This window comes from Dromiciops gliroides, chromosome 4 (genome assembly GCF_019393635.1).
Source record: "Dromiciops gliroides isolate mDroGli1 chromosome 4, mDroGli1.pri, whole genome shotgun sequence".
Classification (NCBI taxonomy): domain Eukaryota; kingdom Metazoa; phylum Chordata; class Mammalia; order Microbiotheria; family Microbiotheriidae; genus Dromiciops; species Dromiciops gliroides.
In genome coordinates this window covers 462,039,578-462,096,487 of record NC_057864.1, presented here as the reverse complement: position 1 = coordinate 462,096,487, position 56,910 = coordinate 462,039,578, and the positions used below count along the sequence as shown (strand labels likewise).

At 44.9% G+C, this 56,910-nt stretch overlaps 1 protein-coding gene across 1 annotated transcript; it reads right to left on the bottom strand.

The window, feature by feature from the left end:
* Window positions 1-6,172: 6,172 nt before the first annotated feature.
* SLC13A2 (solute carrier family 13 member 2) lies at window positions 6,173-46,429 on the bottom strand. The gene is made up of 12 exons (XM_043962844.1): window positions 46,328-46,429; window positions 29,132-29,260; window positions 26,433-26,569; window positions 24,478-24,692; window positions 22,468-22,639; window positions 22,152-22,274; window positions 15,442-15,660; window positions 12,790-12,886; window positions 12,299-12,412; window positions 9,987-10,148; window positions 9,012-9,149; window positions 6,173-6,675 (listed from the first exon to the last, which is right to left on the bottom strand). Exons 1-12 carry the CDS (start codon window positions 46,427-46,429, stop codon window positions 6,502-6,504), a joined length of 1,782 nt encoding a protein of 593 aa, XP_043818779.1. The 3' UTR covers window positions 6,173-6,501.
* Between the last annotated feature and the right edge of the window lie 10,481 nt (window positions 46,430-56,910).

Sequence of the window (56,910 nt, the reverse complement as noted above, 5' to 3'; positions counted from 1 at the left end):
TGGAGCAGCAGAGGGACATGGTTGCGCCTGTGTTTCAGGAATATCAATTTGGCAGCTGGGTGCAAGATGGACTGGGGAGGGGATACAAGCAGACCGTTAGGAGAGGGTCTCACCAGTGCAGGTGAGAGATAAGGAGGATCTGGACTAGGGTGGTGGCTGTGCTATGGAGAGAAGGGTACAGGACATATGGAAGGAGAAAGACAAGGCCTGCCTACTGATTGGAGTGGGGAGGGGATATACCTCAACTGCCTCGTTCCTGCTGTGGTTTCCAGTCATTTTCTTTTAGTGCAGAAGAACTTTTTCCACAACCATGGAATGTCAGAGCTGGAAGGATCCCGAGATGCTACCTGGCTCTGATCAAACTGGTCCCTTGACAAGGTGGGAAACTGAGGCTCAATTTCCTTACTTGTAAAATGTTGGGGATAACACTTGTGCTGCCGGCCTCACATGACTGTATAAGAGCAACGGTTTGTAAATCTCAAAATCCATATACCAGTTAGCTCTAACTGCATGCAGGGTTGTTCCCTCTGATAGAATCTAAGAACTTTTTTTTTTTTTGGTGAGGCAATTGGGGTTAAGTGACTTGCCCAGGGTCACACAGCTAGTAAGTGTTAAGTGTCTGAGGCCGGATTTGAACTCAGGTCCTCCTGAATCCAGGGCTGGTGCTCTATCCACTGAGCCACCTAGCTGTCCCTAAGCACCTTTCTTAAGAGAACACTCAAATAAAATTCTAAATATAAATGAAAAAAGAAAGTACACTCAATGCTTTACATTGAGAGGCATCACCAATCAACCAACCAATCAACATCATTAAGCACTTACTATGTGGCAGGCACTGTGCTGAGCACCCGGCAATATACAAAAGGGGGCAAAAGTTAGTCCCTACCACCAGAAAGCTTGCATGGTGGAGTGGATACAGAGTTGGACCTAGATTTGAATTCTGCCTTGGACCCTGGGCAAGGCATTTAACCTCTCTGAGCCTCAGTGTTCTCATCTGCAAACTGGGAATAATAATAGCATTTATAGGATTTTGAGATAATCTTAAATAGCTCTGCAAACCCTAAAGGACTTTATGTGTCAGTTACTATTACTATCATCCTTCTCTTATAGCCCCCAAAGCATGTTGGATAACTAATTAATTAATCCATTTATTTATGCATTCATTTGTTTATTTAAATGGGACAATGGTGTCAAGTGACTTGCCCAGGGTCACACAGCTAGTAAGTTTCAAGTGTCTGAGGCTGGGTTTGAACTCAGCTCCTCCTGAATCCAGGGTCAGTGCTTTCTCCACTGTGCCACCTAGCTGTCCCCTCAGATAACTTAATGAATTGAGAGAAATTTAAGAACATCTCCCAAGATAACTGAACAACAACAAATAGCAAGTAGCCAATGGACAAGTATTTTATTAAGCATATCCACTATGTGACAGGTACTGAGGCTACCAGTACCTGACCTCAATGAGCTTCCAGTTTAGCCAAAGGAGACACATACATAAATATAGATGTAAGAGATATACAGAACAGTTATAAAGTGAATTTAATTGAGGAAAAAATATTAAATTAGGAAAAAAGAGAAACTGACCCCCCCAACCCCGTCCTGACCCAAATTGATATAAAGTAATTTGGGAGGCATGGGGGGAGAAGGGGGTGCAAATCCTTCCCGTGCAAGGTAGAGCTTGGAGCCTCAAAGGAAATTAGGGATTCTGAGACAAAAGTGCCAAGGGAGATGATGCCTTCAGTGAGCACAAGAACAGGGAGACTGGATGGAGGTGGAGAGACACAGACACCTGCTGAGTAACAGCCAGGTTGAGGTGAGCTAAGCACAAAAGGGACACACAGTAAACAGGAGATCAGAGCAGAGCTGAGGTTAAGACAGGCAGACTTCCTGGAGGCAGGGGGTGAGTCAGTCCTGAGCCAAGCTGAAAAGGAGGGAAGGGAGGGGGCTTGTTAGAGAGGGTTTCTTCAAAGGAGAGGAATAAGGTGGAGGATCGGGGACCTGGTGGAAAAGCCTGTGGGGAATGGGTCAGGTCGATTATTTACTCCTAAGCTCAGGAGCTTGGTCCCTGGTCAACTCTTGAACCCAAGGCTGGTGGGCTCCAGCCTTGAGAACTGGGGGAGACATTTCCCCAGGGGCTTGAAATGTGGTTCTTGTCCAGGAGCAGCAGTCATTCAATCATCAGAGTGAGCCAGTGGGGGCTGCGGGGCAGGGTCGGGGCGGGGGGGGGGAGAGGAGAGACCAGCCAGAGCCCAGGGGAGAGTTGGGGCCCAGGCCTGAGCTGGTTCTGGTTGGGTGACCCTAGGGCCTGCCTGGGGAAATCCAGGGAGTTTCCAAGCTGTTAGCCGGAGGGGTCTGGCAGGGAGGGGCAAGGTGAGGAGGCTGGAGGGGGTTCCTGAAGTCTGACCTCAACCCCTCAGGCTGCAGAGGCTTTAACTGGGGGAGGAGGCAGAAAGAAACCTCGGGAGCCAGACAAGCAGAGAATGCGCCAGAGAGGCCCAACTGTGCTCTCAGCACTTCCACTGGCCTGGGCCGGAGGCCAAGCGTGCTGTGTGCATCTTAGAGATGTCATCCCCCTTCTCCCCAGCTTCCCGTTCTCTCTCCCAAGTGCTGGTGGTTCAGAAGGGCCACTCGGGTCCCTGTCCTTTCCTCTCCTAATTCCCCATTGGCCTTGGAGGGAACCTCAGTGTCCAAGGGCCTCTAGCGTCTCCAGTCCTCGATCCGGTCCCTCCCCCCCCACACAAGGATGTCTCTGTGTCTCCTAGGGAATAGAGCAGGGGCTCTCATGATCCACCCCTGAGTATAGCTGGAGGCAGACGGGCCTTTCAAAGGCTCTATGGTCCTGGTGCCGCTTTAGGGCCAGACTAATGATGGTGATTCGCCCAGCAGGTGCTGTTGCTGAGAACACTGTTTTCTGAATGGCTGGGTGAGGCCTGGCAGCCCAAGCCCAGGAGATCAGAGGTCTGGCAACCTGAACTTGAGAGAACCCCCACATGCAGCCGACGTGATTCAAACTGGGCGGGGGGGGGGGGGCAGCTAGGTGGTGTAGTGGATAGAGCACAGGCTCTGGATTCAGGAGGACCTGAGTTCAAATCTGACCTCAGACCCTTGACACTTACTAGCTGTGGGACCCTGGGCAAGTCACTTAACTCCAATTGCCTCACCGAAAAAAAAAAAATTCAAACTGGGCCGGGCTGTTTCTACCACATCCACAGATCTCCCAAGGGTGGAGGAGGGAAGAGCTGGAGGTCCTGGGGCAGTGTCCACCTCCCTCCCCCACCCCCTGCTGTCAGAACCCAGGCAGTCCCCTCATCCCCTGAGGAGATTGTTGCATGCCATTATCCGGGGATCTTCTCATCTTTTTGGAAAACAAAGGAGGTGCTTTATTTTTTCAGGCATGGGGTTATGTTAGGCTTAGAGTTTAGGGGCTACTCCCAAGGAGACCCCAGAGAGGGGGTGAGCCCACTATGCTGTGAGGGTATTGGTAAGTTTTCCTTATGGGCATAGTGGTGGTAATGAAGGAGGGGGGCTATGTGAGAACGGAGAGAGATGAGTGAGGGTGGGGACCCCATATCTCTAGCAGCGGGGGCTGTCCCCTAAGGGGGTAGGGTTCCCAGGTGTGGCTGTGTCTCTGAGGTGGAGGTGGGGGAAGTGATTTATATCCCTGTACTTCATGGGTGAGGAATGCCAGCCCCCAGGGACCAAGGGCAGCTGGCTCCAGAGAACTCACTTCTCTGGGAACCTTGTGGCAAGTGCTGTCAGGAGGCACCCCCTCTTCACCCTCAGGGGACAGCTGCATTCTCCTCATCTTAGCAGCCCCTTCTCTTCTGTCTCCTCCTCCTCCTGGTCTATCTCTCCCCCTCTGTCCAGTCCCCCATAAGACACACACCCTGCTCGACCTGCCTGTGGGAGGTGGTGGAAAATGGGGGATTTCATGCTGAGGGAACAGGAGTCTGGTGTGAAGGATTTCTCAGACTGTAGTGATTTGGGGTCTCACTCACTTTCCTGCTCATCCCTGCTCCCCTTCCTCACCCGGTCACACCCAGAGAGCAGCAGAAAGGGGTAGACAATGACAACAACCAGATGGGGACTCCTAAAAGGGGGGGAAAGACTTTTTGACTTTTTTTTTTTGACTTTGGCAAAATACAGCAGGTGAGAGACAAGGCCATAAGAAGGGACCTCCGGGTGCTAAGAGACTGGCATGATAGAGGGAAGGACTCTGGGGCTGGGTAGGGGAGGAGGGATTATGAGGTGGGGCTGCCTAGCCTCGGGCTCTGTTCAAAGACATTTTTATAGGATCTTGGATCTAGGGATGGAAGGGACTTCAGAGACCATCTGGTCCAACCCTCTAATTTAACACAGGAGGAAACCGAGGCTTAGGGACATGAAGTAACATCTCAAGGTCACAAAGATGGGATTTGAAGCCAGGTTCTGACTCCAGAGTCAGTGTTGTTCCATGGCGATGCTTCAGGTCTGGACTACAGCCACCCAAGCTCAAGTCTCTCTGTACCTTGGTTTCCTCACACGTAAAACTGGAAGGGGAACAGACCAGATGGATTCTAAGGTTCTTTCCAGTTCTAAAATCTGAGTTGAGGCTGAGCCTCATTTTCTCTTTCTGTAGAATGGGCCTAATTCAGAGCACTGACTACTTTACAGGCTTGCTGCTAGGGAAGTCCTTGGTAAACCTCCAAGGGTCAGATCAAATGTTGACTCTAACTTCTATCCCTCCTTCTCTTGTTGCAAGTGTCTCTGTGCAGGGAAGCAGGAAAGGGGCTGCCTTTCAAACCATCGTGCCCCTTCCTTTTGGGTGGCACTACCTGCCCTCCCTGCCCAGGACCGGTTTTACCAGCCCGAGAAAGGGTCCGGATGACGGCGCTCGCTGGATCTGGCAGGGATGGCGGGTTTTATGTAAATGGTGAGGGAGTGCTCTGGGAAGGGGTGGGCTGGTTTTCCCAAAGACAGGCAGGGACCGGCAGCTCCCAATTAGCCCGGCTGTGGTGATGTCAGCCCTGCTTTTCTTGGGTGGCTGCGCCTACTCTGGTTGGCCCTGGCAACAGTGCCAGGCATTACCTTCTCTCTGTGCTATGGATGCCAGGGGGAGAGGCTGGCATGGGGGCAGGGGGAGGGGCTGCCCACCCCCACAGTATTGGGCCACTGGTGTCCAAGGGTGCAGACCTGCCGCTCTGATCTCCCCCACCCCCAAAAGGTCGTTTGCTTTTAAAGGTGAGCAGGTCCCCCTCCCCCCATCTCCCCCAGCTAACTTTCCCTTAGGTCATCTCTCCTTGGGGCAGCTAGCTGCCTGGGGAGGTGGGTGCCTTGCAGTGAGGTGGAACTGATTTCTCGAATCTTGGAGTAGTGGGAAACGTGATAGATCTGGAGGTGAAGGACCTTGGTTGGATCCTGCTTTGACCATTTACTAGCTGTGTGATCCTGGGCAAACTATTTCTCTGAGTCTCAGTTTCTTCATCTGTAAAATGAGGGGTTTGGGCCAGGTGATTTCTGAGGTCCCTTTCAGCCCCAAAGCCTATAACGCTATAACTGAGAACAAACCCATCAGAACCAGCCCCCTTTCCTCCAGCTCCTATCTCTCCCCTCTTGTCCTGAGTTCTAGAAGAGATTTTTAGATCTAGAAGAAGCCTCAGAAGTAATCAAGTCCAATCTCCTCAGATTGAAAAAAAAGTGAAGTCAAAGAAATTAAGGGACCCAAAGGGTCATCGATGAACAAACCGACACCCAGTGAGTTTCTGATTTGCCCAAATCACCCCAGGGATTCAATGGCAAAAGCAAGAGCCAGAACTCTTCCCAGTGATCTTTGCAGGTTCCCTGGATTCCAGACTAGAACCAGGGCCTCTCTAGGTTCAGGACAGGGCATTCCCTCTCCCCTGTCCCTGGCTGCTCAGGCCCCCTAACTCTGGTCACAACATGCAGGATGATTTGTTCAGAGAGAAGAGAGAGATGTTGAAGCAGTTCCTTAAATGAGTGCAAATGGTGTAAGGTACAGAAAAGTCTTTAATGTGGCAAATACTCTGACCCTCCCCCCTTCCCACCATTCTTCAAGAGAGGAGCTGTCCAGCCAGGGCCTGGAATTGCTAAACTCCTTGCAGAGAGGCTGAAACTCAAGTCACTCCAGTCCTGGGAACTTCCAATTGGAGCCTCCCCAGAATCTCAATAAAAACAGTCAAAATATAGGAGCTGTGGCTGTGTCTTTGGAGAAACTGAAGGAGGTGTTGTCACCAAATACCCTCATTCAGCTATCACACGGACACCCATAAACACACACACACAGACACACACACAGACAGAGGTGTGCTTTGTAAACATACCACATTGCAGGAGCATCCATGCACACTCTATGACACACACATGTTGTGTGAACACATTCAAATGTACACACAAAGGCTACCTCTTCACCATCCCCAGGCCTGTCCACACACCGAGGCTGAAAGGCTTGGGAGCATGTGTTCATAGAGGATCTCTCCAAGCAGACCCCCTCCCTCCCCAGGGAGGTTAAGGGGAGACAAAGCTTGTGTTGGATTGGCCGTTGACTCCGCAGGTGGCATTGCTGTTGATCTGGGCCCAGGTAGGGAAATGGTCCAGTTGAAAGATGGGGTAGCCCCAGGTGTTGATGGCCAGCGTGATGATCACTATGCCAATGATATTGAGAAGAAATCCTGCTTTGGCCTGGAAGAGGGGAGAGAGATGGCAGGGTTCAATGAGTGGCTCAGGGGGATTCCCATTCCTATTGAAATCATAGGCAGCAATGGATAGAATGGATGGAGACTCATCTTCCTGAGTTCAAATCTAGCCTCAGATAGCTGTGGGGCCCCAGGCAAGTCACTTAACCCTGTTTGTCCCAGTTCCTCATCTATAAAATGAGCCAGAGAAGGAAATGGCAAACCACTCCAGTATCTTTGCCCAGAGAACCCCAAATGGAACCACAAAGAGCCGTACCTGACTGAACAGCAACAGATAGAGCCCTGGGCTGGGAATCAGGAAGATCTGAGTTCAAGTTCCACCTCAAACACTCACGAGCTTATTAGCTGTGTGAACTGAGGCAAGTTGCTAAATGCCTTAGTTTCCTCAACAATAAAATGGGAATAACACCTACCTACCAGGGTTGTTGTGAAGATCAAATGAAATGATCTTTATATGATACTTAGCACAGTGTCTGGCTAAGGAAGGCACATTCCTTCCTTCCTTCTTTCTTTAGAAACCACCCCCTGCTCCATTTTGCAGATGCAGAAATTGAGGCACAGAGACATTAAATGAGTTGTCTTGGGTTTGGAAACCAGTAGGGGTCTGAGGTAGGATTTGAATTCAGGTCTTCATCACCTTAAGTCCAGAGGAGTAATGGAATGTCAGGAATGAAAAGGCAATTGGGCCACAAGGTAGGCAACTGCTGCTGTCCCATCATGGGGAAATGGGGGCAGATTATCCCCTGAATAACACCTGGATATGTGCCTCTGTGGGAGAAGTTGTCCACTGACTGTGGAGGGAAGAGGACACTTTTCTGCCTCTCTCAGGGAGGTCCTGTTGGAAAACTGTCCTTTTAGTCAAATCCAAGTCTCACCTGTCCCAGGACAGACCCCACAAGTAAATAGCTAATAACCAACCTTTATGAAGCACTCTCTGGCTTCCAAAGCATTTTACATGCACTCTCTCATTTGATCTTCACATCAAGCTAGTGGGGTGAATTAGGTTCTATTTGTATATCCATTTTATAGGTGAGGAAATAAAGGCTAAGAGAAGGTAAATGACTTGCTCAGGGTCACACAGACAATATGTCTGAGGCAGGACTCTAAGAAGTCCCTTACTCTAAATCCAGCACTCTGTCCACTCTAGCAGAGCCAGGGTATGCCTCCCTGGTAAGACCTGTTCAGTCTTCCCTCAACTTTCTCTTCTTTGGAATAAGTGATCCCAATGGTTTGACTTTTTCACTGGGGATGGTAGTCTATATCCCTGTCTATAGGGGACATATATATATATGTAACTTCTGAACTCTTTCCAAGTACTTCAGATCCCTCTGGTCAAGAGAGTCAAGATGGATCCAGAGACAGGGGTCTTTAATCATGGTCTGGGGAAGAATACAAACACTCCCCTGCTAGGGATGGGCTCAGGATAGAAGGTATGCACTTTGTAGAAGCCTTTCCTAAAGGATCTCATCCCATTCCATCCCATCTCACCTCATCTTTTCTCATCCCATCCCATCCTATCCCACAGAGATTTATTAAATGTCTAAGTGTCTCTCATAAACAAGGCACTGTGCCAGGTGCTAGGGGAGTCAAGGCAGCCTCCCCTCAAAGAACTTACATTCTGCTGGGCTAAGGGAAGGGAGGGAAGAACAGAACAAGCAAACCCTTCAGTATCATAGCTCCAAAGCCAGAAGGAACCACAGAAGCCATCTAGCCCCATCCTCTCATTTTACAGATGAAGAAACTAAGCCTGAGGGAAGTGAAATCTAGTGACCACCAAGGTCACACAGAGAGTGTCAGAGTTGGGATTTGACCCCAGTTCAGCCCTCTTTGGGCTGTCCCGAGCTGTGATTTTTGGAAAGGGAAGGAAAGTGGATTCCCTTCCTCTCCCTTGCTAACTGAACTGCCCTTGGTAACTGCCTTCCCTTGCATCTTAATTCATGTCTTCTATCAATCAATCAACAAGGGTTTGTTAAGTGTATGTATGAATCAGGCACCCTGCTAAAGCAGGAGAAACAAAGAAAGGCAAGAATAGCTCCCCCCAATACTTTCCATTTTTAATGGTGGAGATAATATGTACATGAATAAATAGACAAGAAGTAAGTGGAAGGTACCTAAGGGGAGGGGTTGTGGGGAGAGTGGGAGAGAAAGGTCTTTCTTGTATCCACTTTGTGGTCCACTAGGACTCTTTCCCTCACTACTAACTCTACCTGGTTCCCATGGAGTAGGATGAGAGAAGAGATAGAATACAAGTATGTGGGGAGGGGTGTGTGTATGTGGGGAGAGGGCAGCTTTTCTCACCCTGGTTTCTTCTTCACTACTTACCATGTCACACACTTTGAGATTTCCAAATGAGAAGACGATGGCATTAGCTGGGGTGGCCACAGGCAGCATAAAGGCCAGAGAGGATGCGATGGTACAGGGGAGCATGACATAGAGTGGGTTGATGCAGATGGCCTGGGACTAGCAGGGAAGACAAAGGGAAGGAGAGGTCAGAACAACAAGGAGATGCTAAGGGGGAAATGAAGAACTGGGAAGTCTTGGCTTCATGCAAGTAAGGTGGGCAGGAAGGGAAGGCAGGAAGGGGCAAGAGCACCTGCTCACATCCCATTATTTCACAGATCAGTGAGGACACTGATGGAGAGTCCTTGAAACTGACAGAACAAGGTGGGGCTGGGGCCAGCCTTGGACCCCCTCTTCTCTGCCCGGGTGGGCAGAGCCCCAGTAGTCGGGAGTGCTTGGGAGGGCTCTAGGGCTTGTTCCCTACTTCAGAAAATGTTTTGTGGGCTAAGAGGGGCCCTTCACCTCCCTGGGCCTTAGATCTCCTCCAGAAGATGACTAGCTGACCTGCCCTTCAGGTGTGGAGAGGGGAGGGACCCATAAAACTGATCTCAAAGAGACCACAGGGATTCCATCAAAGAGCTGTGGAAATGGCCCAGGGACGCCCCTGGTGAGAAATCTTACCTGGTCACTTTGGGGGTGACCAAGACTCATATTGGGAGGGGAATGACAGAACAACCAACTAGATTCTCACCTGGTGATGTCAGCCAGGACAGGGAATGGGGGTGGGAGGGTAGGGGGTGGAGGTGAGTCAGGGGCCAAAGAGCCAGGCATCCACAGGTCACCACAGCCCAAGGAGGCTGAGAATTCTCCACTCTCTTTCACAAATTGCAGATGCAGCAGGGTCCCCTCAGTTTAGAAACTGAGAGGTCTGGGTCAGCCCTGGGTGACGGGACATGAGGGAAGAGGAGCTTTTAAAAGACAGGATAGGAAGAGAAATGGGGGTAAAGGGTGTCTTACCATGGAAGCGAGGATGGGCAGAAAGAGGGTAGTGGTGGCCACATTGCTGGTACATTCAGTGAAGGTAGCCACAAGGACACTAAGGATGAAGGCAATGGCTGAAGTAGGGATGCCCTGTAGTGGTGTTAGCTTTTCCCCCAGCCACTGGGACAGGCCTGATGTCTGTAGGGAGGAAGGAATGGGAGGAGCCCTGGGTTGCTGTGTCTCTGAGTTTTGGCATAACAAATCCTCATTTCCCTTTCCTTCCTCCCCCCTCCCCCTTCCCCAAGGAAAGAGCAAGGAAAGTAGGAAATGGGAAGCTTGCTTGAATTTTGGCAGGTCAGGGGTCAAGGTCGAGTGGCTTGAGCAAGATGAGGGGAAAGACCTAGATTCCAGGCCCTCTTCTCCCTCCCTGCCCCTCCCTTGACCCAGTAGCAATTGGGGCAGGGAGAAGACCAGAAATTTTTTTTTGGGTGGGGCAATGAGGGCCAAGTGACTTGCCCAGGGTCACACAGAAAGTAAGTGTCAAGTGTCTGAGGTTAGACTTGAACTCAGGTCCTCCTGAGTCCAGTGCTGGTGCTTTATCCACTGTGCCACCTAGATGTCCCCAAAGACCAGAATTTTATTGGAAATAGGATCCCCTGGGCTCCATGTTTCCTGGTGGCTGGAAAGACTTCTTAGGACAATAGGAAACCTTCTAATGCAGAAATAAAATGGTGGTGGGTAAGGGGGAAAGAGATGGGGAAAAGATAATCCTTTAAAGCAGGGATCATCTGGTTGTCCCTATCCCTAGTTCCTGTTGTCATCATTCCTGTGCTGGTAGCACCTCCTTCCCTTCCCTCAGCCCTCCCCAGCTTCCCTTTGTCTTTGGGCACAGGTAGTGTGCATGGATGAAGCATTAGGGGCTGAGCTGGGGGGAAGGAGGAGTGCTCTATGAGCTGGCCTCTTCAACAGGAAGGGATAGGGCAGGGAGACCTTCTCTATCGATCCTTGCCATGTCCCCCCATCCCCCCACCCCCGTCCCCTGTCCCAGTCATCTCCCTGCCACCTAGAACTCAGAGAAAAGAATTGCTGGGACCATTGACAGCTGGATGCATGTCCTGATGTCAGGTCACTAGGAAATGCCAACCTTCTCCCCAACCGTACAGCAAGGAGGGGGTCTGAGGTCCCTCTTGCATTAAATTTCTGGGCATGTGCTCTCCCAGGAAGTCCCCTTTGTCCCAATTTGTGATGGGAGAGATGGAGCTCTAGGCTCAGGGGGAGGCTGAGTCAGGGAGTCTCCCCTCTTCACAGCTGGCGCAGGCAGTCACTCCCAGGGGCTATAAGGGGACAGTGGGGTCAGATCCCAGGGCCACAAAAGACTCGGGAAATCTGGGTTCCCAGAAGCTGGGCTGAAAGTGATTTTGTTGCCCCCTTGCGGCCATGGAAGGCAATGAAGCTGCTCCGACTTCGGAGCTGGGGCAAGCATTGGGTTAGATGGGGAGAGGGGGATGGTATGATACACTTTAGCGTTACTGGATCAAGCTGGGCATAATGTTCCTGAACCTGACCTCCTGGCTCCAAAGAACAAATGCATGCTTTCTTTTCCTGGGGGCAGATGGGTGGGTGCATTGGCTGGAGTACGGAATGTGGAGTCAGGAAGATCTGAGTTCAAATTCTCTCTTGGACACTTACTATTCAGGTGACCCTGGGGCAAGTCACTTCATCTTTATGTGCCTCAGTTTCCCCATCTGTAAAATGATGATAATAATAGCACCTACTTCATAGGGTTGTTGTGAGGATCAAATGAGAACATGTAAAAGTGCTTTGCAAGCCTCAGCAAAGATACTGGAGTGGTTTTCCATGTCCTTCTCCAGCTCATTTGACAGATGAGGACGCTGAGGTAAGCAAGGTAAAGTGACTTGTTCAGGGACAGGCAGTATCTGAAGTCAGATTTGAACTCAGGTCCACTGCTCTACTTAGCTGACCTAATACAAAGGGGAAATTTACTGGGAATTCCCTACCCTGATGAAATCACAAATGTGGACTTGAAATATACACACATATATGTATAATATAATCACTTATATAATTCACATATGCATATGTAATATATTATATATATATATAACATATATGATATATATCATGGTAGTCTCTTAGACTATAATCAAATTACTTCTTTCCATCTGCCCCCAAAACTTCTAACTTCTGAACAGAAGTTAATTCCTCCCCTGTGTCATGTGAGCTCCCCCACTCAGTTCATTCCTTATCCCCCCCAGCTTCTTTCTTTTTTCTTCCTGGGAGCAGAAAGAGAGTTGATGGGGGTGGGGCAGGAGTGGGGTGGTGCTTACCTCACTGCCCCTGGCCAGAGCAAAGCCTCCACCCAGCAGGAAGACGATATTCCAGGGCATTTTCTTATTCACGATATTCCAGGTCAGGAGTGCAGGTGGGGCCTTCAACTTCCCCTCGGTGCCTGGTCCCCAAAGTGAGGAACCAGGTCATTGAGAGAGCCCCTGGATGACATGTTCCCTTCTCTGTTCTACTCACTCTGGAACCCCTGCCCAGGTATTGGGAAGAACACCAGAACTTCATTCCTTCCATTGTAGTGTAGTGGAAAAAGGGACACTGAGCTGGGACCTAGAACACTTGGGTTCTACTGCCCACCCATCAACAACCAACTGTATGTGACCCTCACTTTGCTCCTCTATAAAATGAGGACTATGTAAAAGTGAGAGGCAGGGAGGGGGGATGCAGATCAAATGGCTCTGAGGTCTTTTCCTTCTCCAGGGTTTGCTGATTTCTATCCCCACCTCTCCTTCCCCACCATCCCTCCTTCCATGACCAAATACTTACCCTGCTGCTGGGAGCCAGGGAGCTCTGAGGGTATGATAAACAGGAGGATGCCGATGAAGAAGGCCACGGTGCCGTCTGAGACCATGCTGCAAGGGGTAGTGGGGGCAGAGGAGAGGCAATGAGCGCAAGGGCTTGGGGAAGGGTATCAGAGGAGTTGGCTTCTTTCCTCAGCCCTGGCCTTTCCATCCAACCATCCTTCAAGGCTCAGGCCAAGTTTCACGTGCATCCATAATGTTTGCACAGCTTTCAGTGGCCTTCTCCAAATTCCTCCAGCAATTACTGTGTATAGTCCTCTTGTACCTCCTTATCTCTACAGCTAGACTGTAAGCTCCTTGAGAGGAGGTACCATGCCTAGTACAACCCTAATATAGAGTAATGTGGTGTATTAAGGGTTAGATCAGGAGCCAGAAGGTTCAAATTTGAATCCTCCATTTACCAGCTGGGTGGCCATGAGTGAGTCACTTAACCTCCCTCTGAGCCTCAGTTTCTTCATCTATAAAAGGGGGATGACAATGCTTGCCTTACCTAGCTTGGGAAGGTGTTGGGAGGCCAAGTGCTTTGTAAAACAAATAACTTTAGACATGTGAGATCCTGATTCTCCATCAGGTTTGTGGCTGATAATCAACTGATTCAGTCTAAGCCTCACCCCCTCCAGGAGCCTTCCAGTTTGAGCCCCACCACAGGTGCTCCTGTGAAGCTGGGGCTTTAGCTGGCAGGACATTACTTCTCACCTACCATTTTCCATGTGAGTTTATTATTGTTCCCATCAGGATCCCTGATGCTGAGCCTGTCTCTTCCTTTAGTATCCCTCCCTAGTATGCTGTAGCAGCTTGTAGCCGCTGTTGGTATCTGTCAGTCAACAAATGTTTATTATGCATCTATTATGTGCAGATGTGGTGCTAAGTACTGGGCATACAGAGAATGGCAAAAATGTAGTGCCCCCCTCAAGAAGCTCAGTCTGATGGGCAAATATGCACATACAAGATATATAAGGTGTAAATGGAAAGGAAGGCATTAGCAATGGCTGGGGGGATAGAAGGAACACTGAGAAAGTCCTCCTACAGAAGGTGGGATCTGATTGGACTGAAGAATTTACCTGAACTGAACCAGAGGGAATTAGATAGAAAGTATTTTCCCTTCTTTGAAATGGCCACCTCAATAGCCTGTGACTCAATCTACCTTTCCAGCATTATTTCACATTCTTCTCCTTCACATACTATATATTCCAACCAAACTGACTTCCTTGCTTTTCCCAGAACTGGGTATTTCATCTCCTATTTCTGTTTTTTAAAAATAGGCTGTCTCGGGGCAGCTAGGTGGCGCAGTGGATAAAGCGCCGGCCCTGGATTCAGGAGTACCTGAGTTCAAGTCCGACCTCAGACACTTAACACTTACTAGCTGTGTGACCCTGGGCAAGTCACTTAACCCCAATTGCCTCACTTAAAAAAAAAATAGGCTGTCTCCTGAACCTGGAATCAGCTGCCTGGTAATTTACTCATTTATCTGTTGTACCCTCCCAGTAGAATGTAAGCTCCTAGAAGTCAGGGACTTTTCTTAGCTTTGTATCCCTGGTGTCTGGCACATAGTAGGCTTTTTTTTTTGGCAGGGCAATGGGGGTTAAGTGACTTGCCCAGGGTCACACAGCTAGTAAGTGTTAAGTGTCTGAGGCTGGATTTGAACTCAGGTACTCCTGAATCCAGGGCCAGCGCTTTAACCACTGCACCATCTAGCTGCCCCTTAAGTTGTTTATAAACTTTTTTTTGTTTTTTGTTTGTTTGTTTTTTTTAGTGAGGCAATTGGGGTTAAGTGACTTGCCCAGGGTCACACAGCTAGTAAGTGTTAAGTGTCTGAAGCCAGATTTGAACTCAGGTACTCCTGACTCCAAGGCCAGTGCTCTATCCACTGAGCCACCTAGCTGCCCCTACATAGTAGGCTTTTAATAAATGTTTATTGAATCAAAACAAATCGAACCCCTCTGCCTCTACCTCCTCTAATGCATCCCTCCCCCATTCCCTCATTTCAGGCCCCTCTACCCTCAACTCCAATTCCATCTCTCCCCTCCCATCCCATAAAATGTAGGGTTTCTTAGACCTTTTTGTGCTGAAGACCCCTTGGGAAGTCTGGAGAAGCCTAGGAAGCCCTTTTTATGTTTTAAAGTACATAAAATAAAAAGGAAACAATTATATGGAAATACAGTTATGAAAATATTAAGGAAAAACCAAGTTTTAAGTACCAATATTAAAGTATTAAAAACAAGGATGAAGAAAGCAACCAAATGTTAAGGAAAAAAGAATTTGCAGATCCCAGATCTGGATGATAAAGGATCTGCATCCTCTGATCTGCATCCGGTGATCTCCTCATCCTGTTCTGTCTCTGTCTCTCACTGTCTCTCTCCGTCTCCGTCTCTGTCTCTCTCAAGGCTTTCTAGAGCCATCTTTGTCTCCATGACCACCATTTCTGGGAAGTTCTTCCCCATGTCTAACATCCCTCCTTCTTTCCCTCCAGTGGATGTCCACTGTGCCTTGGTTTGGTGGGATCTGTCCATTCTCGGCTCTCATTCTGCCATCTTCCTTGGGGCCATTCATCCTCCCCTTTCCTCACTCCTAAGCATCAGTGCATGTGGTCTCCCTTGGAGCCTTACCTTTCCCCCTTTTCGTTAGGAAAGGCCACACTGCCCCAACCGGGGAAGAAGCCAGGCTCTCTCGTGAACCACAGGACTACTAGGAGAACAAACAGGACAGTGACGAGTTTCTCAGCAACAGTCATGGGGCCCAACTTCTTCTGTTCAGTCTGGATGACTTGGTATGCTGCTTTCTCCTTTTCTCGAGCCTGCCCTCCACAGCTGAAGTTCTTCCGCAAGCTATAGGCAAAGGGACACATTCACAGTCACACATCCTCAATCAGAACCACTCCAAGAGCAGGCATGGACTTATCTTGTTAATGTTCCCATTTTATAGATTGGCAAACTGAAGTCAAGGAAGGTAAATGACTCCCCAAGGTCACATAGCAAACTGCTGGCTTGTTTTCTAATAATTTATCCTTCTTAAAGGGAAATCAACAGTTTTTTTGTGCCTTGGATGTCCTGGTGAAGCCTATGGCCTTCTTCTCAAATGAATAAAATAAAATGCATGATTACAAAAGAAGCCAATTATACTGGTTATCAAATTATGTAGTTTTACTAGGATTACAAGAGAAACCATTCATATAATTATCAGAATCTATTTCATGGACCTAGGTCAGGAATTGTAAAGAATTAATTGTTATTTGAGGTTTTTATGCCTCAGCATGCACTGGCCTGGGTTTCTGCAAATGGCACGGTGCTCCACCCACTGGTTGTAGCCATTGCCATGGAGCTAGCAAGTCACATTATGACCACTCACCGACGCCTACATGGGACTGGCAAAATTATAATGATTGGAAGCCTAGTGAGGGCAGTCATGTGACTGTCAGAGCAGCCATCCCATTGGCTGGGGCTGTGTGGAGTTTTTCTGGGATTGGTGGAGGAGAATTGGGCATTCTAGCTGGACGCTGGAAGGAGACAGGAGTTCTGCTGCATATTCTCAGCTGATTCCTGGGTGGTGGTATCTTTTCAGGTTGTATAATTTCCCTTTCTCCATTTTATTTCCTTTTCCTTGATCCTACTGATCCTGTTTGTGTGTGGTTTTTTTTTTTAAGCTCGTTCTTGTTAAAATAAATCCTGTTCTGTTTTGAGGGAGGCTGCCAGTCTCCTTCCTTGCCCTAATATTTCGATGAGCCGCTTAGCTAACACTCCCCAATTAAAAATTGGTCCCCACAGAACTATTATTGTCTAGGCGAAAGGTCCTAGATTCAAAGGTGGGTAGTTCTATAACACCTGCAACAACTACTTTGTTATACAGAGGTGGAAACTGATGCTCCTGAGGAAGGGAAATGACTTGTCTAATGTCACATAACTAGGGTGAGGAATTTAATTCAAGACCTCTCACTTCAGATTGAATTTTTTTTACTAGGACTACAATGCACAGTGAACTAAGAGTAGAAGGTAGGAGAGGAAAAGCAGTAAGCTCTTGGAACTCACATGATTGCTCCACAAAACCTTCAAATAATGCCATAGGACAATTCCTGGAATAGCAAACCCCACAAAAGAATGGACTGAGATAATTTTCCAGCTAAAGACAGCTTAGAAGGTCAGTAGGAGGGGGCTGCTGTGCCGGGCCAGGAGTGGAGCCCAACCCCACTGTCACGCTGACACAGATCCAGTCCCAGGAAGGCCGAGCCAGGGAAAGAAACCCCCCAGAGCCTCTGAATCAGCTGCAGCACCAGTGTCATCTGGAACTAATCTCACAGTCTGGTGAAAGGGCTGAGTGGTTGGCAGGGAGGAGATTACAGGGGGTCTCTGATGGTGCTGAGGCAGAACTTGGGTGTTTTACCCCTTCTGGGAACCAGGAAGTAGCCTTCAGTGGTGGTGGCCCAGGTGGGGGAGGGGCGCAGGATTGTCAGAGCTAACAACCACAGCACACAAAGTTTTGCTGTCTGGTTAATTAGCAAGTTGGCCTGGGGTTGTCTATGGACCAGGGAACAGGCCAGGCAAGTGAAGAACCTGCCCTTCCTTAAACTGAAACACCTGGCACCCTCTAAACCTTGGGAGAGTATAGCTTGGAAGTAGGGCCCCACTGTAAGAGGGAGTTAAAAGTCAAATAAAAGATGGGCAAGACGAGCAAGCAGAGAAAGTTGAGAATTATAGAAAGTTTCTTTAGTGACAAGGAAGATGCAGGTGCACCCTCAGAAGAGGATAGCAACATCAGGGTTCATAAATCCAAAGCTTCCAAGAAAAATATGAATTGGTCTCAGGCCATGGAAGCGCTCAAAAGGGACTTTGAAGGCAAAGTAAGAGAGGTGGAGGAAAGAATGGAAAGAGAAATGAGAGCCACACAAGAGAGTCATGAGAAACAAGTCAACAGCTTGAAAAGCCAAATGGAAAAGGAGATATAAAAGCTTTCTGAAGAAAATAATTGCCTAAGAATTTGGATTGAACAAATGGAAGCTAGTGAGTTTATGAGAAATCAAGACACAACAAAGCAAATCCAAATGAATAAAAAATTAGAGGGAAATGTGAAATATCTCCTTGGAAAAATAGCTGACCTGGAAAATAGATCCAGGAGAGATTAATTTGAAAATTATTGGACTAGCTGAAAACCATGATCAAGCAAAGAGCTTAGACATCATCTTCCAGGAAATTGTCAGGGGAAATTGCTCTGATATTCTAGAAGCATAAGGTAAAATAGAAATTGAAAGAATCCATTGATCACATCCTGAAAGAGATCCCAAAATGAAACCTTCCAGGAATATTATAGGCAAATTCCAGAGCTTCCAGGTCAAGGAAAAAATATTGCAAGCTGCCAAAAAGAAACAATTCAAGTACTATGGAGCCACAGACAGGATAGCACAAGATCTAGCAGTTTCTACATTAAAGGATCGGAGGGCATGGAATATGATCTTCCAGAGGGCAAAGGAATTGAGATTACAACCAAGAATCACCTATCCAGAAAAACTGAGTATAATCTTTCAGGGAAAAAAAGGGAATTCAATGAAAAATAGGACTTTCAAGTATTTGTGATGAAAAGATCTTAACTGAATAGAAAATTTGACTTTCAAATACAAGACCCTAGAGAAGCATAAAAAGGTAAACAGGAAAAAGAAATTAAGAGGTATGTTAAAAGGTTAAACTGTTTACATTCCTACATGGGAAGATGATACATCTAACTCATAAGAGTAGAAGGTGGGACTTGGGGAGGTTACAAAGGAAAGAGAAAGAAGGAAGGCCTTTAGATGAATGGACTCATCTTTGGGGACTTTCAAAGTCCTTCCCTTTCTTTTTTTGAGGTCATGGGATTAACTTTGTGTCATTACATTCTTGCTATCATTCTTTCATCCTTTCTCTCCCCTCCTCAAATTCATAAGATCTTAGAACTATAGTTAGAACTAGAAGGAAATCTTAGAGATTATCCACCAACCCCTTTAGGGGCAGGTAGGTGACACCATAGCGCATAGGGTCCAGGGCCTGAAGTTAGGAAGACCCGAGTTCAAATGTGACCTCAGATGCTTACTAGCTGTGTGACCCTGGGCAAGTCACTTAACCCTGTTTGCCTCAGTTTCCTCATCTGTCAAATGAGCTGGAGAAGGAAATGGCAAGGGGCTGGACTCTGCAGGGAGGGAGCCAAGAGCCTGTTTTAAACACTACAGGGCTATTTTATTATGTATCATATTCATAAAAATATTTATTATAAGATAAGCAGGCCTACCATACTTGGAATGTAAAATGGACAGCCCAGGTGGGAACATCCTAAAATTCACTGGAGGATGTTTAGGGATGGAGGATGATGCTTTTGTTTAGGCTCATGAGCCAGCTGGACCTTGCAACTCTAAGAGGTTTATAAGGGGCCAAGTTAGGGCAGGGGAACAATAGCTACAACAATAAATTTAGAAGCTACAGATCATGCATTCTGGGACTGGGTTCTCTTCTACTACAATGATATTTAATACAATAATACATCATGGAATATTTCTATTTTATCATTTATTTTATATTGTATATTTATTCCACATTTATATTTTTTGTGGGGCAATGAGGGTTAAATGACTTGCCCAGGGTCACACAGCTAGTATGTGTCAAGTGTCTGAGGCCACATTTGAACTCAGGTCCTCCTGAATCCAGGGCCAGTGATTTATCCACTGTACTACTTAGCCACCTCTTGTATTTAGATTAAAATATTATTTTGTGTAGTATATTTATTATATAAATGATTATTTTATCTTTAATTTTCTTCTATTCCTCTTACCCTAGAGTATTATAGGTAGCTAGATGATGCAGCAGATAGAGTGCTAAATGTTGTTGTTGTTCTTATTTGTCCTTTGTTCCCAAAGAGGACCATGGCATTGGGAGGTGATGTCATGACTTGCAGTAAATTTAATTTAAGTGAGGGAGGGCTGTGCAGGGTCACCAACCTCACTCTCCTTCAGAGACATCGGGGTCCAATGGCAAGATATATATCCGGATGACTGGAGATCCCCTCGGATGTTTAAGGCAATTGGGGTTAAGTGACTTGTCCAGGGTTACACAGCTAGTAAGTGTCTGAAGTGAGATTTGAACTCAGGTCCTCTTGACTCCAGGGCCAGTGCTCTATCCACTGTGCCACCTAGCTACCCAAAGAGTGCTAAATAGGTTCTAGGGAATCAATGAGCAGAAGAGTTGAAAGAACCTTGGGGGTCAAAGACAAAGGTCTCTTACCTAGATGGCTCCAAGAAAGGGCACTTATGCTAGGCCAGAGGCCCTTCACATCCTGATTTCAGTTTGGTGGGGAAAGGTGGGGGAGGTGGTCACTTTTCCTAAGGGAACTAGACCCACTTGGATCTGATCTTGCTTTCCCACTGATTCCCTGGAGGGGAAGGGCTGGAGTGGCTAATCCCTCAGTCCCCAAGACCCCCTTCCAGGTCAAGAAGGGGTGGGATGAGAATAGCAAGGAGTGTCTTAGCCCTGTTCCTCAGCCTGTCACTGGTCCAAGGCTTATTCTGTAAGTCTCGACTGGTGACCGCACCTCCATCATCCACCTGGTACATAAGGATCCTGTGTCTTTCAGTTGGAAAGCATCTTTGAGGTTGGCTAGCACCCCATGATCCCAGATGACCTTAGTGCTCACAATATCTCATTTTACAGATAAGGAAACCAAGGTCCAGAGAGGGGAGATGACCTGCCTCCAAAATGAGGCAACAGGGGTTAAGTGACTTGCCCAGGATCACACAGCTAGTAAGTGTCAAGTGTCTGAGGTTGGATTTGAACTCAGGTTCTCCTGAATCCAAGGCTGGTGCTCTATCCACTGCACCACCTAGCTGCCCCCCAAGAGACCTGTTTCAATCGGGACTCTATATCTTATGGAAAATGGAGGATGTGTGGGTCAAGAAGCTCTAATCAGTATCTGTAGGTACAGCCTCTGGCTCCAGAGGAATTCTGCTAACCCCTAGGACTAAACTTACAGTCAAAATCGGTCCATTTGTAAGAGGTCTCATCTCCCTTTGTTTAGCGCCACATAAAGCCCCACAACCCCTAAGTTCTGGGAACCACCTGGTAGTTAAAAATGATGTCATTTTATATATATATACATAAGGATGCACATATATACATATGTATGTATTTACATATACATACATAATGATATAATAATAAAATGATCATTTATCAAGATCCTGTCTTCTGGAATCATTGATGTGTACAACCTTTTTACCCCAGACCAAACCGATGGGGATCCAGCAGATGGCAGCCAGGGGCAACAAAGATGCACATCTAGATTTGTGCATCCTCCTTGCAAGTGTCAGTGTGGTTTGTATATTATTCAATAAGTCCTATTCGACTGTGGGCAAGACTGTCTTTTGCCTCTTTGTGTACCCCTAGTGTTTAACATGGTGCCTGGCACATGGTAAGGTGCCTAAAAATGCTTATTGATTGACCGACCAATCTGGCCAACTTAGTGTGAGACCTAGGCATTGTTTGGCAGCATAGTGGAGGTGGGGATTTGGAACTGGTTTTGAATTTCAGCTTAGCTGCTAGTGACCTGCTAAGTCATTCTAACCCACCCTGGGCCTCAGTTTTCTCACCTATAAAGTGGGGGGAGGGATTGAACTGAGTGATCTTGATGGTCCCTTCCAGGCTCTAAATCCTGTGATCTTATGTTGGTTCATACCCCAAACTTAACGACCACACTGAGATCTGAAGTCCTGGCTTTAACCAGAAAAATGACCTATTTCATCTTGAGCAAGCTATATATATCTCTATCTCTACCTCTACCTCTACCTCTACCTCTACCTCTACCTCTACCTCTACCTCTACCTCTACCTCTACCTCTACCTATCTACCTATCTACCTATCTACCTACCTATCTATCTATCTATCTATCTATCTATCTATCTATCTATCTATCTATCTATCTATCTATCTATCTATCTATCTATATCACCTCTCTGCTTCAGTTTCCTCACCTGTAAAATGGGGAAATGCTACTCATGCTTCCTGCCTCACTGGACAATCGTGAGGACCACATGAGATAACAGGTTCTGCAATGCCTTCTATCTATTGGAGTAACCCTAGGGTGCTTTGTATAAATGTCAGGGACCATTATTGCTTGTCTCGCCCATGAGGGCGGCGATAGTTTCATTGTGGTCTTTGTACCCTTAGCACCGACCACAATGCCTGGCATGAAGAAATGCCTGCTTATTGGTTGATTGATCCCTGACCTGACTGTAAAGTTTTCCGAGGGTCAGATGCCCTTTGGAGGCATAACTTCCGGCTGGTATGAGCCTTGGACCGGTCCTGAAACTTACTTAAATCCCAAGAACAGGAGCTGGAGCCACATCCAGGATAGTAACAATAGGATGACCGTGATGGGGAAGGCAAAACCGAACCAGGAAGCAAAGTTCACCACACCGGGGTTGTCTGGGAAGAGCCTGTGGGATTGGAGGAATGACAGTGATTATTTCCATGGCAACAAGGTCCTGTTTCCCTTGCCTGCTTATGTGGGTGTCTTGGTTAGCTTGACCAGCTGAGCCTAACCTCTGAGAGCCCAGGATGTCTTGGGACAAAAGGAGAGATGACTTGGAAGGGTCCCTGGAGGGGATGGCACCTGGGCCCCAAACTCACGAGTTGACTTGTCCCTGTAACACCAGGTTGGGACTGGTGCCCGTCAGTGTGGCTATGCCCCCAATGCTGGCAGCATAGCTGACACAAAGGCTCATGCCCTGGGAGAATTTGAGCTGCTCTCTTTCCTTCTCACGGTTATCCAGGAGCACTGGTGCTGGGGCAGGGCTGATATCTGTGGGGTGGAGGAGAAGGAAGGGGGTCAGGGTAGCTGAGATAAGAGAGAAGAGACCTAGGAGTTGAGAGGTCACACTTTTCTGTGCCTCAGTTTCCCCTGTTGTAAAATAATGGGGTTAGGAAGAGGAGACATTCATCAAGATATTCTAGCTTGTAGCAGAAGGGATGGGCTCTACTAGCCTTCAAGGGGAAGGAAGAAAACTGGTGTGAGATCTGTTCAGGGGTCCCTAGCAGCTTCTTAAGTGAGGGAATTCAGGGGATTAGGACAGCAAATAGTTAATTGAGGGCATTGAATGAACCACACTGACTCCATCTTGTGACTCAACCCTGGAGCTAGCTCAGTTCCCTTTCTATTCAATTATGGGTTTGGTCCAACTTCTGTCCTGTGACAAAATTTTATTCAATTGTGAGAATTGGGAGAAAACCTTGTTGTATTGTTTGAAGCCAGCCCTGCCTGGCTGGGGAACTGAACCACTTCTACCTGGTACTTAGAGAGCCTTAACCAAGGACCTGGGTATGCTCACCAGAAACTGGGTCAGCTCCAAAGACTGACACAAGGAGGTTTTCTCACCACTGTGCACTTCAAGCAGCCCATAGGTCTTATCTGAAGACTGTCCCTGTACTGATCAGTTATTGTCTCCATATTCCTTTGATCTTTTACAGATTCTTGAGGGGAGTGGGACACCTCTTTTTCTGAATTCAGGGAATTGCACTTGTTGCTTCTCTCTCTTCCAAATTGGAAAACCCCAATCTTTCTTCTAATTAGAGATCAGATTGCCTAATGTTGTATTGTCCACCCCCCCCCCTTTTTAGGGCAATGGGAGTTAAGTGACTTGCCCAGGGTCACACAGCTAGTAAGTGTGAAGTATCTGAGGCTGGATTTGAAATCAGGTACTCCTGAATCCAGGGTCAGTGCTTTATCCACTGCACCATCTAGCTGCTCCTATTGTTTCCTTTGAATTAGTCTTGTTTGGTGAATTGTTGTTTTTTTTTTTTTTAAATTAAGTGAGGCAATTAGGGTTAAGTGACTTGCCCAAGGTCACACAGCTAGTAAGTGTTAAGTATCTGAGGCCAGATTTGAACTCAGGTACTCCTGACTCCAGGGCCAGTGCTCTATCCACTGTGCTACCTAGCCGCCCCTGGTGAATTGTTTTTAAGGTATAAAATATGTCGTATGCTGTATATAAAACATAATGGATAAAATTATATCTCCCCCTTTACTCGGGGTCCAGGCTAAGCTGAGAAGGTCTGCTCCAACTTTGTTTGGCAAATGGCATTCCTTACTTAATAAATCCATATGCTCAGAAGACCACACCTTTGTTTCTTCAGTCATTTCATCTTTCACCTGCTGCATAAGGATGGGCCCATTAGCCTTGTGGAGGGTATTGCCCAGTGGACGCCATGGAAGGAGGTGGGCTTCCCTTCCTTCACTGCCCCTAAAGCCAAGCCAAGGGCTCCTAGCTCAGAGGAGGGTCTACATCACAGAATACCTGGGAACAACCTTAGGGTCATAGATTTAGAGACAGAAGGGGCCTTAGAGGACAAGAGCCCAGCCCTCACCTGATATTAAGGAGGAGGAAAGAAGTCCCAGAGCTTGCAAGTGTCAGACTGGGTCTAGATTTCAGGTCCCTCCCCCAACCCCTCCCCCAGCCCCCTCACAACCCTGGGCACTACTCTTTCTACCCCACTGAGGACTACACTGGCTGCTTGGGAAGTCTTCCTCTGGACCCTAGGGATTGTATCCCGTGTTCCTGTGCCCTCCCTCCCAGAGCAGAGGCCAATGCCAGGGATCAAAGGCATTCAGCAAGGGGGGAGCCTCTCTGAGGCCCTTCTCACCCAGCCTTGGAGGTTCTTTCTCAGTGACGGTGCTATCGGGTTCCTGGATCTCAAAGGAGTTGTTGACGTTGCCCACCTCCTCGTCCTTCTGCTCTGGGGTTTTGTGAAGCTGCTCCAGGACAGCATGGGAGATGGGCACCATCATGGCTGTGGTGGCGGTGTTGCTGATCCACATGGACAGGAATGCTGTGACGATCATGAAGCCCAGGATCAAGCTAGGGAGAGGCATGGTATTAGGTTGCTGGGTCCCTCCCCTCCTTTGGAAAACAGAAACCCAGGGGCGAGCTCAGCCCGGCACTGGAGACTGGTTATGTGGACCAGTGAGCATTAACTCTTTGCTTCTCATCACCGTTCACTCACTGGAAAAGTGGTACGGGCCACAAACCCCCCCCCCCCAGCATATCTTACCTCCTTCACATCCCACCAAAACTCAACAGAGAAGGGATATTCAAGGGGATCACCAGGGCACCCCCGATGTCTTCTCTCACACTGAAGCTCTTGCTTACCACAGGCACTGCAACTCACTACTGACAGGATGCTTCCAACTCCCCCCTGCCATCTACACCAGCACTTCTGGTCTTTCTGATACCCCCTAAACCATCACTGTACAACCTTAGAAAAAGCTAACATATATATATGCATATATGCATGTATTTTGTACAAATATATATATACAGATAGATATTTATATAGATACTTATACATATACATACATACAGATATAATCACTCTCTAGGAAGGAAGGGGAAGAACTGAGACTAGGACCAATACAGTTCACTAAGCATTAAGTGCCTACTAAGTGAGGAAAACTAGGCAGCGCAGTGGATAGGACACTGGGATTGGAGTCAGGAAGATCGGAGTTCAAGTCTAACCTCAGATACTAACTAGCTGTGTGACCCTGGGCAAGTGATTTCATTCTGTTTGCCTCAGTTTCCTCAAATGAGCTGAAGAAGAAAATGGCAAACCGCTATAGTATCTTTGCCAAGAAAACCCCAACTGGGGTCACACAGAGTCAGACACGACTGAACAATAAAACCAGCCTCTCCCCTTTCCAGCAAGAGGTGAGGAGAGCATCTTGCTGGGTAAAGCACTAACACTTTCATATCTATCGGTCTTTCTGGCAAATGATGGGAGTAGAATGGGGGAGGGGAGAGGATGGGCACCATAGACTCATAGATCCAAAACTAGAAGGACCTTTAGAGTCCACAAAGTCCCACCTCCTCATTTTATAGATGAAGAGACTGAGGCACAGAGAATTTAAGTGATTTGCCCAGGGTCAAACAACTAGCCAGTATCTAAGGGGGGATTTGAACCTAGGTCTTCCTGTCATCAAATGTAGTACCCCATCCAAGGTAACCCCCTGGCTCTTTTTTTCTGGTCACGCAGTGAGGGTTAAGTGACTTGCCCAGGGTCACACAGCTAGTAAGTGTCAAGTGTCTGAGGCCAGATTTGAACTCAGGTCCTCCTGAATCTAAGGCTGGTGCTTTTATCCACTGTGCCACCTAGCTGCCCCTCTACCCCTTTTAAAAACACATGTGACCTGAGTTCAAATCCAGTCTCAGACACTTGACACTTAATTAGCCGTGTGACTCTGGGAAAGTCACTTAACCCTCATTGCCCTGCAAAAACAAAACAAAACAAAAACAAAACAAAAAAAAAGGGGGGGGCAGCTAGGTGGCGCAGTGGATAAAGCACTGGCCTTGGATTCAGGAGGACCTGAGTTCAAATCCAGTCTCAGACACTTGACACTTACTAGCTGTGTGACCTTGGGCAAGTCACTTAACCCTCATTGCCCTACCAAAAAAAAAAAAACCAAGAAAAAAAAAAGGGGAAAAAATAGAGAAAAAAACAACACATGGGAGACCAGAGAATGATCCCTTGACCCAAGTCCACCCTCCCCACCTCTGTCCCTGCCATGTTAATTGCCCAGAGTGCTGATATCTTTTTGCACTCACAATGCTGGCCTCACGCCAACGATGAGGAGGACACGGAGAGCAATTCGCTTATGCAGGTTCCATTGTTCAACAGCTATGGCCACCAGCAGGCCACCGATGAAGAGGATGTTGGTGTCATTCAAATACTCGACAGAAACCTGGTGTCAAGCCCCCAGGGGAGAGAGGAGAGTGAGAAGCAAAGTGGGCATCCTTCCCTGCTCCCATTCTTATTGACAGCTTCTTAGCCTGGAGCTCATGAATTTGTATTTCAACATGTCGACTAAAAGTATTTCAATCTAACTGGTTTTGTTGGTCATCCTGTGGATTTTATTTTTATTACTTAACATGATTCTGAGAAGGGCTCCATGGGCTTCACCAGTTTGCTGCCCAAAGGGTCCAGGGCACAGAAAAGGTGAAGACCCTGCCTACCCCCACCCCCAACCACCAGGATAACCATGGATTGGGGGGGGTCACAGCAGCCTTACAATTTCAAACATATCCTGACCCTCAATTTGGTGGATTAGCCAAGGCAAAATACTGGGCTGGTTTAATATTTAAATATCTGAGTCCTAAAAAGGACATGATGAGAAAGACGAACAAGCAAATAGCATAAGGTATCTCAAAGCCAACGGGAATAATTTTGATTAATCATTGTTTTAGATCTGTGCCAATAGAGGAGAGAGTTCAGAGTTAGCTTCATATTTCAAGTCAATTTGGGCCAGTCCTTGCCATGTTAAAAACAATCTGTGTGAGTTGAGGCAAGTTACTTAACTCTCATCTGCAAAATGGGAGGGGTGGGGTAGACTTGGTCAGAGGGGTCAAACACCTGCCCACGGGCCCCAGTCCTGATGATCCCCTTCATCAGATTAAAGCATAATTGGGAAATAGAAACAGAAATAAAGAAAAGTACAGTTTAAAAAAGGAAATACTACATTTAAAAACTAAGCCAATATGTGGCCCACAGGGATCCTTCTGTAACCATTGGTGGCCCCAGTTTCTTTTTGAGTTGGATGCCACTGATCCAATGACCTCTCAGGTCCTCTCTGATCCTTAATCAGTGATTGATTCTAGGAGCCAATGACCAGCTTCATTAATCACATTTCTGCTCAGACTCCATAAAATGGGATGATTTTCAAAGCAATTGAACCAATGACCCTGTTTGACATCTTCCCACCCAAAAAGGTGGGGTCTAAGATGGTGTCTTGTGAAATCCTTGATGTTCTTTTTCTGGTGAATAGAGCTTTGGGGAAGGGAAAAAACCCAATGGCCATGATACTTTCCCTTCTAAAATAATAAACATGGAATTATGTATATATCAAAGGAAAGGAGTCACTATCCCGTTTTTAGTTCCAATATTCCTTGCCCCCTGTCCTGATATCCTGCTCCAACCACTCTCCCCTCTCGTCCCCTATTAGTATGTACAGGCTCTGTCAGCAAGTTTCAAGCCCCAATGAGTTCCATGGCCAAATAAGCTTGAGATGATGCCAAGAATCGGGCATTACGAGTGTAATGACGTCATTTAGCTATTCGGGGTTAGAGTACAAGGTGTCTAGGGGGAATTTTTTTCAGAGTCTCTTTCAGCATTTGAAGTTCTACAAACTCAGCCTTGAAAACTCAGATATGAAGCACATTCAAAATGCCCTCCTGGGTCAAACCCTGTCCAGACTCTCCTCTAAACTTAGGATGAAGAGGGAGAAAGACACTGAGGGATGATTTGGGAAAGGAGAGGGTGACAGTTTTTTCTGGATGTTATAATTCAAGTATGTGGCATCTTAGGGTTGATAATATTCCTATTTCGTGGAGGAGTCTTAGGAAAGATTAATCAGTTTGCCAATGTCATCTAGTAACTGGAACACAGTAGGGCATGCTATATACACCATCTCAGCCACATGGGGGCATCTCAGCTAAGAGGGTTCTCTCTTTCCAATCCCCAAAGACAAAGGCTGGCTAGTGGCTCAATCCTTTATCTGCAAGGCAGCAGTAGGAAGTCCTGGGCTGCTTATCATTGAATTGCTGATCTTAAAGCTAAGAGGGACTACTCCCAGAGGACATCTCTGGCCCCCCTGCTTTTAGGTAAGGAAATAGTCATTATGCCCATTTTATAGATGAAGCTGGCTAGGCTCAGAGAAGTTAAATGATTTTCCCAAGATCATGCAGCAATTAAATGTCAGGTGGTGGTAGCTGTGTGTGGTGGGTGGGGAGTCTTCCCTCCAAAATCAGTAGTCTTTGTACTGACTCCAATTCAGTACTGTGCCAGTGTGAGTCCTGAGCCATCAAATTGAGCAATCTTGGGCAAATCCCTTTTGCTCTGTGAGCCTCAGTTTGGTCATTTGAAGAATGGGAATAATAATGACCTCTTGGGACAAAGGAGTGCACATCACTAGTATTTCTTAAAAAGTAATTTCCCATTATTAAAGGCTTATGATTACTTCTTTTTCTGTGTGGTGGCACAATGAGGATTAAGTGACTTGCTCAGGATCACACAGCTAGTAAGTGTCAAGTGTCTGAAGCCAGATTTGAACTCAGGTCCTCCTGAATCCAGGTCTGGTGCTTTATCCACTGTGCCACCTAGCTGCTCCCATGATTACTTCTTTTTTTTCCCCATGATTACTTCTTATCTGATAGTGTTGCCCACCCAAGCCCTTCTCTGACTCCCTCAAGCCCCTCTTGGGAGGCATGTGAATGGGCAGGGAGAGGTGGGAGTGAGGAGAGAGACTCACCTCTGATGCATCCATGATGGCCATCATAGGGAAGAGGATGAGGGGGAAGAAGGCAGTCACCGCCAGCGGCAGGGCCTCTGTGCACCACAGGAGCGCCATGAGGATGATAGTGTAGCCACATTTGGATTCCTGGGGGCAGGAGGAGAGAGAGACAGAGACAGAGACAGAGAGAAAGACAGAGAGACAGAGAACGAGTGAGAGAGCAAGAGATAGTGAGATGGAGAGAGATGGAGAGAGAGACAGACAGACAGACAGAGACAGAGACAGAGAGACAGTGACAGACAGAGAGACAGAGACAGACAGAGAGACAGAGAGAAAGAGAGTGAGGGAGAGTGAGTGTGAGAGCGAGTGTGAGAGCGAGATGGAGAGAGACAGAGGGAGGGGGTGAAAGAGAGAGAGAGAGAGAGAGTTCAGGGGCCAGAGACACTTTGACTGTTCCCAAAATCCCCCTAATGAACTATCTATCTGGCCTTCTGGCTATAAAATGCCCACTCCCCACCCATGGTATGGCTTTCCTCTAGTTTTCATGCTCAGAAAATTGAGAGGAGGCTAGAGTTTTGCTGCTTAAAACTGGTGACAAGGCAAATAGGCCTTTTGAGTGGAGTAGGGAAGAGGAAAGAACCAACTTGAGGGTTTGGAGACTTGAGGAAAAGGGGAAAGATTAAGTCCTGGTGAGCAGTTAGAGACAAAGAATAGGATCTCCCAGTGTGGAGGGGAAATCCACCCATCCACCCATCCACCCATCCACCCATCCACCCATCCACAATCATTTATGAAGCATCTGTGTGCCAGTCACTAGAGACACAAAATCATAAATAAGAATTCCGTTCCTCCAGGAGTTTATATTCCAACTTTTCCTCAGGGAGCACAGTTCTGAGGTCTGGATCAGAGGCTGGGGTGGGATAGGGTGAGGGTTGGGGGATTGGACTCTTAAAATCCTAGCATATCAGAGCTGGAGGCCAAACTCTCCATCACCCTAAGAAGGAACTGAGGCTCCATTGGTACATCCTAATAGAGGAAGATGTCCCTTTTCCAGCTGAAGCATCCAAGCCCTGAATGTGTTAATCATTGGTGATCGATAAATATTCATTCATTTGCTTGATTTCTAGGGAAAGAATGATCTTGGGCAAGGGGACTGGGAGCAAGGCTGAAGGGTGGAGAGAGCAGGCTCTGATTGTAAAGAGGAGTAGAAAATGGCATCAGGGAGAAATCTAGGGACTAGGGCCTCCTGAGGGCAGAAGGCAGGGCCAGGGGGCACCACGGGGGTGGAGCTTGGGGGTGGGGGGAGAAGACAAGTACAGAGTCTGGGTGGGGTGGGGGCTGGAGATTGGGGAGGGTCAGCATTACTGAGAGTTTGAGGGGGAGAAGCAGCATTCAGTATCAAGAAATTGGAGAAATCTAAGGCTGGAAACAGTCTAAGGTGGTTTGGGAGGGATAGGCTGCAAAGTACTGGCAAGAGTATTGGGCAGCTAGGTGGATAGAGCACCAACCCTGGAGTCAGGAGGACCCAACTCCTCCAATACAGCTTCAGACACTTATTTAGATGTGTGACCCTGGACATGTCACTTAATGCTGTATGCCTCAGTTACTCATCTGTCAAATGAGCTGGAAAAGGAAATGGCAAACCACTCTAGTGGCTCTGCCAAGAAAACCCCAGACTAAATTGATATAACAACAATTGGCATATGGGGTATATGACACACTTTCCAAAGTTTTTTGTCCCCAGGATACTACTTAGAGCCATAGTCTAGGAGCTTCTGACAAGTGAGAGGAGAAGGGCTGGTGGGGAAGGAATGGGAAGAGACTTTGTGACCAGTATTTCAGTGATGGTGCATAGTTGGGGGTAGGGGGAAGAAACACCTTGAATAGTCTAAGAATTCTTAGCCAGAGCTTTTAATCCATGAGATAGTTGCTGCCCAGTAGGAATTCAGTCCCCTCCCTGCCAGGCCCTTTTTGGCAGAAGGAAAGTATAGTTTGTCCCCCTGCCAAACCACCTGTTGGACAATAGGGCTGGGGGTGGGGAATTGAGGACAAAGCAGAGCAGGCCTTCTCCTCCCCAGTCTTGGTTGCGAGGGGAGGGACTCATTCTCAATTCCAAGGCAGGTCATATGGACAGGCTTGGTCCCCCAAGTGTCCTCTCCCCAGCCTCAGAAGGAGTCAACTCACCAGCTTTCTCCTTTTCCTCATCCTTACATGTGCTCATCGTCCTCTGGGGTGGGGCTGCCTTGAACCCGGCTCTGTTCCCCACTCCCTCAGACTCTTGCCTTTGTCTTCTATCCACAGGGTGTGGGGTATTCTGCTGATCTCTCTAATTGCCCTTGCAATGATTGAACAGCTCAGTTACTCATCTGCTCAGCCCAATCAACTTTCCTGGCCAAGTCCAGGCAGAGGAACAGGGGCCCCGGGTGGACTCTGTGACCACATCTTCCCCTCACCCTGCTCTGCTCAACCCAAGGAAGTCTTGTCAAGGTCTCAGCTTTCAGAGGCAAGAAGAAAAAGGAGGTGGGGGTGAGGGCTGGGTAGGAGGGGCTGGGTGGCAGCAAAGGCGGCGGGGGGTGGGGGGGGGCGACTCTTTTTTCTCTTCCAGGAGAAAAATTATTTTACCCTTAAAAACCTCAAGTTTGCTCATCAGGAAAATGGAGTTCTTAAATTCTTACCCTTCTCCTTCCCCCCAAGATAACACGTCTGGGAGAAGAGGCTTCAGGATGGAAGGGGACGTATGGTCCCCTTCATGTATAGTCTTCCCCCATTCCAATGTAAGCTCCCTGAGGACAGGAAAAGTCTGTCCTGGTTGTAGTTAGTGGCCCCAGCTTATTTATCTATGTAACTCTCTCTACCTATATCTCCATCATCTAAACACAATAGATAGGGGCAGCTAGGTGGCGCAGTGGATAAAGCACTGGCCCTGGATTCAGGAAGATCTGAGTTCAAATCCAGCCCCAGACACTTGACACTTACTAGCTGTGTGACCCTGGGCAAGTCACTTAACCCTCCTTGCCCTGCCACCCCCCCCCCTGCAAAAAACAAACAAACAAAATACAATAGATAGTATCTATTGATAGGAAATAGATATTTATAGATAGTAAAAGGAAATCTAAATCTATCATCTACCCCTCTCCATCCATCTTTCTATCTATCTATTCATATCTACCTCCCCATTCAAACTGATTCATCTATCCATCTATCCCTATCTTTTATTTTCCTGTCTATCCATCCACCTTCTTATCTATCATCTATTTTCCCCATCTGTCTATTTTGTCGATCATTACAGAGAGAAACAATTTCCTCTGAGGCTATTCAACTGTTTAGTAGCCAAGCCAAGTCAGGAGCCCTGACTTAGAGCTCAGCTCAGTGTGACCTCCAGACTCACATTTGGGTAGAAGTTATCTACAGCTCTTCAGGGGGTTATTAATCTGGGGGTGCATAAACCCCGCAAGGAGAATGTGGCTAGATTTCAGCAGGTCTATGAACCTCTTGTTATTTTCATTAACCTTTCCTTGAACTGTAGCATTTCCTTCAATTATGAATGTAGGCAACATTGTTCTGAGAAGGGGTCTGTAGGTTTCACCGACTGCCAAAGGGGTCCATGATATGCTCCTGCTCTCAAGGTCTTTCCAGACTTTTCAGCCTCATCTCTTGATACTCAGCACCCACTGCCTTTTGCTCCAGTTTGGCAGAGCTGAATTTAGCCACTTATCTTTGAGGCCTCAGTTTCCCCATCTGTGTAATAGGGGGGCTGAGATCAACTTCCAGCCATGTATAATATGATTTCCTTCCTGCTTGGCCCACACATGCCCACTCCCTGGACTTCCCTTTTCTCCTCTTTCTTCCCAGGGTAAAGCACTCCCATCTCACTTTGCCTTTTGAGACTTCAGTTCTTATCTCAAGGCTCCACCCAGATATCAGCTCCTTCATCATTCCTGACCTTGTTTTATGAACATATGCCTACAGTATCCGTTTCCCACCTGACTTGAGGAGAATGTAAGCTTTTTAAAGGACTGTGATTTCTCCATCTCCTTGCCCTGCCTCCCTTAGAATCCAGTACAGGGGGGCAGCTAGGTGGTGCAGTGGATAGAGCACTGGTCCTGGAGTCAGGAGTACCTGAGTTCAAATCTGACCTCAGGCACTTAACACTTACTAGCTGTGTGACCCTGGGCAAGTCACTTAACCCCAATTGCCTCACAAAAATAAATAAAAAAAAAAAAAGAATCCAGTACAGGATTCTGTATCCAGTGAGCACTCACTGATTGTTGACTGACTAAATATCTAGCCCGGTTCATTCTATAGAGTAGGCTTTGTTTAGTCATTTCAGTCATGTCCAACTCTCTGTGACCTCCATTTGGAGTTTTCTTGACAAAGATACTGCAGTGGTTTGCTATTTTATTCTTCAGCTCATTTGACAGATAAGGAAACTGAGGCAAACAGTGCTAAGTGACTTGCCCAGGGTCACAAAGCTAGTAAGTATCTGAGGCTGGATCTGAACTCAGGTCTTCCTGACTCTGGGCCTGGCACACCATCCAACATGGTGCCATCTAGCTGCCCTGGCACAGTAGGCACTTAAGTGCATTAATGCTCATTGAATTGACCTGGTTCCAGTCTCATTTCCTCCCAGAAGCCTTCCCTGATTGCCAACTACTCATATTTTGAAAATGCATTAAGGTTTATAAGTCATCTTTGTTCTGATCACTGTTTTATCCCATGTTTTATCCCAGGCTCTCAGCATATTGGTCAGAAGACCTGGGCGTTAGTACCAGCTCTGCCACTGATTCACTGAGTGACCTTGGGCAAGTCATTTCCCCTGTGTGGGCCTCAGTTCCCTCTTCTGTGCAATGAGAGGGTTGGTCTGTATGAGCTCTAGGGGCCTTTTCTTATTCTGATGTTCTGTGATTCTCGGAGGAGCCCATACTTGTTACACACTTATTGGTGACTTGTCCTTCTCCCAACTACGTCACTGACGTTCTAAGCTGGCAGAGGCACAGATTTTTAGGCCTCCTCCATCTGGCGCACTCCCCTTTGTCTGCTTTGGTGCTCCGTATACAGTGGGCACTCAGTGTTTATTGACTGACTGTACAATGGAAGGGGTCTGGGATTCAGAGCCCTTATTATCTGTGTGACCTTGGACAAGTCATTGGATGCTCTAAACCTCAATTTTCTCATCTATAAAATTGAGGGGGATGGAACTAGATGGTCTCTAAGATCCATTCCAGGTATAAAGCTGTAATCCAGTGAGCAGCCCCAGAAAAGAGGGCTCTAAGAAAGGAAGACTTCCTCCCTGACCTCACCAGGGAGGCCTAGTCCCCTTGGTGGACCTTGGCATCCCTTGTCTCTAGCTACAGGGGTACAATCCCCCTCCTGGCCACCCTGAGCGTGACTCATGACAATTGGGCAGAACTGCTATCTGGTGGGTTTTCTTTCTGATTTATTGATAAAAAATATACTTCTTCAAAAGAAAGAGAAAGAAAGCAAGGAAAGAACAAAAGAGAGAAAAGAAGAGAAAAATATCAGAGAAAGAAAAGAACAAAGGAAAAAAAGATGGAAAGAAAGAGGGAGGGAAGGAAGGAAGAAAGGAAGGAAGGAGGGAAGAAAGGAAGGAAGAAGTGGAGGAATGAAAGGAGGGAGGGAAGAAAGGAAGGAAGAAAGAAGAAAGGAAGGAAGGGAGAGAAGGAAGGAAGGTGAAAAGGTAAGCTGTGGAATAATAATGACTAAGCTGGGTCCCAGAAAACAGCTGAGAAAGTACACCCCCTTCTCTTCTTTGCACAGGTGAAGGGGTCTATGGGTATGAAGTGTTATAATGATTGTTACATCCACTTGTCATATTAGTTGATTTTTCTGAGCTGTTTTTTTCTTTCCTTTTCAATTTTTGTTCGAATTGATGGTTCACAGGGTTGGAGAAAGGAAGGAGTCATTTTGAACTGAATGAAGATCTGGAAGAAAATTTTAATAAAAATAAGATTCTAAAGGGTCCATTTCAGAGTGCCACGAAGAACTAATGTGGGCCGGCCCTGTTCTTATCTCCTCAGCTCTAGCAACCTTCTCTAGGCCAGCAAAATCGACCCTTTTGCTCTTGGTCCTTTCTTTCCTTTCTCTGTGTCTAGGCCCTACCTTTCCTGGTCTATAAAACCATTTCTTTTTTTCACCATGCTACTTATCCTTCTTCTCCTTTCTTTCATTCAAGACCACCTCCTCCAGGGAGTCTTCCTGGATAAATATCAACCATTCCCTACCACCTACCTACTTAAATTCCAGGTACAGATCCATCCTTTCCCCTTTAGCACGGGCCTGTGGTTGGTTACTCTCTTTATTTATTTATTCGTTCATTTGTTTGTTTGTTTATTTATTCGTCCGTCCATCCATTTATTCATTTATCTATTCATTCATTCATTCATTCATTCATTCATTCATTCATTCATTCGTTCATTTGTTTGTTTGTTTGTTTATTTATTCATCCATCCATCCATCCATTTATTCATTTATCTATTCATTCATTTGTTTATTTACTTGTTTATTTATTTATTCATTTTCCCCGGTTACATGTAAAAGTAGTTTTCAACATTCATTTTTATAAGATTTAGAGTTCCAAAGTTTTCTCCCTCCCTCCCTTTCCTCCCCCCTCCACAAGACCGCAATCAATCTGATATAGGTTATACATGTTCAATCCACAAGTGCTCTTTTTTTGGTCTGTGTTCAATCATTATCAGTTCTTTCTCTGGAGGTGGATAGTCTGCTCCATCATTAGCCCTTTGGAATTGTCTTGGATCTCTGTATTGCTGAGAGTAGTTAAGTCATTCACAATTGCTCATAGAACAATAGTGCTGTCACTGCACAAGGTTACTCTCTTTTACAAGCTTGATAAATGCTCATTAACTCCCTATTTACTGTTGCTACTGAACACACATCTGTGACATTGGAGGAGTGACCTTTATCTCTGAGACTTAGTTTTGACATCTGTGAAACAAGAGGGGATTTAACCAGGTGACCCCTCAAGTCCTTTCTTTTTTTTTTTTTTTTTTTCAGGCAACGGGGGTTAAGTGACTTGCCCAGGGTCACACAGCTAGTAAGTGTCGAGTGTCTGAGGCCGGATTTGAACTCAGGTACTCCTGAATCCAGGGCCGGTGCTTAACCACTGCACCATCTAGCTGCCCCACTGCGCCATCTAGCTGCCCCCCTCAAGTCCCTTCTAACCCATGGGGAACATGGGAAGGATCCGATCTGTAGAACTGCCTTCACCAACTCTGAATTTTGGAGAAAAATCCCAGGGAGTTGGTCCTGAAGCACATACAACTTAAGTGACTTGACCAGGGTCTCACAGGTAGTAGAGGCGGGTGTTCTGGTTTCTAAGCCCATCAGTCTATTGGATCAATCAACAAACGTTTATTTATCCAGTTATTTAATTTTTTTTTTGTTTGTTTTTTAGTGAGGCAATTGGGGTTAAGTGACTTGCCCAGGGTCACACAGCTAGTAAGTGTTAAGTGTCTGAGTCCGGATTTGAACTCAGGTACTCCTGACTCCAGGGCCGGTGCTCTATCCACTGCGCCATCTAGCTGCCCCCAGTTATTTAATTTTTAAGACTCATCTTTCGAAATTTTGAGTTACAAATTGTCTCCCTCCCTCCAGCCCTTTTTTAAATTAAATTTTATTTTTTCAGTCCTTCTTACTGTAAAGTGCTACCTACATAAATATTGCTACCATTAAGATCAATAGGTAACTGAATAAAGCACATGTGTGCCAGAGATGATGTGCCCAGCAATGTGTTAAGCATCAACCACCCAAATACAAGAGAAGCAAGATGGCCCCTGACTGCCATTCTAAGCACCCATTCTGGGCAAATCCCTGTTCCAGGGAAATAGGAGAGAGATAAGAAAAGTTTGAGGAGCCTCAGGCCCTGCCTTCAGAGATCCTACAGTCCATGGAAGACAGCATCATTTCTTATAAAAAGCACTAGACCCAATAAAGACAGGAGTGGAAATCTGCCCAGCCCCAATTCTGAGACACAGGCAATAGGACTTCCAGAGAGAACAACCCTGTGGGGGGATGAGGGGAGGGAAAGAAGAATGAACTGGGTGCTTCTTGAAGGAAGGGTTTGTGGGAATTGACCCACATTGTGATTAACCATTAGTAGGGCAAGAATAACTGGAGCATCAGCAGAAAATGCCCAGATGCCCCAGTGGCTGCCTCTCAGTTTGATGGTTAACTTAGGCAGGTAGAGACTGGCTCTGGTTGATGGATGTGGGTAGGAACCATTTTCACTCACATTAGCTCATCTGATCCTTAAAGAACAACCTTTCTCAGTAGAAAGGGCAAGTATAATTAGTCCCATTTTGCTGATGAGAAAACAGTGTCTGAAAGATGACTTGCCTAGGACATGTTAAGGTACCCAACAGATTTAGGTGTAGATTTTAGAGCAGAAAGGACCTGGGAAGAAGTTAGTGATAAATTAGGGGATGAAGAAGGCTTGGGGAAGGACTGAAGGATGCTCTCCCACCCCCAATGCAAGGAAGGAAGAGGGGGTGTTGGATCTCAGGGGTTCTAGGGAGCCTGATTCCAACAACTGCTTGGCTGCTTGGGCTTTGAGCAACCTCTGGCAGGCCCAATGGATGTGGTGCCAGCACCTCCCTCCTACTCCATCCCCTTCTGGCCTGTGATCATAATAAACCATAATGGATTAGTAACCAAAAAAATACCAAATAAAGGAGCTTAATAAATCCTTATTGAATGGAAATGAACTAGAAAGATCCCTTGAGCTCACCTCCAGGTGGGTTTTTAACATGGGGACTGTGAACTTGTATTTTAAAATATTTTCATGGCTGTACTTCAGTCTAATCGATTTCTTTTCTAGTCCCATATATTTTATTTTACTTGAAAACACTTTTCTGAGAAAGAAAGAGTCAATAGACATCACCAGACTGCTGCCCAAAAGGATCCATCTCACACAAAAAGGTTAGGGACCCTTGAATTCGTGTTCAATCCTCTCATCTTACAGATAAGACCCAGCTGTGTGATGAGGAAATCAAGAGGTCCCAGTTCAAATCTTGTTTCTACTTACAACTTCCTCTTCCTGGGCCTCAGTTTCTTCATCTGTAAAATGAGTGCATTGGACTAGAGGGTATCCAAAGTCCCTTTCCAGCCCAGATCCTTTGATCTAAGTCTACATGACCCCTTCTGGCTCTAAATTCTATTAAGAACCTACATATTCTTGGGACTAAGCAACTGCCCATTTGGGAATTCTAGGATACTCAAATGGAGAGAAGCAGCATGATTTGGAACCATAGGATCACAGGTTGGGGGCTGGAAGGAGCCTTAGCCATCTAGTCTACTTCAGGAATGCCTCTATAGAACTCCCGATCAGTGGTCCTCCTGCCTTCCATTAAATGCTTAGAATCATTGAATGGCTGCACTGGAAGCAGCAGTGTGACTTACCTCAAAGCCCCTTGCAAATGATAGAGCCAGGATGATGAGTGAGATGAGCAGAACCAGAAGAACACTGTACACAGTATCATCAACACTGAGTGTTGATCTACTGTGATGGACTATATTCTTCTCACCAATGCAATGGTACAGAAGAGTTCCAGGGAACTCATGATAGAAGAGGATCTCCAAATCCAAGAAAAAAAAAAGAACTGTGGAGTAGATGCTGAATGAACCATACTATTTCTTTTGTTTTTGGTGCTGTTGGTTTTTTTTTTTCTATTTTGAGGTTTTTCATCATTGCTCTGATTTTTTCTCTTATAATAGGACTAATGCAGAAATAGGATTAATGTTATTATGTGTATATATATATATGTGTGTGTATAGATATATCTATATCTATCTATATATGTATATAGATATATAGATATAACCTATATCAGATTACCTGCTGTCTAGGGGAGGGGGGAGGGAGGGGAGGGGAGGGAGAAAAATCTGAAATTGTAAAGCTTGTATAAACAAAAGTTGAGAACTATCTTTACATGTAACGGAAAAAATAAAATACCTTATATGTAAAAATAAAATAAAATAAAATGAGCTGGAGAAGGAAAAAAAATGATAGAGCCAGGATTGAAATGTATATTCTCTGACTTGAAATTTACTACTTGCCTTGTCTAAATTCATGAAGTGAATGAAGGTAGAATAATTGCAGTTTGTGTTTATAAGGCTTTTAAGGTTTGCAAGGCATATTGCCACATTATCTCACTTGATCCTCACAAAATCCTGTAAACTATTATCATCCCCATTTTATAGGTTAGAAAACGGCAACTCAGAGAGATTTAAGTGACTTGCCCAGGCTGAACTAAGAGCAGATTCAAAACCAAGTTCTTCTTGGCTCCATGTCCCTGTTCCTCCCTATAACAGCTTGTAGCTTTATAGCCTTTAAAATAGGAGTTTTAAGTTTTTTCTTGTGTCATGGGCAGTTGGTGAAGCCCATGGATCCCACCTCAGAATGTTTGGTTTTTTTTTTTGTTTTGGTGGGGCAATTAGGGTTAAGTGCCTTGCCCAGGGTCACACAGCTAGTAAGTGTCAAGTGTCTGAGGCCAGATTTGAATTTAGGTACTCCTGAATCCAGAGCTTTATCCATTGCACCACCTAGCTGCCCCCTCAGAATGTTTTTTTTTTTTAATGCATAAAATTAAATATATAGAATTGAAAAGGAAAAGAAATTATACCAAAATGCGGGTATCAAAATATTTTTTTATAAAACCAAAAGTTCAATCGCACATAGTAACAGCAATATTCTAAGGATGACAAACTGTGAAAGACTTTGCTACTCTGATTAAGCTGATGATACAAGACAGTTCCAAGGGACCCATGATAACAAATGCCGTCCACCTCCAGAGAAAGCTGATGAACTCTGAGTGGAAATTAAAACAACTTTTTTTTAAAACTTTCTTCCTTCTTTTAAGGTGTGTTTTCTTTTGCAACATGGATAATATGGAACTGTTTTGCATGACCACATCTATTAAAGAAAAAAACCCACAAGTTCATAGGCTCCAGGTTACAGATCTTTCCCTTAAAATGATTTGCATAAATTATGTCATTTGGTCCTCACAAGCAGGTAATGGAATCAGTATTTAGAACTTTCAAGGAAAATGAGTCAGAGGTGAGGAAAGAGTGCAAACCAGACATGGGCAAAGGGACAGAGATGGGAAATGGAGTATCGTGTACAGGGAATAGCAGAATGACCAGTTTCATGGGAATGTAAAGTGGCTGAAGGGGAGTCCTGTATTAATAAGCCTGGAAAGGTCACCTGAAGCTAGACTGTGGAGGGCTTTGGATGCCAAACAGAAGTCCCCCCGCCACCTCCCCTCTTATCCTAGAGGCAATGGGAAGCAGGAGAGTCAAGCCCTGTGCTTCAGGAATACTGTTTTCACAGCAGAAGGGAGAGACTTGAGGCACGGAGCCTCAGTTAGGAGACAATTGCAAGGGTCAAGGTGATGAGGTCGTGGTATGGATGGGTGGAGAGAAGAGAATGGATGCCAGAGACATCCTGTGGGAATAAGATCCACAGACTTTGGAACCTGATGTGATTATTGGAGGTGAGTGAGGGTGAGGAATCTGGGATGAGTTGCCTGGAAGGCATGCTAGTACTCTCCACAGGAAGTCTGGAAGAGGAGACAGGTTGGAGGGGAAGATAGTAAGTTTTGATTTGGATATGCTGAGTTTGAGCTGCCCAATGGGACATTCATTTGGAAATTTACCATAGGCAGCTGGTGGTGGGGTCCTGGAGCTCAAGAAAGAGACTAGGGCTAAATATATCGATAGGGATTTGTTGTTTGTCCTTCGTTTTCAAAGAGGACCATGACATCAGAGTAATGTCATAAATTGCAGTGAACTAGATTTAAGTGAGGGAGGACTGTGCAAGGTCACCAACCTCACTCTCTCCTCCAGAGCCTTCTAAGTCCAGTGGCAAAATGCATATCAGGATGACTGGAGATGGCCCTGGATATTTAAGGCAATTGGGGTTGGGTGACTTGCTCACAGCTAGAAAGTGTCTGAGGATGGATTTGAACTTAGGACCTCCTGACCCCAGGCTGGCTCTCTATTCACTGTACCACCTGCTTGTGCTCCTCCCCCCAATTAAGTTCTAAATCCTGTGAACCTATTGGAGGCTTAGCTGACAGTGACTGTCCATCAGCCGTCACAAGGCCACTATGTTACCCTTCTGAGTTGCCAAGAACATGCAGCAACTAGGGAGACTTCAGAGCTGGTGAGAAGGCTGTTCACTGCCAGGGGCAGCCCTGCCCAGGGTGTTTCTGAGAAGCAGTGGTTCTCACAGTGTGGTTTAGGGATGCTTGGGGTCCCCTAACACTACTTGGGAGAATCTGTAAGGTCAAAGCTATTTTCAGAATACAGAGACATTTAAATTTCTAATACAGTAAAAATCCACACAACCCACATAATAAAAACTCTTTGTGGGAGGGGGGTGAGGGGAAGCGCCGGTCCTCCTTCAATTTATTCAGAGAATACCGGGATCCTGAGACCAAAAAATATGAGAATCACTCCCATAAAAGGTGCTGGGAAATAGGAGCCTGGAGTTGTCTTCCTTCCTGGCCATCAGGGAAAGATTGTGTATTATGGTGACCTGTGTATGTGTCACAGTGAGAGACAGCTATGCCACAGGGAAGAGGGACCAGGATGGCCAGGGTTTGGTTCCTGCTTCTGTCACTTCCCACCTGTGTGACTCTGGGTAAGTCATCAACTGAATCCCTCAGTGCTTTGGGTGCCTCTAAGATGCTCAGTTTCAGAGAGGGTGCTGACTAGCATGGGTAGAGAACGTTTTCTCATTTGGAATTCCTTTGTTCAGTCCAATGAAATCAGAGGTCTAGTACTTATTCTCTTACTGAAATAATTAAGGCTGATATCTAAATAGCATCTTAAGGTTTTCAAAGTATATCATATGTGTGTATGTATGTATGTGTATGCATGTATACATATACACATACGTATACATATACACATATGTATACATATATAAATTTCATTTTATCCTCATTCCCATTGTACAGATGAGAAAACCAAGCATGAAGACACGAACTGTTTTATCTAATCTTTATTTCTATCCTTGTCCCTAATAGGTGCACACAGCAGGTATTTAATAAATGTTTAATGAATAAACTCTCATCCACATCCTGCATCTAAATTGTATTCTGGGCTGTCAACCCTGTGCTTGACTACCTCCACACCATTTTTACATAGTTCCCCTCTACTTGCAATCCCTGGCCCACCCCAATCATTCCTACCAACAGAAATTCTTCAAAGGACAGCCCGGACAAATATACCTTCCCCTCATGATAATCTCCTTTGGTCTCCCCATTCAGAAGGGATGAATATGGTTTAGTAGCAAGGACACAGGGCTTGGCCTCAATAAGCAGGGCTTAAAGTGATGGGATCAGTATCTCCTTTTGTAAAATGAGAACCTAGAAGGTCTCAGTCAGTGCTAACAGTCTGATTCCCTTGTGATCTTTCCTCAATATGAATTTCTATAGCATTTACATGTATCTTTATGGTGCTTATCATAAATGGCCAAGTATTAAAGTTGTTTGTAAACATGGGTCAGGTAGGTGGTCGGGTGGATAGGGTGTTGGGCCTAGAGTCAGGAAAACCTAAGTTGAAATCCTGCCTCAGATGCTTGCTAGCTCTGAGACCCTGGGCAAGTTGCTTAACCCTGTTTGCCTCAGTTCCTCATCTGTAAAATGAACTGGAGAAGGAAATGGCAAAGCACTCCAGTATCTGCCAAGAAAACCCCAGTTGGGGTCATAAAGAGTCAGACACAACTGAACCACAACAATAAAAAAATCCAACAAATCTGCCTCATCTCCCCTACTGGCAAATGGTTCTTAGTAAATTCTTATTGATTGACAGTTAGATCAGAAGTTTCCACCATTCAGATTCTCACCTTACACATAGCTTGTGTTCAAGAATAACCCCTTGTATCCAAAGTCTTCCTACCCATTATTTCATTCAGAACTGTGTTTTCAAAATGAATATTATTGCTATACATCAGTTTGGGGGATATATATATATATATACATATATATATATATATATAACATACCAGTAAAGGATTGACCATGAATCTCCCTAACTTCTCATTGTCTCAGGCCTCAGGGTAGAGTGAGCAAGGAGAGAGAGCTTTAGCATGACAGTTAGTGCAAGCAAGAGAAAAGCTCCCAAAGATGTGGTCTCAAGGAGACCCAAGAGAGCTCAGAAGACCTATGCTGTCCTAAGAGGGAGAGCCAAGAGAGGTCATGGTGTCTACCAAGGATTTTTATCAATTTTCCGATGAGGCAGGTCACTAAGCTAATTGGTTAGCATCATTCAATTCCATTGGTTGACATGATTTGAGGGTGGTCTAAATGGAAATGAACTCTCACTGAAGCTGTTCAAGGTAAAATCCATTATCTAGGTATGGTTTGATCCCATCAGTCCTTCACTGAGCTAGACAAAAGAGTCGGTCTCCATTTCTTTTGTTCCCTTGAGTTTGCCCCTAATAAAGTTTGCTGAAGTTTCTCAAGAACTGGAGTGGAGGAGGAGGGAGGGGGCAGAGAAAGTACTGAGAAACTCATCTCTGGGTCCCCCAAGAAATCCATTATCAATAATTATTTTCACACAGTCCTCATAATCTCCATATTTTACTCCTATTTTAGAAAAGAGAAAACTGAGGTTTAGAGTGGCTTACTCAGTACCCAAACCAGGACTTGAACCCAGATCTCTTGACTTAGGACACCAATCATACTGCTTCTTGAATGGCTGGGTGTGAGATTGGATGAGCTCCGTGTTCAGCCCAGGTTTGATCATGGATCCACTCACTCTGTGTCATTATTGCTTCCCCATTGGTTCCCCAGGCACAGTCTACCTACTTCTCTCCAGGAGTGCATCTCAACCTGTCCACCAGCATTCCTGAGTATGTGTACTATACTAATGCCCAATGTTCTTCCCCTCCCCCACTTTTGCTTTGTATTTTCTTATTTGCTACCTGTAATTTCGTCCCTAAGTAGACCCTTGAGGGCTGGGACCTATTTTCCTGTTCTCATCTTTGTATACCTAGTGCCAGCAGAGTGGCCATCACCTAAAACTGATATATACTTTTGAATGAAAATGAAAGAATATGTGACTGGAGTTATAGAAAGACGAGTCTAGCAGATCCAGGGAGTGAAGGAGAAAGACCCAGTTTGGGGAATCGTAGATGATTTGGATCTAGGGGCAGGACTCCAGAAGTCAGGGACAGCCAATCTCAGAGGTAACTGCAGACAGGAAGTCATCAGTATTGGTTGTTAGGGGAACAGGAGTGAGTTTGGGTTTGGAGGGTAGTTTATCTGATGAATTAGACATTTCCTTATCTGTTAAATGGAATAGAACCACTCCTGGCCTGGTAAAGCACCCAGGGTTGTTAGAGACCAATGGCAGAGTTCAGAAGTAAGGGACTGTGAAAGCAAGAAAGATCTCTATCTGATGCTTTGGACCAGCAGCATCTAGTGATAACTATTTGTCCCAGAGTTTGGCTCCCTTGTTTTTAGAGGAAATCAAACTCAGCCTCTGCTGGGTTTTAGATCTTGTGGGAAACTGAGTCCTTGTGCCTGCCACCCTATTCCTGAGGAGGCTGCGGGAGAATTGTTTCCTTCATTTTTGACAAGAGGATTCTAACAGTGCTAGTGAGTATTTTGAGGTGTCCCTGGAAAGCAGAGATTGATATTCCCAGGGTTAAACAGGGCAGGAGCCTGCCCCTCTTGGTCCTTGAGTGGTTGTGGGGAGGAGGAAGCAGAGGTTTTAGTGCCGGGACACTGTCCCATAGCTGGCCTTTGGGGTTGCTCAGACAGCTCTGGGAAGGCCCCCACTGACCCCACTGCCAATATTCCCCAAAGCCCAGGAAACAGGTTTCCTTGGCTTGGTTCTTCTCATCTTCATGTCCCTCACTCTGCCTTGGAGGTTCTTGTTCTGAACTCCTGTGTTCCCAGTTCTTTGGGGGGTGGGGGAAGGACCAGAGCTGGGATATGCTCATCTCTTAGCACTTCTGTCATGCCATGTCAGTCAGGCTAGAGACTATCGCCTTTTTGTACCTTCTGGACTGAGCAGATTCTGGTCTGGGAGCCTCAAGGGCCCCAGGGATACCCCAACCTTAGCTGTCAGACTGGACATAAGAATTCCATTACAAAAGCCAACCTGAATTTTTCACTTTCTTTTTTTTTTTCCGGAGGGGGGGGGCAGGGCAATGAGAGTTAAGTGACTTGCCCAGGGTCACACAGCTAGTGTCAAGTGTCTGAGGCAGGATTTGAACTCAGGTCCTCCTGAATCCCGCACCAGTGCTTTTTCTACTGCGCCACCTAGCTGTCCCAATTTTTCACTTTCTTCACAGTTTGAGATCTGGGCAAGAGGAAAAAGGAGACCATGCTACACACCCCGACACCCACCCTCACCCCTACACAAGAATGAAAGCTGACACCTTCTCATGGGATCAGATATTCCCCCTCAAAGTGAGAACAAGTTGGTCCGTGTAGAGCACTTGGCACTAGATTCAGAGAATCTGGGATCAAATTAAGCCTCTAGTGCTTATTACTAGTAGGACTTTAGGCAAGTACTTGAAATTGGGAAGACCTAGGTTCAAATTCTGCCTCAGATACTTATCATCTGCATGGCCACTGGAATGTGACTTAAGCAATCTGTCATCATTTTTCAAAAATGAAGGGGTTACGGGGCAGCTAGGTGGCACAGTGGATAGAGCACCAGCCCTAGATTCAGGAGGACCTGAGTTCAAATCCGGCCTCAGACCCTTGACACTTACTAGTTGTGTGACCCTGGGCAAGTCACTTAACCCCAATTGCCTCAAAAAAAAAAATGAAGGGCTTAGATTTCAGTGCCTTTGAAGTTCCTTCCAGCTCTGAATCTTTGGCCTTCAGTTTCCTCATCTGTAAAATGAGAGGGGTGGCCCTTCGAAGTCTCTTCCAACTATAGATCTATGTCATCTTAGGGCTCCTCCATCCGACTCCCCCCTACACACACTCCAGGTGATTCCCGCAGTTTGTGTGTCTAGGGGCCAAGACTGAGAAAAGAGGAGCCAACTCAGGAGAGACAGCAGCCTGAGAAGTCCTCTTCTGGCAGCTGGGAGAAAGAGCAGTGGACTAACTCATGTCCTCCGGTTCTGCCCACTCCAGCTGGGCTCTCCCAGACTTCCCCTCCTCCCCCAAGCTCTCTTAGCCCCACTCCCAGAAAGCAAAAATCTTTTACCTTTCCTTCGACCAGGACGGGCAGGGGCAGCAGCAAGATTGGAAACAGGACACACATCAGATACTTCCGAAAAGCCCATAGGAACTGCCACAATTTTGCCATGGTGGTGGAGGGAGCTGGCCGGTGCTGAAAAGAGAAGACCGCCCGGCCCGGGAGGGATTATATAAAGCTGGTCAAGTGTTAACCATTGACCATGGCAAATCGGGTGTTGTTTTTGGAATCCCGAAGGTGAGAGAATTTATACGCTGGGCAGGCTCGTGGGAGTGAGGGAGGAGGAGACTGGGGAGGAGGTGGAGAGAAGGCGGAGTGACCAAGAAGACTTTGTAAAGAGAGGTGGAGAAAAAAAAAAGAGAAAGGAAGCTTTTATATTCTCTTAAGGAGATGAGGTGAGGGTTAGCTCCCGGCTTGATTGAAGTTGTTTTCCTTGGCTAAAGGAGGGCAAATAGGAACTTCCCATCTCTAACCCTTGAATACTGGCCCTCTGTTCAATTCAGCGCAACAGTCAATTATAAAGTCCCTACTTTGGCCTAGGCATTGGGGATGAGGGGAGGAGGGAAAGACAAAAAGCAAAATAATCCCTCTGCTCAAGGAGCTTGCATTCTCTCTAGGAAAGCCAATGCACATATATAATTAATGAATAAATACATACAACCATACATGGATGAATGAAGAAATCAAATACAGTAAAAAGAGTGTTCGCTCTGGAGTCAGAGATTGTTGTTCAGTCGTTTTTTCAGTGGCATCTGCCTCTTCACGACCCCGTTTGGGGTTTTCTTGACAGATACTGGAGTGCTTGCCATTTCCTTCTCCAGTTATTTGACAGATGAGGAAACTGAGGCAACCAGGATTAAGTGACTTGTCCAGGGTCAAACAGCTACTAAGTGCCTCAGGCCAGATTTGAACCCAGGAAGATGAGTCTTCCAGACTCCAGGCTATCTACTTTGACATCTAGATGCCCAGAGTCAGAGAAAGTGGGTTCAAATCCCCACTCAGATGTTGACTGCCTATTGACTTCTTATGATGACCTCTGTTTTCTCACTTGTTCCATGTCCTGAACATGGTTTAAGTTTGTAAAAGGAGCACAACAAGGCTGTGTGGTGTCACCTTATTTATTTAAGATATGCAGAGCATGTCATGAGAAGTGCCAGGCTAGATAAATAAAAAATTGGGGAATAAGCCATATTCTTTTTTTTTAGTGAGGCAATTGGGGTTAAGTGACTTGCTCCAGGGTCACACAGCTAGTAAGTGTTAAGTGTCTGAGGCCGGATTTGAACTCAGGTCCTCCTGACTCCAGGGCTGGTGCTCTATGCACTATGCCACCTAGCTGCCCCAATGAGCCATATTCTTATGGAATTAAGGTTGCTGGGAGAAACATCAACAATCCCAGATATGCCAAGAATACTATTTTGATGGCAGAAAGTGAAGAAGATGAGGGGCAGATAGGTGGCACAGTGGATAAAGCACTAGCCCTGGATTCAGGAGGACTTGAGTTCAAATCCGGCCTCAGACACTTGACAATTACTAGCTGTGTGACCCTGGGCAAGTCACATAACCCTCATTGCCCTGAAAAAAAAAAGTGAAGAAGAATTAAGAAGCCTCTTGAAGTGAGAGAAGAGAGTATAAAAGCTGGTTTGAAGCTCAACATACAAAAAAATATGATCTCAGCAACTCATCCATCACTTCCTGGCAAATAGAGCCAGAAGGGGGCAGCTCAGGGAAGGGGTAGCTAGGTAGCACGGTGGATAGAGCACCAGCCCTGGATTCAGGAGGACTTGAGTTCAAATTTGGCCTCAGACATTTGATACTTACTAGCTGTGTGACCCTGGGCAAGTCACTTAACCCTCATTGCCGCCCCATCCAAAAAAAAATTGAGGCAGAAGAAAAGGAAGCAATGTTGGGTTTTATATTCTTGGGCTCAAAGATGACTATAAATGGCAGCTGCAGCCATGAAATTAAAAGATGCTTGCTCCTTGGAAGAAAAGCTATGGCATAGGTGGACAGCATACTGAACAGAAGAGATCACCTTGCTGACAAAAGCCTGTAAAGTCAAAGCTTTGGTTTTTCCAGTAGCAATAAATGGCTGAATTTTGGACCATATGGAAAACCACAGGATGGATGCTTGTGAATTGTGCTGGAGAAGACTTAATTTTTTAAAAATTCATTTAAAAATTAAATTCAAAACAAGAAAAAAGAGGAACTTTTCCATGTACACAGCAGAACATAGAGGATTCAATATAAAACAATAAACAAATTTCCAATTTAAACTGTTTACTTTTTTTTTTGAAAAACAATGTAATAATAACTACTATACATTGTTTTCTTTTTTTTTTTTGGAGAGGCAATTGGGGTTAAGTGACTTGCCCCAGGGTCACACAACTAGGAAGTGTCAAGTGTCTGAGGCTGGATTTGAACTCAGGTCCTCCTGAATCCAGGGCTGGTGCTTTATCTGCTTTGCCACCTAGCTGCCCCTACTATACATTGTTTTCAAAGCTTCCCAGCCTTTCTGTGCTTATAGTTTTCTTTTGTTCTCTGCTGTGCACTATTTTTTCTCCTTCACTCCCCACCCTGTCCTAGAAAAAGCTACAATTAAAGGTGTGTGTGTGTGTGTGTACACACACACACACATATGTGTATATATACACACTATATATACACACACATACATATATAACATATGCACATTAGACCATGATATACATATTTCTATTTGTCAATTCTTAGTACCACATAGTTTTGGTTAACGCCTTCCTTCATAGGTCCAAGTCTTTCCATGTTTTTCTAAACCCAACCAACTCATCATTTCTTTTATCACAGTAGTATTCCATCAAAATCATAAAGCACAACTAGTTTAGCCCTAATTGAACTAATTTAGTCCTTGTTTATTGTTTATTGAAGGGCATCTATCATTTTAGTTAATCTTATACATGTAAGATGATGTCTCAAAGTTGTTTTAATTTGAATTTCTCTAATCAATAATCTCTCTTTACTAAGATCTGGTATGCTTTAATAAATGATTATTGCCCCCAAACTGGTGCTAAAGCTTCTAATTTATAAGTAACAAATATGTTAGAAACCCCAGCTAATTCTCCCCAAACTTGGGACAGAAATAAGGTGACCACATATAGTTTTACTTGCCACAGTTTGTATAAAGACTGTTTTATAATTATGTTCATGTAGTTCCTGGGTCCATTTTTGGCAGGTGTACTCTATGGTATAAAATACTATCTATAATGATTTTAAATGGTCTAAAACAATATTGAATAATATTCGTGACACGTAATGTAGTTTCTGTTGATCTCTTTTAGTTAAATCTATTTTAGCTTTAACTTTGTCTGAGATCATGATTTCCTTTTTCACCTTAGCTGAAGCATAATAAATTCTACTCCAGCCCTTTATTTTAAATGTGTATAGCTATTATTTTTTATTGTATTTCTTGTAAGGAACATGTTGTCAGATTCTGATTTTTAATTCATTCTGCTGTCCATTTCCATTTTATGGGTGAATTTATCCCATCCACATTCAAAGTTATAATAGCTAATTGTGCATTTTCCTCCATACTGTTTTTCCTCAGTCTTTATCCTTTTTGACCAATTCCTTATACTACTCACCCTTCTAAGAGTCCCTCCTTTATCCTTTCCCCCACCCTAATTCTTACACACCCCTTCTAAAATTTCCTTCCTTATCCTGTCCCCTGCCCCATTTCTTTATAAATTTAGAAGACTTCTGTGCCCTTCTAGATGTATATATTGTTCCCTCTTTAAATGAGTTGCAATGAGAGTAAGGTTCCATCAATGCCAGCCCTCCATCCCCATCTGTTTGTTTTGTATCAGTTGTTCCTTTTATGCCTCATTTGTATAAAATAATTGCTCTTTTTTTAACCTCCCCAATCATAATCAGCTCAGCCCAAGCCTTAAGAGCACTGATAATATTTTTGCATATAAGAAATAGTTTACATTGAGTCCCTTATAATTCATCCTTAATGTTTATTTTTCTTCTGGATTTTATATATTGAATTTACATTGAGTTTTGGTCTTTTTGTCACAAATACCTGAAAGTCTTTCAGCTTGTTAAATGTCCATTCCGCCCCCCCCCCCATTTGGGATTATACTCAACTTTGTTGAGTAAGTTATCTTTGGTCATAACCCCAGCTCTTTTGTTCTTTGAAATACAATGTTCCAAGACCTATGGTCTTTTAATGTAGAAGCTGTTAGGGTCTTGTGTTATCCTAACTATAGCTCTTCAGTATTTACATAATTTTTTCCCTTATTGTTTGCAATATTTTCTCTTTAACCTGGGATCTCTTTCAAGTGGTGATGGGTGGGTTTTTTTCTTTTTTCAACTTTATCCTCTTGTTCTAGAACTTTGGGCTAATTTTCCTTAATAATTTCTTGTAATATTGTATCAAGATTCTTTTTTTGATTGTAACTTTCAGGTCATTCAAGAATCCTTATATTGTCTCTCTTTGATCTGTTCTCCAGATCAGTTGTTTTTCTAATGAGATGTTTCATATTCTCTTCTATTTTTTTTCATTCTTTTGATTTTGTTTTATTACTTCTTGGTGTCTTATAATGTCAAAAGCTTTCCCTTGCCCAAATCTAGTTTTCAGGGAGTTATTTTCTTCCTTAAGTTTTTGGATCTCTTTTTCTAGCTGGTTGACTTTCTTTTCATAATTTTCTGGATTTTCTTGGATTGCTCTTATTTTTTCCCTAATTTTCCTTCTATCTCTCTTGTCTTATTTTTGAAGTCCCTTTTAAGTTCTTCCAAGAACTCTTTTTGGACCTGTGATCTTTTGACATTTCTCTTTAAAAAGGAGTGGCTTTCTTCTTATTTTTCTTTCACAACATGAATAATGTAGAAATATGTTTAATATGATTGTACTATAATCCAAAACACTTTCAAAGAACTTCATGATAGAAAATGTTTTCGACATCCAGAAAAAAGAACTGTGGATTGTGAATGCAGATTGAACCATACTGTTTCTTCTTTGTAGTTTTTTTTCCCTTCTTTTTTGAGGTTTTTCCCTTGTGCTCTGATTCTTCTTTCACAATATGACTAATTCAGAAATATGTTTAAAGTGATTGCACATATATAACCTGTATCAGATTGCTTTCTGTCTTGGGGAGGACGGAGGAGAGGGAGGGTAGGAGGAAAATTTGGAACTAAAAATCCTATGAAAACAAATGTTGAAAACTATCCTCATATGTAACTAGAAAATAATGAAATACTTTTATTTTTAAAAAGTAAATTGGATTGTAGTACAGTTTAAAAAATATGATTGTACTATATAATCTATATCAGATTACTTGCTGGCTTGGGGAATGGGGAAGAAAGAAAGGGAGGGAGAAAAATATGGAACTCAAAATCTTACAAAAATGAATGTTGAAAACTCTATTTACATGTAATTGGGAAAAATACTGTTAAGTGAAAAAGGAACTCTTTGAAAACCATTGAATTTTACTGGTTTGGGTGTATTGAATCCTACCTGGGGCCCCAAGGAAACCTGTTTCCAACTTCCCTGATTGCCCCTCCTTATAGTGAATATTTCCCCTAAATAAACATAATTTGCTCTTCTGATTTTACCTTACAGTTCGCTCTGTGTTTCCTTTTATCACATTTTGGAATTTGAAACCTCATTCAATCTTTATTAAAGTAAATTTGATTTTGTGCTGTTCCTGAAAAAAAAAAAAAGGAAAATGGGTGGCTTTTTTAGCTTTACTATCTTCCTCTGAATATGAACCCAGATCTTCTCTATCCCCATAATAACTGTCTATTATTGGGTTCTTTCTCCTTTGTTTACTCATTTTTATTTTTGTTTTGTTTTGTTTTATTTTTAGAAGTTTATTATTATAATAAGGTTCTAGTTTGAAGGTGTGAAGTGGTGCCCCAGGCCTCAGGTCCTTCTTATTTTTATTTTCTGAGCTCTGTCTGGGGCTCCAACCTTGTGTCATCCTCTCCAACCCTAAGGATGAGATGGATAGATAGTGTCATGGAAGCAATGAACATAAGCTTGGACAGATTTTGGGGAGATAGTGGAGGATAAAAGGGCCTGGTGTACTATGGTCTATGGGGCCACAAAGAGTCAGACACCACTGAACAACAAAAAATGAGGTGTTGGTACAGGTAATCTCCTGGGTCCTTCTAGCTCTTTTGCTTGTTTTATTGGGCCTTAATGCTTTGTCCTCAAGAGAAGTACAGTATTTGGGATATGGAAGAGATCAATAACAATATGAGACAATTTAAGCTAAGTGCCAAATTAAGGGACAGATCCAGAGCACTAAGGGAACTCTGGGAAGAAGGGACAGGAAATAATAATGATAGCTGTCATTTTTATAACTCTTGAAAAGCACTTTACATGTGTTATCTCATTTGTTCTTCACAACAACCCAGGGAGGCAGATACTAGTATTATTCCTATTTTAACAGTAGTGAGGAGTTAGGTGATGATAACCTTCCATCCAACAGGGAATTCCCCCGAGTCTCTATAAGAAATGAGAACTTCCTGTCCAACAAGGAATTTCCCAAAGTCTCTAGTGAAGCAAGTTAGAAATCAGGGATATATCACAGCCAGCTAGGTGGCACAGTGGATAGAGCACCGGCCCTGGAGTCAGGAGGACCTGAGTTCAAATCTGACCTCAGACACTTCACACTAGTTGTGTGACCTTGGGCAAGTCACTTAACCCTCACTGCCCTGTTAAAAAAAAAAAAAAGAAAAGAAATCAGGGATATATTAAGGAGCCAGTTTCCCCACCCACACCCCACCCCATCCCACATATCTATAGCTCTGTCTCCATATGTGTAGTGTCTGGCCAGAAGGGAGTATGAAACCACAGATGTCTCTCTTGAAAAAAAGAATGAAGAATATCATTCCTCTCAAAAGCTCTTATATCAACTCTTCTTCCAGGGACACTGAGTCTCGAGTCAACATTTTCTCTACCCATATGGGGCAGCAGCATGCAAAATTTCCCAGACTGGTCTGAAACTTGGATTATCCCTGTTTATCTCCAGCTAGGAACTCCTTTGGGTTTCCTCATTTCAAGATATTAATCAACCACCACCTGGGGTGACAGGGGGGAAGTAAGTGGTCACCAAGAGTTGAGCTGAGGTCTAGTGTTTTGAAACTGTAGGGCATCATGGAATGCTGAGAAAAGCCTCACTGCCAAAGGAGAGATAAAGGGTGTTTGGCATAGTGACTAGGACTGTCGATTTGGAATTGGAAAGAACTGGCTTCAGATTCTGTCTCATCTGCTTACTATCTGTGTGACCCTGGGCAAGTCACTTTAGTACTCTGTGACTCAGTTTCTTTATCTATAAAAGTAGGGGATTTAACATCAGTGGCTTCGGAGGTCCACCCCAAGTCAAAATCTAAGATCCTATGATATTTCTGAGTGATGTCTTTGATGGCAAAGCCTATGACTCTGAGATGACAATTGGGTCCAGCCACCCAACTTTTGTATGTGGAGTTGAGGTCTTGGGTTCAAATCCTTTGAAGGACCCTATTTACTATCTGAGTGACTGCTGCTGACAAGTCATGTAAACTCTATGGGCTTCAAGTCACTTCAGGTACAACTTTCTTTTAAAAACAAATGACATTTAAAAAAATTATTGCTATCTTTGGTTTTTATGTCACCTGGTTTCTGTATGTATTTCCTCCCAGTCTAGAAAGACATCCCTAAAGCAAAAATCAAATAGAAAATGAAAAAAAGGCAGGTAACCAGCTAGTATCATGTAGGGTTTTAAGGTTTGCAAAGCATGTTATATTTATTATTTCATTTGCTCCTCACAATGTCTCTGTGAGGTAGGTGTGATTATTTTCCCCCATTTTTACAGATGAGGAAATGGGACTGAAAGTGATTAAGCGACATGGCCTGGGGTCACACAGATAGAAAGAACCTGAGGTAGGATTTGAATTGAGGTCTTCCTGATTATAAATCTAGAGAAAGGGAAGGAAAGGAAGGAAGGAAAGAAGGAAGGAAGGAAGGGAGGAAGGAAGGAAGGAAGGAAGGAAGGAAGGAAGGAAGGAAGGAAGGAAGGAAGGAAGGAAGGAAGGAAGGAAGGAAGGAAGGAGAAAAAAGAAGGAAGAAAAGAAATAAATAGAAAGAAGGAAGGAAAGGAGGAAGAAAATAAGGGAAAGAAGGAAGGAAGAAAAAGTGAAGGAAGGAAAGAGAAAGAAGGAAGAAAGGAAAAAGAAAAAGAGGAAGAAATGAAGGAAGGAAAGAAAGGAAGAAGGAAGAAAAAAGAGAGAAAGAAAGAACCTTAGTAAAACAAATCTACACCTCAATTAAGTCTATAGTATTCCTCTTTTACAGTTCTCTACTTCTGCAAAGAAGGGAGAGTTATTCTTATACAGGCATATCTCAGAGATATTGTAGGATTGGTTCCAGACTGTTACAGTACAATGAATATCATAATAAAGCAAGTCACACTAATTTTTTAGTTTCCCAGTGCATATAAAAGTTATGTTTACACAATACGGTAGTCTATTGTGCAACAGTGTTAGTGTAACAAACAATGTCCATACTTTAATTAAAAATACCTTATTGCTAAAAACCACTAACCATCTTCTGAGCTTTCAGCAAGTTGTAATCTTTTTGTTGGTGGAGGGTTATGTCTCGATGTTGATAGCTGCTTGACATCAGTAGTGGTTGCTGAAGGTTGGGGCAGCTGTGGTAATTTCTTTCTTTCTTTCTTTCTTTCTTTTTGGGGGGTGAGGCAATTGGGGCTAAGTGACTTGCCCAGGGTCACACAGCTAGTAAGTGTCAAGTGTCTGAGGTCGGATTTGAACTAAGGTCCTCCTGAATCCAGGGTCAGTGCCTGGATTCACTGTGCCACCTAGCTGCCCCTATATAAGACTTTTAAGGTTGGCAAAGCACTTTACAAATGGGATCCCTTTTATCCTCGCAACAACCCTGTGAAAAAGTGCTGTTGTTATCCTCATTTAATAAATGAAGCAACTCAAAAGACTCTCTGAGAGGTTTTCTTGACTCCAGGTCTAAGTACCCACTGTACCACCACCTGGCTGGCTGTAACCTCCCTGAGCCTCAGTTTTCTCATCAGTCTCTGAGGTCTCTTCCAGGTCTAAATCTATGATCCAAATCTAGGGTTTTGTCCTATCTATTCAACCCCAAACAACAAATATAGATGACACCTGGATGACTATTGCCCAAGCCCTATCCTATGTATGCCTATGGGTTCTTGGTAAATATTTGTTGTCTGTTTGTTGGTGTGTGTGTGTGTGTGTGTGTGTGTGTGAGAGAGAGAGAGAGAGAGAGAGAGAGAGAGAGAGAGAGAGAGAGACTAGGGAAGGGGGATAGGAATCTTTTCTCTCCTAGGAGATGAAGGTCCTCTACACTTTCTACCAACCCTTCTTCTTTTAGTCCCAGTTGGGACTCCTGGCTCTGATTTGTCAAGCGCTTGGGGAATTTAACAAAGCAATCAGGGCAATTGTGTTTAAGGGTGTCCTTTGTTTTTTATGAGTGGCAAATCTCTTTCTCTTTCAGGAAGTCTTCAGGCTGGGCACTCCCCTACCTGAACCACTTAAACCTGTACTGCGGACAAACAGGAAATGGGTGTGGGGAGCACAGGGTAGGCTGTCGAGGAGTCACCAAGTTCATGCTAAGTGTATCCCAGATTTAATATTCTGTTATCTAATTAGGACAGAAGATAAAACAATAAAGACCAAGGAATAATTAACTCTGTCCCCACTCCCTCCCCCACCCCCCATGTACAAGATGGGAACTAGTTTTCAATTCTATTTCTTTTAAAAATTATTTAAAAATTTTCCCCATGAATGAGCATTATTTTTCCTCTTCCTTCTCCCCACCCTCCAAGGGAATTCTCACCATGGCCACATCCAAAAATGTGTGTTTCATTTGTTTGAGCCCATCACTTCTCTGTGGAGAGGTGGATCACATGCTTTGTCTTTCATCCTTTGGAATCATGGTTGATTTTTAAAATTCAATTTCAATTAATGAAGCCTTTGTTAAGTGCCTATGACTTACAAAGCTCTGTGTTAGGCTCTGGGGATACAAAGATAGAATGGGGGAAAAAATCCTTGCCTTCCATTCTACTGAGAGGACATGGGTGTGTACACAGACACAGAAATATCAGGGAACTGGAGGCAGGAAGAAGGTACTGACAAGTAGGAGAATCCAGAAAGGCTCCAAACTGCTGTGGGCATTTTTAGTTAAAGGAGTCCAAGCATCCTAAGAAGTTGTTTAACAAAGCAGCTTTTAATAATTAAGTTCATCATATTAAGTGTTTAACAAGTGGCTCACTTAAGACATACTTTAAAATGTAATCTCAATGCTTAAATCATTTTCTTAGGTCTAGACAATCAACAACTATAAACCAAGCCCTGATTTTTTGTGTTTGTCCAGGTATAAATGCCTGCACTGAAAATTAAACAATAGGCTCTCCAGAGATAATATGAAGTCAACCTAGCACACCCCTTCCTGAGGTAAGGAGAAAGTGAATTCCAGGTGAGGAAAACAGCCTAGGCAAAGGCATGGAGGTGGGATGAGAATGAAGTGATGAGTTTGGAAAACAGTAAGTGAGCCAGTTTAGTTGAAACTGAAAGCAAATGAT

Excerpts from the sequence above, each read along its gene's own strand:
- SLC13A2 (XM_043962844.1), bottom strand. The coding sequence starts at position 46,429 with ATGGCAAAATTGTGGCAGTTCCTATGGGCTTTTCGGAAGTATCTGATG. Across the intron at positions 15,661-22,151 it reads CTCCTGTTCTTGGGATTTAA|CTTGCGGAAGAACTTCAGCT; the intron begins GTAAGTTTCAGG and ends CTTTGCCTATAG. Across the intron at positions 10,149-12,298 it reads CTCTGGCCAGGGGCAGTGAG|ACATCAGGCCTGTCCCAGTG; the intron begins GTAAGCACCACC and ends TCCTCCCTACAG.